Raw genomic sequence first — 72,089 nt, forward strand, 5'->3', positions numbered from 1 at the left:
TATCTTCCTTTAGCACTCCCTTTATTCCATGGTCATCCAACGGCCCCACCACTTCCTTCGCGGGTCATTTCCCCTTAATGAATCAAAAGAGTGGTGTCAGGTTACAGGAGGAATCTACTGATAGGAGTTATATAATTGGCACTGTCAAGGATGTGGAAAATGAAGGTGAGGCTCTCTAGATGGTTTAAACGCATCCTATGGCCACCCACGGAACATTATTCTACAGCTGCCTGCGCTACATCTTATCCCTGGATAGAGATGTACAACCCAAAATAAAGCTACAGTACACTTTGGAACATTATAATGAAGACAATCTTCTGATCACTTCAAATGTAGAAATCACTTGCTCTCATGAGAGGACATCCTGAATATCTGATCATATGAAACTGCTTACAAGGTTGAAATGCACAAGGAGACGGAATAAAAGAGCAGTCCAGAAGCTGAAAAGTTACTTCCCTTCCTTCTTTCTTCGAATGAACGAGAGCTCTGGGGAGAATCTGAGTTTGCCATGGAAGCTGTAGAGAGCAATTCGGAAGAAGCTATATTCAGTTTCAAGTCAATGTTGCAACCAGATGATATCTCAATCAGAAGAAATATCATGTCTATGTTTGACATAAGTGGTAATGTATATTCTTTTCGTTCTAGCGACACGAGAATACCAATTAGTACAAACAGGGACAACTTAGGGCCCAGATGCAATACAAGTGGCTTGGACGAGTGACCTAGTTAGCGCAGTGGACTGAGAACCTGGAGACCTGGTTCAGTTCCCACTGTTGTTCCTTGTGACCCTGGCCAAGTCACTTAACCCTCCATTACCCAAGGTACAAAACTTAGGGGTCCTTTTATTAAGGCGTGTGAACCGATTTAGCACCCGCTAACAATTAGCATGCACTAAACTGGTTAGCGCGCCTAAGTAAAAGGACCCCTTAGATTGTGAGCCCACTAGGGCATATAATGTATGCAAACCATTTTGGTTGTACCCACAGGCAGACCGCAAACCAAATCCATGACCCCTACAAGGAATTGTGGTGGTTGTGCTATTCTACTTGAGTATGTAGAAATAAAGGTTAATATTCAAGATGTAGCAGAGACCTTTATATTACAGTAATTCAGTACATTAATGCCTAGCACTGGAGAGTTAAGCTGTTTTCTTCATGTCACAACATTAATACTGCGGAAGATAAACCAAAAGGCATAGCTTTCAGATGAGGAATGGTTACTGTGTAGGTTTTTTTAGGCACTGAGATAAGACATCTATGAATTAGATCAGAATTTATCCAGATGTTTCCACCAAGACTCAAAGGAACATAAGAACATACTTACTGAGTCAGCCCAATGGTCCATCAAGCCCAGTAGCCCATTCTCACGTTGGCCAATCCAGGTCATCAGTACCTGGCCAAAACCCAAAGAGTAGCAACATTCCATACAGAATCTCAAAGAACAGCAAAATTCCGGAATCCCAGGGAGTAACAAGATTCTAGAACCCCAAAGAGTAGCAACATTCCATGCTACCGATTCAGGGCAAGCAGTGGCTTCCCCCATGTCTTTCTCAATAACAGACTATGGGCTTTTCCTCCAGGAACTTGTCCAAACCTTTCTTATAACCAGCTACGCTATCTGCTTTTACCATAGCTGGTTTTAAGAAAAGTTTGGACAGGCAATTTTTTTAGTATGTCCTGTGGTTCAACAAATGGGAGATTTATTCTTTTTAAAGTTCCCTCGCAAATGTGTGATAAAATATAAATCTTGCAAATATGTTTTCTTTGATCCTTTTCAATTGTCTTCCTTTACCTCTATCAGGGAGTTGATAGGACCTCCTCTTTTATAACAGCAAAGATGTAGTCTCAGTGAAGTGTTAGCTGCTTTTTCCTTTTTATTTTAATGCACACATATTTCCTGTGATCTCATTAGTGCAGATAATAGTTTGGGTTTTCTACTTTTCTTTTTTTATGTTACTTTTTTATTTCCCCCCCTCCTTTACAAAGCCGCACTAGGGTTTTTAGCATCAACCACCGTGGTAACATCTCCAACGCTCATAGAATTCCATGGCCGGCACTAAAAACGTTAGCACGGCTTTGTAAAGGAGGGTTGTTTGTTGTTTTTTTTTTTTACTTTTTACTTTGCTGTACATGTGTGATACTTGGTTGTTAATTAACATATGTAAAATTTAAAAAATGTAAACCACCATTGATGATCTATTTTTAACATTAGATATACAGTGCAAGCTGAATGAAGACAAATGGAGACTCTAATGAGTGTTCAAATCTCCAAAAATCCTTAGATTGACGTGATGTAGAACACTCTAAATATCAATAATGCAAAATTTTTCATAAAACAGAGGAAAAAAGACCTCAAAATACCCCAGGAATACAATCAATAGATTGAAACCAATTTGGGGTTGGGTATCATCACTGGTCAAAACCTCTGTTAAATTTTTATATAATTCAGATCTTGTGATTCAATTTGAATCAAGATGATTCTATTTGAATACTCTATATATGATTAAATCTATTTTGTGATTGAATACCTGTTTCTCTCTCATTTGACTGAGCAATCAAAAACTGGCAACCATAAGTTCAAAACCAAAATAAGATTTCGTCTGGCTTCATGCAAACTATCAACAAGCTACTTATCTTTATGAGCCGACGGAGACCCAGTCCGTTTCGCGCCAATGGGCTTCTTCAAGGGTAGTGAAGCTTATTAGTTTGCCAGCATGAGTTAAATGTTGCCCCCAAAAATCTGTTGTCAAGCTGCTTGTAACCGTGCTCTAACTATTTTTTTAAATTAAACATTTTAAAGGGCAAATTATGATTGGAATATCACAGATAAAGTAGAAATCAGTTAAATGTTCTGTATGTGCATTCACAGTACTTTTGAATGGGAGCTCAAGCTCCTATTGCTGACCTACAAGTGTGTTCATTCTGCTGCCCCTCAATATCTCTCCTCGCTTCACTCTCCTTCTACACCTCCCAGAGAACTCCGTTCCTCAGATAAGTCACTCTTAGCGTTACCCTTCTCCTCCACTGCCAATTCCAGACTTCGTTCCTTTCATCTAGCTGCCCCCTATGCCTGGAATAAATTACCCGAGTTTGTCCGTCAAGCCCCTTCCCTTGTTTAAAAGCAGACTGAAAACCCACATTTTTTATATAGCTTTCAATCCTTAACCCTACTCCTCTGCCCTCCAACCCAGCCCGCCGATTAACCGTTCCCCTTAACTGTATCCATGACATCTTGTTTGTCTGTTTAGATTGTTAGCTTCTTTGAACAAGGACTGTCTTCTTCTTTGTGACTCTGTACGGTGCTGCGTGTGTCTGGTAGTGCTATAGAAATAATTCATAGTAGTAGTAGTAGTGTGAAGAGTTTCAGTCTTTGGGAAGCAGAGCTGAGATTGTGATGTCATAATGCCTCATTCCACCAATACGAGCCAACCTCCTCAGTGATGTCACAATGGCTTGATTGTCCTGTACTCCCCTCTGCCCTCCAACCCAGCCAGCTGATTAACCGTTCCCCTTAACTGTATCCATGACATCCTGTTTGTCTGTCTTGGCTGTTTAGATTGTAAGCTCTTTGGAGCAGGGACTGTTTTCGTACTCTTTGTGACTCTGTACAGCGCTGCGTGTGTCTGGTAGCGCTATAGAAGTAATTAATAGTAGTAGTGGTAGAGTTGTTTTCTAAGCACTGTTTTTCAAAAGCAGTCATAAATTGTATTTGTTTTTTAGTTATTTAATTGACTTAGCAATTGCTGCTTTCAGTTTGCAATATTACTTTTTTAAGCTTATTACAGTGTCCTCTTCATTAAAATATCCCAAGGTATTGCTTCTCCTTTAAACCATTCATTAGTGTAAAGATTAAAGGGTTTTTAGCAAGCTATAATTCCTTTCCTGGCTACAGCAGGAAAATTAGTCAACGACAATAATATCCAGGAGATTTGTACATTGCTCTGGTCACTTTCTCAGAACCTAAGAAAACTGTAAATAGCAACAATGGGATTTGTGGTTAATTTTTAAGGCTGATCTAGTAAAAGGTATGACAACATACAGAGAATACTACGTCACACAAGAAAAGCCATTCAAAAAATAAAGCTCTAAGACTTCAGGCTATTAACAGAACCCAGACTTGGGAAGCCTTCTGTACTTGGTAATACTCTACATGGAAAATTGATTACACTAAAGGACTCTGCAGTTTGGATTAAATCAGGGACTTTGCATACTGGAGTTCCGCCATCCTTGCACTGGAGTGGTTTGTAGATTTCGTTTTCTGTGGGAAAGTTTTAAGTTTATTCATGGCTTGATATGCCGACCTTCACATGTATCTGGGCGGTTTACAATATTAAAAATGAAAAAGGTCTAATATAATTTTTGATGTAGGTGAGATAAAATAAAAAAAGGGTATATCTAAAACTATGACAAATTAAGACTGATTAGAAAAAAAAAAAAAAAAAGAAACGAGAGATTTGGGGGGATAGGGAAGTTTTAATTACAATGATAAATAAAAATAAAAGGGAGGGTAGAGGGATGGGGAGTAACGAGAAGGAAAGATAAGTACTTTGTTACATTCATTTATTTAAGAGATTTAAAAGACAAATAAGATTGAAGGAGTGTTTGATAAATTCATTTCCTAAATAGAAATATAATAACAATAATTCTACTTTGACTATTTTTAGGAAATATGTTGTACTCTTGCTATTTGTATTTTGTACTTCACTGACTGTCCAGCTCTCTTCAGTGTAAACCACCCAGAAATCGTCTGATTGTGGCGGTATAGAAGAATAAAGTTATGTTATGAAAAGAATTATATCTTGGGGACTTGGGGGCTTTATTTATAGCAGTACATGGGAGTTTTTTTTCCCACTAGTGATGTGTTTGCCTCCACAGATTTTAGTATCAGAAATCGGTGGCCAGTGGTGGAGGTTTTCTATAGCCCTTCGCACACTCTGCGCAACACTGACCCCTCTCTTACTAAGGTGCGCTGTGCTTTTTAGCGCGCGGTAAATATTAGCGCAAACTAAATGCTAATGCATGCATGTTATCCTATGGATGCGTTAGCGGTGAGCGCACACGTTGATTTAGCGCTTAGTGCATCTTTGTAAAAGAGGGCCTGAGTTTTTTTTCTCCTCTTCGATCTTTATTTTTTGAATGTTTTTTTTCTTGTATGAAGTAGTATTTTGGTCCATTCAGTCGCTGGTTCAGTAGTGTAACATAACAGAGAATCTCATTTTAACAATACTGTCACTAGAACTTTGCACGCAAATAATCAATAAAGTGTATGGGGATAATCGAACCATCATGCTCAGCATGGCTTTGTCATTTTCATTCTGCGTTTTTTTTACTTTGTAGGGCCAAATCAAAAAAGAAAGTCCACAAGGCGATGTACTTTGGTTGCTGCCTTAGCCTACCTAATTCTTACTCTAGGAACTGTGCTATTAGCTTTTAAAGGTAAGTACTATCTTCAGCATAAAGAAATATGCAACCATGAACAGAAACAGAAATAATTTCATCTGTTTCATATATTTATTCAGTTACCCCCCCTCTTTGGCGAAACACATAGCACGCGGGCTTTAGCGCCGGCAGCGGCGGTAACTGCTCCAACGCTCATAGGAATTCTATGAGCGTCAGAGCAGTTACCGCCGCTGCCGGCGCAAAAAAAACTCGCAATGCCTCGGTAAACTAGGGGATTAGATAGTTCGATTTATAACGCATCTGTGCATGAGTCCCAGGACGGGTATCAAAAAACATTAACAACATTACACAAAAATAGCATAAAAATAATATATAGCATGGATCAAAACCTATATGTGGCGTTGAAAATTAGCACCCAAAAAATGGGCACTAAACACTCAGGACTGGGTGCCCTTTACAGAATAAAAACAGCACCTAAGTTAATTAACAAACACCATTTAAAATTACATAAAATGGCACCATTAAAGCACCGTTAAAGTGCTTTTATTGCTTTTATTTCAAGCAGTGTCTTTTTCACGACTCTCCACATATCAGGAAAGCCCTCTAAGGGCTCCTTTTACGAAGCCGCATTAGCGGTTTATCACGTGTAATAGCGCACGCTAAACTGCCGGCCGTGCTAGCCGCTACTGCCTCCTCTTGAGCAGGTGGTAGTTTTTCAGCTAGCGCAGGGGTTAGCGCGTGATTAAAAGTCACGCGCGATAAAGCTTCATAAAATGAGCCCTAAGTTTGCTTCCAGTTTGTTTCTTACCAAGTTAGTTTTTTGCTCAGGGTTTTCTCCTTCTTTTTATGTGGCCTTTTCACTTTTAATTGTATATCTTTCCTCTCCCGTGACCCCATTATAGATTCCCCTATAGCACTGTTCCGTTTTGTTTTAACTAGTCACGTTTTTTTGTAATGTTAGCAAAGTTTTTAGATTTTCAGACCTTTACAATTTTCACATTCAAAACCGTATTTTAGAGCTCACGGGGTTTTTTCTTGCCATTTTCTTAACCGGAAGTGTCCAGTTGTATATATTTTTTTGAGTTTGTTTTAGTTTTATTCTCTGCGGCTCCTTTTTTGCCACTGCATTTGCACTTGTCATAATCAAATATGCTCTTTTTACATTTTTTTGTCAATAGTTATATGATGATTTGAACTCGCCTTCATGTCCCCTTTTTCATTACATTTCATTTGTCCCATAATGCATTTGGTTTCCACCATATTTTTTTCATTCTTCCCTTTTTAAATAGTTTTACCATTACGCTTTAATATATGTAATCAGAATCAATTGTAGTGCTTGGCTTTTACACGTTTTTTTAACTTTTTTAAATTAGATTATACCAATATGAAATTTACATTTTAACTGATTTCCTGATGAAAGTTGGGTATGTGTTTTTAATTTATATATTTTTCCTGGACTAATTAGTTTGTTCCAGGTATCTACAACCATAGGATTCTCAGGGTATGTATGTTGTCATGCATAGTGTCATCCTGCATAGCGTTTTTCCTTCTCTCCTCTCTTTATCTTATGTTCTTTATAGATTAATTCTCAGCACATTGATCACATTATGGTCACTGTTTTTAATTTTTTAATTTATCCATTTATTGATTTATTATTTCTTTTTTTTTTTTTTATATATTTTTATTGTTTTCAACTTAAATTTCAAGTATTACATTTGTACAGAAAGCAAGAATAGAATGGATTTCAAATACAATAGTAATATAATTCCTAAGTTAACAAATATACTATTTATGCTCAAGTCCACAAATTAAGATCCAAGAATTAAAGAAACTTGGTGAAATTATATTAAAAAAAAACCAGTAATAATAACAGGAAACTGAGAGCTATAGCATTGAGATGGGGGTCACAATATCCAAATTATAGGGCTCAAAGATTGTTAACATTCAGATGAGACATAGCCACGAAGTTGGTCAGTTGTGATGGTTCAAAAAACACATATTTAAAAGTACGGTAATATACAATACACTTACACGGATGTCTCAAATAAAAAGTTGCCCCCAAAGATAAAACCCCAGGTTTCAAAAGAAGAAATTTACGGCGGCGCCTTTGCGTCTCCCGTGCCAAATCTGGGAACATTAGTATTTTATAACCAAGAAAGCTTTTTTGTCTATTTTTAAAGTAAAGTTTTAACAACCATGTTTTATCAATTGGCAAAGCTAAAGTAATAATCATAGTGGCTGGTGATGCTAAATCCTTCTCAGATGTTTCTAAAACCTGTGAAATATTTAAAGGTTCTTCATCTGAAGATTTTACTTTTGGTTGTTGATTTTGTTCTTTATCAGGCAAATAATAATATTTCTTTATCCTATATAGTTGTTTCACTCCATATTTTTGTATTGATTTTCTCCTCTTCAGGCGCTGCCTACTTTCTTTTGCAGTCCTTTTACATTCGTCACAGTCTTTCACCAATTCATTTTAGTCTCATCACTTTATTAATTCAATACATGCATTTTTTGTACCACAGTATCTTCGTGCATGAAGTCACATGTAGTTTTGGGCTCCACATCACAGTTATTATCCATAACTGCTTACACATTACTCCAATGTACCCTGTTTATTATTTATAGGACCCCTGAAGAAGACTTTTTGTTGAAACACGGACCATGTTGGGTCCCATGCCTTTAGCGGACTACGTCTTTTAGGTTTTTATGTGGATTATTTTATTCTCATGTGGATTATTTTATCTTTGAGTGGATTATATTACTGTACTTTTGAACTTTGACATTTTTAATAAAGTCCATTTTAGGAACATCGTCACTCCACAGTGTATTTTTTGTTTCTACCATTAAAGCACCTACCAGTGTCTAAATAATTTGCACCAGAATCACGCCTACATAGGTGCTTTAGGCCGCCAAATGCAATGGTGTTAGGTGGCCTAAAATGCCTATGTAGGCGTGATTCACGACAAAGATAGGCACCAGAAATGTAGGCCTGGAAAACCCTGGCCCACATTTCCAGCACCTATCTTTCACAGAGGTGCAATTCTCCATAGAGCACTGGAATCGCGCCTCCATAGGTGCTTTACGCTGCCTAATGCCACTGTGGGCATGGCTAATGCCAGAAGTGGCATTAGACGGCCTAAAGCGCCTACAGAGGCATGATTCACATTATAGGTAGGTGCCGGAAATGTAGATCAGGAAATCCCTGGTGTACATTTCCGGCACCGACTTTTGCTGGAGGTGCAATTCTGTGCCCGGCACTGTCATATGATTGGCACCCAATCGGTGGCCGCCGACAACAGCGCCAGTTACAGAATCTGCCTATATGTTCCAACATTTATTTAGAACATAAGAACATAAGAGAGGTCCATCTTGCCTGAACAGTGGTCCCTGACTAATTTTATAACTTACCTCTAATCCTGTCCCTATAATCTACTTCTACTCTTATCTGTACCCCTCAATCCCTTTGTCCTCCAAGTACCTATCCAAAGCTTCTTTGAAGCCCTGTAGCGTGCTCCTGCTTATCACATCCTCCGGTAGCGTGTTCCATGTATCCACCACCCTCTGTGTGAAAAAGAACTTCCTGGCGTTTGTTCTAAACCTCTCCCCTTTCAATTTCTCTGAGTGCCCCCTTGTACTTGTGGTTCCCCATAATTTGAAAAATCTGTCCCTGTCTATTTTTTCTATACCCTTCATGATCTTGACGGTTTCTATCATGTCTCCTCTAAGTCTCCGCTTTTCCAGGGAGAAAAGCCCCAGCTTTTTCAGTCTATCAGTATATGAGAGGTCCTCCATGCCCTTTATTAGCTTAGTTGCTCTTCTCTGGACTTTCTCAAGTACCGCCATGTCCTTCTTGAGGTACGGCGACCAGTACTGAACACAGTACTCCAGGTGCGGGCGCACCATTGCACGATACAGTGGCAGGATGACTTCCTTCGTCCTGGTCGTGATACCCTTCTTAATGATACGCAACATTTTGTTTGCTTTCCTTGAGGCTGTGGCGCACTGCGCCGATGCCTTTAATGTTGTGTCTACCATCACTCCCAGGTCTCTTTCAAGGTTGCTCACCCCTAGCGGTGATCCCCCCATTTTGTAAGTGAACATCGGGTTCTTTTTCCCTATATGCATGACCTTGCATTTCCCTATGTTGAAGCTCATTTGCCACTTTTTGGCCCATCTTTCCAGTGTTGTCAGATCTTTTTGGAGATCTTCGCAGTCCTCCATGTTATTGACCTTGCTATATAGCTTGGTGTCATCTGCAAATTTAATAACCTCACATTTTGTTCCTGCCTCCAGGTCGTTAATAAATATATTGAACAGGAGCGGTATAAGATATAGCACTTATCTCTTTAAAGTGCACATATCCTATAGGGGGATATTATGCCTGAGATTTGGCAGCTGGTCCTGTGAAATGGGCAGTCCGGTTAAGGTTTGTGCACTTTAAACAGATGTGAAGTTATGAGGTGAGGTGGTGAACGCCTTGAGTAAAATCTCCATTTGAGCCGAGGCGGCTAAGGGTTTAGCCATGACTTTGCTGAGGAGGACCATTAGTGCAGAGCCATTTTCAAAAATTAGCATTTCAGCACTTAGGGCCAGGTTCTATAAATGGTACTTTAAGCAAACCTACATTGTAGGCACATCTCTACGCGGTTGTCAATCGCCTCTGTAGCCACAATGCAGGCACTCGGGTTTTTTAGGCGAAAATAGACGCCTACATTTCTCTTTTAAAACCACTTGTAATCATTATTAAATGGCATTTTGGCATTTTGCAGTAAAGTTAGGCGCTGGAACAGTAATTAATAAACTGAAGACATAAATAAATCTAACAGATCCCACAAACTTGTTTCGTGGAGGCCACTTGCCAGGAGATTATTGTGCTATTCTTTAAGGCTTCCCAAAATCCACATAGCCTTTTAGGGCTCCTTTTACTAAGGTGCGTTAGGGCATTAACGCGCGGAATAGCGCACGCTGAATTTCCGTGTGCACTAGACCTTAAGGCCAGCGGTGTGCTGGCGTTAGTTCTAGCCGCATAGCACGCGGTAATATCCCTGCGTGCGCTAAAAACGCTAGCGCACCTTAGTAAAAGGAGCCCTTAATGACTGAGGAATTGAAATTAAGAACATAAGAACTGCCATTTCCGGATCAGACCTTCGGTCCATTAAGTCCGGCGATTCGCACATGCGGAGGCCCAGCCAGGTGTACACCTGGCGTAATTTTAATCACCCTCTATGCCTCTCGTAAGGAGATGTGCATCTAGTTTGCTTTTAAATCCTAGAACAATGGATTCCGCAATAACCTCCTCCGAGAGAGCATTCCAGGTGTCCACCACTCGTTGCGTGAAGCAGAACTTCCTGATATTTGTCCTGGACTTGTCCCCCCTTAGCTTCAGTCCATGTCCTCTTGTCCATGTCACATTGGACATTGTAAATAATTTTTTTTTCCTGCTCTATTTTGTTGATTCCTTTCAGTATTTTGAAAGTCTCGATCATATCCCCTCGCAGTCTTTTTTTCTCAAGGGAGAATAATCCCAGTTTCTTAAGTCGTTCCTCGTAATCCAAGTTCTCCATACCTTTTATTAGCTTCGTTGCTAGCAGTTTTATATCCTTCTTTAGGTTGGGAGACCAATGTTGGACACAGTATTCCAAGTGTGGTCTGACCATTGCCCTATAAAGCAGCATTATAACTTTCTCCGATCTACTCGTGATTCCTTTCTTTATCATGCCTATAATTCTATTTGCTTTCTTTGCCGCTGCCGCACATTGTGCCGACGGTTTCAGGGTCCTATCTATCAGTACACCCAGGTCCTTTTCTTGTTCGCTCTTACCCAGAGTTGCACCTGACATTCTATACTCATGTTCCTTGTTCTTTCTGCCTAAATGCATTACTTTGCACTTTTCCACATTAAACTTCATCTGCCATTTCTCCGTCCATTTCTCTAACTGACACAAGTCACTCTGGAGTTCCTCGCTATCCTTCTGCGATCTGATTGCCCGGCATAGCTTTGTGTCATCTGCAAACTTGATGATCTCACTGGATGTTCCTTCTTCTAGGTCATTGATGAAAATATTAAATAAGATGGGCCCAAGTACCGATTCCTGGGGCACACCGCTAGTCACTTTCTCCTAGTCTGAGAACTTCCCATTTATGCCCACTCTCTGCTTTCTGTTCTCCAGCCATTTGCCTATCCATCTTAGTATATCTCCCTCTATTCCATGGCTTTGTAGTTTCCTGAGAAGTCTTTCATGTGGAACCTTGTTGAACGCTTTCTGGAAGTCCAAGTATATTATGTCCACCGGTTCTCCACTATCAATTTGTTTGTTCACGGTCTCAAAAAATTGAAGTAAATTCGTCAAACATGATTTCCCTTTCCTGAAGCCATGTTGACTGGCTCTCATCAGGTCGTGTGTATCCAAGTGCCGGACTATGCTATCTTTAATCAGTGCTTCAACCATCTTTCCAGGGACAGACGTAAGACTCACAGGTCTGTAGTTGCCCGGTTCTCCTCTTGATCCTTTTTTGAAAATTGGCGTGACATTCGCTATCTTCCAATCGTCTGGTATCTGTCCAGTTCTAATTGACAGGTTGGCAAGTTTTTGCAAAAGGTCTCCAATTTCAACCTTCAGTTCTTTTAAGACTCTCGGGTGAATTCCATCAGGTCCAGGGGATTTGTCGCTTTTAAGATTGTCGATCTGGTAGTATATCTGGTCCAAGTCCACTTCTACTGTGGTGAGGCTGTCCTTTATTACTCCTTTGAATACTGGTATTGTTGCAGCATCCTCCTTTGTAAAGACAGACGCAAAGAAGGAATTTAATCTGTCTGCAATTTGTTTGTCTTCCTTGATGTACCCTTTTCTTCCCTGGTCATCCAGTGGTCTCACTGCCTCTTTTGCAGGGTTTTTTCCTTTTACGTATCTAAAGAAGGGCTTGAAATTTTTGGCCTCTTGCGCTATTTTCTCTACATAGTCCTTTTTTGGCATCCCTCACTGCCTTGTGACATTTCTTCTGATCATCTTCGTGTTTGTTCCAAGCTTCAGTTGTTTTCGTGCGTTTCCATTTTTTAAAGGACTCCTTCTTTTCTTTTATGGCTTCCTTCGCCTCTCTAGTAAGCCATGCCCATTCTCCTTTGCCTTTAGTTTTCCTTTCTGCGGAGATTTTGTGCTTCCGTGATAGTATTTTTAAGAAGGGACCATGCCTGATCTACCGTTTTAACTTTGTCCATCTTTTCTTGAGCCGTTGTTTCACCATGGCTCTCATGCTATCATATCGTCCCTTTTTAAAGTTTAAGGTCGTGGTTAAGGTTTTGGTACTTTTCCCTTTCCCGATGTCAAGTTTAAAGTTGATCATGTTGTGATCGTTCGTCCCCAGCAGGACCGTGACTTTTACTTCTTTTGTCGGTCCCGTAATGCCATTTAGGACCAAGTCCAAGGTGGCATTTCCTCTCGTCGGCTCTCCCACCATTTGTTCCAGGAAGCAGTCCCCTAGCACTTCCAGGAACTTGGCCTCCTTGCTGCAGTTCGAGGTTCCCAGGTTCCAGTTTATCCCCGGGAAATTGAAGTCTCCCATGATTATTTGCTTTAAAAAAAAAATGTTTATTTTTCATTTAAGTACAAATTGTGCTTTACAGGCAATATATGGAAGCTAATATAACCAATTATATAATGGATTTTAACAATAAATCAAGCCAAGATCCAGCCTTAGGAAATACATAAAACTTACCCCCTGTTTTACTAAGGTACGCTATGCGTTTTAGCGCGCGCTAACCACTAACGCGTCCATAGACTAACATGTACGTGATAGCATTTAGTGCATGGTTAGCATACGCTAAAACGCTTAGCGCACCTTTGTAAAATGTAAGTACATAGTCCTCAGTAAGGAAGAACGGAGTGAGACAAGAAAGAAACTTAAAGGAAATTAGAGCAAAAATTTCAGCTTAAACAACGGACTTGTGTTAATCCGGAAATCACTGGGGTGCAAAAGAAATTCCTTTCCCTTCTAAGAAGAAACGCAGCTGGTCTGGGTCATAAAATATGTACTTATTTTTTTGATACAAAATAAAGCACTTGCAGGGAAACCTTAACTGGAAAAAAAAAGCACCCAGCAAAATCACTTTGTCACGATTTGTTAAAATTATTTGCTATTATAAAACCACTAGTGTTTTAGCCCGTTACATTCGTTACAGTAACGGATGCTAGAATAGCCCCACCTATATCCTGGCTCTGACCCCACCCATGCCTCGCCTCTATCATGCCCGGACCCTGCCTCCCACTGATCCAAGTCCCACCACCTCACCTTTCACCATTTCCTTTGTACCCTTTTAGCCCTCCTGACAGGGTCTTTACTTACCCGAGGCGGCAGCAGCAGTCCTGACGTACCAACCTTTCTTCCCTCAGTGCCCCAAAGCAGCAGTGGTCCTACCATTTCCATCTCTCCCTTTCCCCCTTTCACACCCTCTACCATCTCTCTCTGACCCTGTTTCACCTCTTTTACCATCTTTCCCTTTCCTGTCCCCCTCTGTCCTTCCCCAAGACCATCTCTCTCTCCTGCTCCCTCCACACTCCCTGAAGTCGATCTCTCCCTATCTCCTACCATCTCTCCTGGTCCCCCTAGTAGCCCCTCTGTCCTTCTCATCCATCTGCCTGTGTCTCTCTTTCCTCACCTCCTGCCTCTGCGGAGCTCTCGCAGCTCCTTCAACCATCTTCCGCCGTGGCCTGCAGCCGCCAACATCCGCCTCAGGGGATTCTCGCGCATGCGCACTCCTACCTGCGGTGCCCTACAGCGCATGGAAAACGGGAGCACGCAGGTGGGAGTGCGCATGCACGCTTAGGGCTTTATTATATTAGATGGGGGGGATATGAGAGATTTAATTTTGTCATTAACACTTCCGTTTCATACAAAATATTGCCTTCTTTCCAGTATTTCTCTTGCAGGCTGAAGTCAATAAAATGAAAGAAGAATTCAGTGCCCAAGAACTCTATTCTGACTTTTTCACCAATGAAACAGAAGATAAGATGATCAGTGCAGCTTTTGTAGATACAAATCTTTCAGGATCCCACGTTCCTCGTGAAAAATGTCATAACATTTGCAAGAGGCTGTTACGTATAGAGGCCTGCCACAGACCTGAACATGCCAAAAAGTGTGATGTCTTAGAAGAGAAAATTGAGAAGATGAGAATAAATAACCAGGATTTGTCCATGAGGCTTGACAACATCACACTTATTCGAGGTATGTGCTTCTTTTAATGTTTGTGATCATAGAAGTTTGCATAATTCGAACTGGAATTGCTGAAGAGAAAGCAGGTTTAAAGAAAAACAGTATTTCAGACTGAACGTGTCCGGGCCCTTGGATGAATCACAAAAGGATGCCTTGCACAGAAAACAGTTTCAAATAAGCAAACAAGTCTAATTGCAGGGATGCTGAAGCTGAGTTGCAGCAAGGTCATTTACCACCACCTCCCCCCCCCCACCCCCACTTTAACTAAACCGCAATAGTGGCTATCGATGCAGAGAGCTGCGCTGAATGCCTCCGCGCTGCTCCGGACGCTCATACGGCTCCTTTTGCAAAGGTGCGCTAAGTGTTTTAGCACGGGCTAAACTCTAGCGTGTGCATGTTAGTCTACGGACGTGTTAGCAGTTAGCTGGCACATATATTTAGCGCGGGCTAAACGCTTGCTAAAAGGCATAGCGCACCTTAGTAAAACAGGAGAATAGAGTTCCTAGGCGCGTCGGAAGCTGCACGGAGCATTCAGCAGGGCTCCCTGCGCTAATAACCGCTATCGCGGTATAGTAAAAGGGGGGCGGCTAGTATTTGGAGATGTTTGATGTGCCCGGAATTCTTTTTTCCTGGTGTTGGTATAAAAATAGGGGCTCCTTTTACTAAGGTGCGCTATGCTTCTTGGCATGCACTAACCACACACTAAATGCTAACGTGTGCATGTCAGTCTATGGACACATTAGCGGTTAGCGTGCACGTAGATTTAGCATGCACTAAAACACTTAGCGCACCTTAGTAAAACAGGGGTTAAATCTGTCAGATAGCAGCAAGATATTAGCCTTGACTTCCAAACACAGAACTGAATAGGAAGGCAAAATAAAGCCAGAGGAACACCATGTCGCAGACAGAGAGCAAGGGGCTATGGCCTCCTCCCAGGAGCGTGGCACCGATATTAGAGGCGGACTATTTTATCGTGGCCCACCCTATACAACAGATGGAAGGGTGTACTCTAGAGCAGGGGTAGGCAATTCCGGTCCTCGAGAGCCGGAGCCCAGTCAGGTTTTCAGGATATCCACAATAAATATGCATGAGATTTGCATCTCAAGGAGGCAGTGCATGCAAATCCATCTCATACATATTCATGGTGGAGATCCTGAAAACCTGACCTGGCTCCGGCTCTCGCGGACCGGAATTGCCTACCTCTGCTCTAGACCATCTCACTCATTCTCTTCCCACACACCAGTCCTCTCATAGCTCCTCTGATCCCCTCTCTCTCACCCATAATCCCCTCATTCACTCACTTCTGACCACCTCACCTTGCTTACCCTTTAGTGCAGTGGTTCCCAACCCTGTCCCGGAGGATCACTAGGCCAGTCAGGTTTTCAGGATAGCCCTAATGAATATGCATGGAGCAGTTTTGCATGCCTGGCACCTCCATTATAGGTTAATATCTCTCATGCATATACATTAGGGCTATCTTGAAAACCCAACTGGCCTGGTTGGGAACCACTGCTTTAGTGTACCTCTCGTTCACTTTCTTGTCCCCCATTTCCTCACTAGCTCTCTCTTCCCATTCAAACACTCATTTTCCTATTTTCAGAAGGGGTCCTGCTCCTCTGGTCCCCCAATCCTTTCATTCTCTTTTCTCTCCCTCCACTTCATCTCTCGTCTCATTTTGACTTGGTTTGGCCATTAGCTGGGTAGCACCAGAAGGCCCCTCTCTCTCCTATACTTTCCAGAACTGGAAAATGGGACACCATGGTCCATGAAGCATAGAGGAAGGACGTGGCTTGAAACACAGCGCTGCTGCTACTTTTCAAAAGAAGCTGAGAATATGCCAGGTAAGGAGCAGAAAGAGAGGCAGCTCCTCGGTCTCCCAGGGTGATTTCACAAGCACTGAGGAATTCCATGGCTGTTCCTAACAGCCTCAGAATGGCAAGAGCTGGGGACCCTGACTGCGATGTCATAGCATCTGATAGTATAGCACGGATCACTAATTGCCTCTTTTACAAAGCCGCATGGCAACGGCCCCGAAGCCCTTTAAATCTCTATGGGCTTCAGGGCCATTAGCGCGGCTTTGTAAAAGAGGCCGTAAATGTGTCTGAATTTCTGGAAAAATCTGCATGTAAAATGATTTTATTTTTGGAAGTGTCTACAGAAACTTGAACCTTGCAAACTGCATTGCAAAATATTTGTCTGTTGAAATGTTAATGCTATTTCCGCTGCTGTCATCTTAACAAAAAGAAAACTTGTTAAATATTAAATGAGGAATATTTTGTTGCATATTTCAATTAAGGGGAGCAAGGTCAGAAAGGGGAACCAGGACTCAAGGGAGAACAAGGAGCTGTGGGAAATCCAGGAACAAATGGGATGAAAGGTAAGCTGAGGAGCCGTATCAAAGTGGATTCTTGCAGTTTGCTGATTATTTTTAAAGATCATTTGTAAAATAGATTGTTTAGTACAGTGTTTTTCAACCTTTTTACACTTATGGACCAGCAGAAATAAAAGAATTATTCTGTGGATCGGCATCAGTCCATGAACCGGTGGTTCAAGAACACTGGGCTACGTCGTGGGCCAGACCCCGCCCATCTCTACCCAATCTCCACCCCAGACCCCGCCCCCATAATAGTACTAATTGCACCTTGCACGTCCCGTGCCTCATCTGGAAACCTTCCCTCTGACATTGCAACGTCAGACAGAAGGCTTCTGGCTCAGGCGCAGGATGCCCATAGGAGCCACTGCCTGTGGCATTGTGCACTGAATCAGTCAGGAAAAGGGAGTTGGCTCGAAGATAACACCGCATCGATCGCACTGTGGACCGGCGGTTGAAAAACACTGTTTTGGGCCTGATGCACGTGCTGACCCTGTGGACCGGCAGGAAATTTCTGTGGACCGGCACTGATCCATGGACCAGTGGTTGAAGAACACTGGTTTAGTACATAGCACTTTATAAGCTGGAGCTAACACTTGTAAACACAGACAGGACACCAGCCTAAAACATGAGTGTGATGTAGCAAAGAGAACTGATTTGAGTATCATCAAATGTGAAGCTGGAGCTGTAAATATTTAAGAACACTGCTAATGGAGGCTGATTAATTTATTATTTAATACAGTGTGGCACAGAATAGGGGTGGTCAAGTGTAGTCCACCTGACGTTCGAATCGAGCCCACTTAAAAAAGTTTTGCTATTTTTCATTTTACGTAATTATTTATTTATTTGGTTTTATATCTCATCCTCTCCAGAGAGCTCAGAACTAGAGAGTTGCACGGGGACAGAAATCCCACCCATCCCCGCCCGTCCCTGCCAGGATCCTCTCCGTCCCCACCCGTCCCTGCCAGGATCCTCTTCGTCCCCACCCGTCCCCGTCAGGATCCGCTCCGTCCCCGCCAGGATCCTCTTCGTCCCCACCTGTCCCTGCCAGGATCCTCTCCATCCCTACCCGTCCCCGTCAGGATCCTCTCTGTCCCCAACCATCCCTGCCAGGATCCTCTTCGTCCCCACCCGTCCCCGCCAGGATCCTCTTCGTCCCCACCCGTCCCCGCCAGGATCCTCTCCATCCCCACCCATCCCCGCCAGGATCCTCTTCGTCCCCACCAGTCCCTGCCAGGATCCTCTCCATCCCCACCCGTCCCCCGCCAGGATCCTCTTCGTCCCCACCCGTCCCCGCCAGGATCCTCTCCGTCCCCACCCATCCCCACCAGGATCCTCTTCGTCCCCACCCGTCCCCGCCAGGATCCTCTCCGTCCCCACCCGTCCCCGCCAGGATCCTCTTCCTCCCCACCCGTCCCCGCCAGGATCCTCTCCATCCCCACCCGTCCCCGCCAGAATCCTCTTCGTCCCCACCCATCCCCGCCAGGATCCTCTCCATCCCCACCCGTCCCCGCCAGGATCCTCTTCGTCCCCACCCGTCCCCGCCAGGATCCTCTCCATCCCCACCCGTCCCCATCAGGATCCTCTCCATTCCCACCCATCCCCGCAAGGAATTACCTTCATCCCCTCCCGTCCCCATAAAAAGCAGCAATTACTTCTGACAGGATCATCAATTCCACAGTTTCTTTTGTGTTTGCGCTGCTGTTTTCCTTGTGGAATCTCTTTGGTGGAACCCTTTTTTTGTTTTCTGTTCAGGAAATTAACTTATAAACCCCCTCTTTTACTAAGGCTGACGTGTCCATTATATTATATGGACGAACCCTGCTTCCAAAGCCTTCTATCCCCATGGGGGTCCCGTGGGCCAGAGGGGGGTCCCCCTGGGTGTCCCGTGGGTTAGGGGGGGGGGATTCCCGCGATCCCCGTTCCCGTGCAGACCTCTCCTCAAAACGGGTTACAAATTAGCATTCACAATTTTACAATATTACAATTACATAGGGTTACATTTAACACTCATTAGGTTACAGTACACTTCCCCCTCCGTATTCACGGAGATAGGTGAACAGCATGGCAGCGAATATAGAAAAACCATGAATAACTTTTCATGTTATTTGCAGCTTTTCTGTAAAAAGCCCTAGAAAAGACACAAAACCGCAAATAACCTTACCTGTTCCTGTGAAGAAAGCGCAACGATTTTCTTTGTGCAACGCTGGGGGCAGCACTTTCCTATGATGTAAATTTGGGGGCGGAGCCTGCGCACCAGAAACCGTGAATAACCAAAGCTGTGGTTAATGAAACCACAAATACGGAGGGGAAAGTGTAACAGTATTATAGGTTGCAGCTAACCCTGGATAAAGTATGAGAAAATTTTAAAATAATTACATATGAAGAAATATACACCGAAGTGTTTTTCGTGCCAATGACTAAAACAGGAGCGTGATGATATATCACTTTTGATACCCGATTGGGTGCATAGCTCCATTTCTGAGGCTTTTTCTACTTCTTAAAATAAATGGTAATAATTGCTTTGAGATATCGCTGGTCATTAATTACTGGGTTTTGTCTGTTCTATTTAGTATTTGGCTTTTATCTGCTGACATTTGCTCTGTTTCTAAATCACTTATGGAATAAATCAACACATTCTTCAGACACTCCCTAGTCATCTATTTGCAATACAGTACTCCCCCAATATTCACGGAGGTTCCGTTCCAGGAACCCCCGCGAATGTTGAAAAACCGCAAATACGTTTTTTAGCATGGGAGACAGTTGAGGGCAGCTGGAGAGGCAGGAGAGCGAAGCCGGAGCGCCAGCGAGTTAAGGAAATTACTCGTGGTATGCTCTGACCGCCTCTTCCTGTACTAAAGTCGGGCCTCACCAATCAGGAGCTGCTTTGATATGCCCCCCCTCCAGAAAAGTAATAGAAAAAAAAATACTGCATGCTTAGCACACACAAACAGCTTACTTTCAACAAGACACTTTAACATGTTTTACGGTAAGCATTTTTGCACACGCTAAACATGCATTACATAGTAACATAGTAGATGACGGCAGATAAAGACCCGAAAGGTCCATCCAGTCTGCCCAACCTGATTCAATTTAAATTTTTTAAATTTTTCCTTCTTAGCTATTTCTGGGCAAGAATCCAAAGCTCTACCCGGTACTGTGCTTGGGTTCCAACTCCCAAAATCTCTGTCAAAACCTACTCCAGCTCATCTACACCCTCCCAGCCATTGAAGCCCTCCCCAGCCCATCCTCCCCCAAATGGCCATATACAGACACAGACAGTGCAAGTCTACCCAGACCATTTAGACAACATACCCCTAAGTAAAACTAGAATTATAACACATCACCTTTAATGTACCCCAGTTATAGACTGAAAATGCAAGATTAATATAGTGTGATTTCAGTTTATTTATGTTTTTTACTTGAGTTAACAGGAGAACAAGGAGAAAAAGGTGGAGTAGGAGTGCAAGGAGATACCGGCCCAACAGGAGCCATGGGGGCTCCTGGCATAAAAGGAGATCCAGGATTAAATGGTACGTAAATAATAAAATTAAATTAAGTCCCAACACTAGTTCTTAAGTACTGGCTATGTGGAGGGCAAATCTATATCTGGGCACCCACATTTATGAATATAAGAAAAGTCATGCTGGGTCTGACCAATGGTCCATCGAGCCTAGTATCCTGCTTCCAACAGAGGCCAATCCAGGTCATAAGTACCTGGCAGGATCCCAAATTCCATGCTATCAATCCCAGGGATCCCAGTGTCTTCTTCATCTATCTCAATAGCAAATTATGGCTTTTCTTCCAGGAACTTGTCCATACCTCTTATAAACCCAGATATGCTAACCACTGTAACCACATCCTCCTGAGCTTAACTATTTGTTGAGTGAAGAAATATTTCTTCCTATTCCTATGTAAAGGTATTACCATGTAACTTCATTGAGGCCCAAATTCTGTAACCAGCGCCTAGTGTTAGGCACCTATTTTGGTGGCGCCCAACTAGATAGGCGCCTATGTAAATTGAATAAGTTCAATTAAGCTTTTTAATCAGCAATAATTGAAACTTAGGCACCTATCAAGAAAGAGCAATTCTGTAACAAGGCGCCTCTAAAAATATAGGCGGCCTTCAGAAAAATAGGCGCTATGCATGTTAGGCATGGGCGTGGCTTCGTGTTAGGCGCCTTGTTACAGAATCGCTGCTCTTAAGCACAGTTAAGTGCTCGCATGGCCGCCTAACTTTTAGTTGTGCCTAGAGCTGGCCTATTTATTGGACTCCTCCAAAATAGGTGCCGCTCACCGTGATTCACTAAACAGCAGTCAATTGTACTTGAATCGCGTTGCACGGTGCCTACGTCGGCGCTTCTTAAAGAATTTGCCTCTGAGTGTCCCCTGGTCTTTTACTTTTTGAAAGAGTAAACAATCGATTCACTTTTATCTATTCTATACCACTCAGGATTTTGTAGACCTCTTGCACTTGTAAAGATACAGAATACTAGCATTTTTGCGGGTAAAGTGTAGACTTACATATAGCATGGACTATAAATGCAAAGGGGGGCAGGGCATGGATATGGTTCATATTGATGCATGTAACTTACAAAATACTCTTAAGTTACCCACGCCCCTACCGTATTTTTGTGACTGCAGTTACGTCAGGTCTGTGTCTGGTATAACAGTGGGTGTACTGTGCTGATACCGGGATTATATAGACCAGGGGTGTCCAACCTGCGGCCCAAGGGCCACACGCGGCCCAGTGAAGTATTTTGTGTGGCCCCGGTCGAGGGCGATGCAGTGTTTTCCTTTGCTGCCCCTGGGTGTTTACCGTCTTGCCGGCTCCCTCCTGTGTCTTACTGCAGAGTTTGCACGTTTGTGCGGCCCCCAGAAACATTTTTTTCGGCCAATGCGGCCCAGTGAAGCCAAAAGGTTGGACACCCCTGATGTAGATATTCTATAATGGAATCTGGGTTCCCAATATAGAACAGGCTCCCACCATGAGTTTTTGACGTACCTAAATGGAGGCACCCCATTATTATTGCTCCTTTAATGGATGCCACTAAAGATACTTATAAGAGGTGACTGCCATCACCACACATTTAGGCCAGCTTTCTTGCTAGCCCAACTTATAGGTATGGAAAGCAGCTTCAGTGGCTGCCACCAATCCACCCTAGTCTGTGCATCAAAATGTTTGTGTAGCCCCCCAAAAAACTTTTAAAACCTTATGAGGACAACATTAATAGGCTTTATCAGGTCCATAGGGAGCAATTCTATAAAGGGACACCTAGAGGGAGCCTAGCCTAATAGAAGTCTATAATTTAAAGGAAAGTAGGTTCCTATTTTCCTATATTGACTATTAACACAACTAGGTTTCAAGTTTTATTTAAAATTTGATAAATTGCTTAATTATACTTCTAAGCGATGAACGTAGCTAAAATGTTTTACAGCATTCAGGGGATACAATATGTAAGATGTACAGGACTTACTGTGCCAATGGGAAAGGAGGATAAGAAATACAATATCGGATAGGAAAGAAGACAAATAAAGGAAGAACAACAGGAGGGATGAGGAGGAACCGAAAAGAAAGAGGAGAGAATAGCAACTAGAAAGGGAAAAGAGAAATTAGAATGAAAAACGAAGGAGAGCAAGAAAAAATGGGAAGATTATCTCTGTAAGGAAATAAAGGTTGAATGTAAAGGTATATGTGCATATGTGGTTAGCTGTGAGCAGGGTCATACAAGCTATAATCAGCCCCTCCAGGATATCAAGAAAAGACTGATTATATATTCCATGTCTGAATAGGTGATTGTATTCAATAAAGTTGCTTTTATCTCAGGTTGATATATTCAGTCCTTTCCCCCACTTTTTTTCCCACTATATTTATTGTGGGGTGTTTGCCTTGTTTTTTGCTGCACAGATGCTCACAGGAAAGTTTGAAGAGAGAGGTGTTCGGGGGGGGGGACGACATGGGGCATGATACATTGTATGTCTGGTAAGGAGTAGGAAGGGGCAGGAAGGAGACAGGGAGTGGGGGGGGTCAATGCCCATAGATGGTTTTGGCATCCCCCCACCTCTTTTGTGGCCTGTACATGAGTACTTACATGTATATTTGGAATGTAAAAGTTGACACCTTCTTTACCCCCCTTTTACAAAAGCACAGAAGAGGTTTTTAGCGCCTGCTAGCACGTTGAACTCTGTGCGCTGCTCCAAGCGTCTTTAGATCTTTGGGTCTATGAGCGTCGGAGCAGTGCAGAGCATTGATCGTGCCATCCGGCACTTAACTCCTCTTCCATGCTTTTATAAAAGGGGTTGGGGGGGGGTTAAAGAATTACCCTAGAGCATTTTAAAATGTAATACAAATATTGAACTGTTATAACGTTCAAAAAAAATATTCTTTTGTAGGTGTTAAAGGCGATCCAGGAGAAAAGGGTAAGCCGTAAAATTTCAGCTCTGATATTGTTCACATACACCTTTTGCATTTCAGTTAGGAAAAATGAATTCCTGGTTAAGTATTCCGATTCCACAAGCACAATCATATTACGCTTTCAGAAAGTTATTAAAAACTTATCTGTTTGATAAGTTTGTAACTTGATTATTGTTGTATCTCTGTTTCTATGTATGTTTCACTGATTGTACGGTGTCAGGTCAAAAGCGCGCCGGGACAAAGGCGCGCGCAGACAATTGAGCACAGCGCGGAGGCGCGCGCTGCAGAAAATTACAGTTTTTACGGCTACGACAGGGGAGCTTGGGGGGGAACCCCCCACTTTACTTAAGAGAGATCGCGCCGCGTTGTGGGGGGTGTGGGGGGTTGTAACCCCCCACATTTTACTGAAAACTTCACTTTTTCCCTGTTTTTAGGGAAAAAGTTATGTTTACAGTAAAATGTGGAGGGTTACAACCCCCAAGCCCCCCACAACGCCGGCGCGATCTCTCTTAAGTAAACTGGGGGGGCTCCCCAACAAAAACCCCCGTCGGAGCCCCTAAAAACTGTAATTTTCTTCGGCGCGTGCTTCCGTCTTGCGCTCAGTTGTCGGCGCGCGCCTTTGTCTTTCGCGGGGTTGTCTATGAACCAATTGTACAGTCCTTTTTTGTTCTGAAACTCCTGGAACTTATGGTTGGGCGGTAGAAAGAAAAAGATTATTATTATTACTATTATTATTATACAACCAAAGTCAGATAAGATACTTTTGATCTCCAACTCCTGTCATCTCTAATTAAAACAGAGTACAATTAGGAGGGGGCAGCCTTGTGAAGGACTTGAGCTCGGTTCATGGGTGAGGGCTCTATTTCCTCAGACAGCTGAGGGATACTTTTAAAGTATAGAGAATAGATCTAAGACTCGATTCTCTTAGATTCACAAATCTGGAGCTGACAGAGTTCTCAAACATCAGCATATGAATTTCCTTTTCTTCTAATCCAGATAGGAAAAACAAAAAAAAAATCCTTAGTAGCCTGCTTCTAAAGAAAAATAATGTCTGTGCTTAATTTTATATGGCCATGAAAAAAGAATTTTAGTTAACAAAAATCCAAGTTTCATGTTATGTAAATGCATAAAATAAGCACAAAGCAGGAACAAATGATACATTACAAGTAATTTGTCCCCTTAAATTACACCCCCCCCCCCATTTCAAAACCGCAAAAGCGGTTTTAGCGCCGTCTGGCACGCTGAATGCTCTGTGCTTCTCCCAACATTTATAGGAATTCTATGACTGTTGGCGCAGCGCACAGCATTCAGTGTGCTGGCCAGCGCTAAAAAACGCTTTTGCGGTATTGTAAAAGGGGGCGGTAAATGAATAAATTCAAGGCCACGCAATCAGTATAATTTTGATATTGATTACTTAATTTATTGGTTGTTATGTTTAATTCATTAAACACCCTCCCCCCCTTATACAAAACCATAGCGCGGTTTCTAATTTCAGCTGTGACGGTAACAGCTCCGACGCTCATAGGAATTCCTATGAGGGTCGAAGATGTTACCGCTGCAGCCAGCACTAAAAACCATGCTACAGTTTTGTAAAAGGAGGATAATTGTTGTACAATGACCATTTTTACACTACTTTGGCCAGTCTGTTCTTAAAAAGCAGTTATGAACTCTGAGATCCCAAAATACATTGCAGATGGTGATGTCACAGGTTTACATTTATAAAAATCAAGGAGAGAGAGCATTAGAAATGTAATTTTTTTTTGTAGTATTTTTTTTTTTTTTGCAGCTTTATGGAAATGAGGAGTGAATTGCTTGCCAAGAACAGAGAGTGCAAGGCTGAGAAACAGAGATATTCAACAAGAAAACAATTATCCAGCTTTTTTTTTTTTTTAATCTCTATTTTCATGAAATATGGAGAGTGATTGCTCTTCAAGCACTCTGGCTTGGTCAGAGTGAGCTTATTACCTACAAGAAAGACAGCAGGGGCTCTTCCTGAAAGCCAAGCACAATGATAAAAGTTCCTGAAAACAAGTAAAAATAAAGTGGTAAACTAAAATAAATTCACAGAAAAAAAACCTGATTTATTTTAGATGTAAGATAAGGTAAGAAAAATTGAAAGAAGAAACATTTTTGTGGTGTTTCTTCTCCTTTAATTCTTATTTTAAACTTTTCGTTATGGCCATCCAGCTCTTGCAGCATAACTATTAAAAACCAAGAAATCCCAAAGACCCAACATGTAGACAGACACTTTTCAGTGAACAATTCTTCTGATTGCTGGCTTCTCTGGGAGCACTTATTTGGTCTTTAAGTCATGGTGTCCACTAATACTGTATATACTCGAATTTAAATATATCCAAGTATGAAACAAGGTACCCTTTTTCCCTCCATAAAGGAGGAAGAAAGGTTGACTCGAATATAAGAGGGGGGGATGGGTTAATATTCATGTGTCCTGCCAGGATCTGTGCCTTGCCACCCCCCTCCTTCACTCCGTCCCTTGCCAGGCTCTGCATTCAGCCCCCTTCACTTCAAGGCGGGAAGGGCTCAGGGCCGGGCAGGAGTGCAGAAAGCTTGCTCCTGCCTGATACACAGCTGGACTACCTGGGATTCAAAAAGCCAAAAAAGGTATGCGGGGGGAGGCGAGAGGAAGGTAAAAAAAATTGTTAGAGTCGGTCAGGACTAGAGGTCTGCACGGGAACGGGGATCGCGGGAATCCCGCGGTTCCCGCGGGGGTCCCACGGGAATCCCCCTCTAACCCATGGGACTCCCACGGGGACCCCCCTCTGGCCCACGGGACTCCCACGGGGATGGAAGGCTTTGGAAGCATGGTTCGTCCATATAATATAATGGGCACGTCAGCCTTAGTAAAAGAGGGGATTTATAAGTTCATTACCTGAACAGAAAACAAAAAAAGGGTTCCACCAAAGAGATTCCACAAGGAAAACAGCAGCACAAACACAAAAGAAACTGTGGAATTGATGATCCTGTCAGAAGTAATTGCTGCTTTTTATGGGGACGGGCGGAGATGGAAGTGGGGACGGAGAGGATCCTGAAGGGGACGGGTGGGGATGGAGAGGATCCTGGCGGGGATGGGTGGGATTTCTGTCCCCGTGCAACTCTCTAGTCAGGACAGGTGGCTGGAGGGATCCCTCCTATCCTGGCCTACCCGAAGCCTGCAACAAGCCTGGAAGGGGTGGGTGGGCGATGACCCAAATATAAGACGAAACCCCCCATTTTTGGGCCACTTTTTAGCCGAAAAATCTCATCTTATATTTGCGTATATACTGTATATTCTTTGGAAATTCGGTACATTCTTTGTCAATTTCTAGGTGATCCTGGAGAAAAAGGGATGGTGAGTCTTCCAGGTCAAGTACAGAAAGGAGAAAAAGGTGACCCCGGTGCCAGTGGAAATCCAGGTATGTACTAATGATGATACCTCCTTGTAGAACAAAGGAAAACGTTGAATCCTTGACATATTTTTCTTGTTTGCCTCAGTTTAAATTTAGTTGTTACAGCCCTGCAACATTAAAAGGTAGGTATTTGATTAATTAAATTCTTTTGCCTCTATTTAGTCTTCTTTCCCCTCCAACCTTCCAGAGGCAACTCTCATAAGGGTCCTTTAAGCAAACGGCGATAAGCACTAACACATGGTAAAACCCCCAATATGTGGACACTACCCATGTGCTAAAAAATAAATTTTATTTTCTGTCTGTGTGGTCAAGTCTGGGGCTAGAGATTAGCTATGTTTGCACCAATCAGCACAGCTACGTTGCTGCACGCTAGCTGATTAGCACATGATTGGCTCGTGATCCATTACGCCTACATAATGGGTGGTCTGTAGCACCTGAAATATCAATAATGCAAACACGGTATTTCTACTTTATGATGTGACTTTCTACACGGAGGAAAAAAGACCTCAAAAAACCCAGGGGTTCATATATTCTGAAAGCATCTATTTTGGAGGTTTAAAGGAACAGTGGAACACCGATTATCCAGACTAACCTCGGCAGAGAGCAATCTGGACAATCAAAAATCCGGATGATTGGACATTATTTTTTTGTTTTGTTTTTCAATAATAACTGTTAAAATATACCATCAGTGCTTTCCCCCCCCCCCCCCCCCCGACAAGAAAAGGCAGTGTTTCCCCTCCCTCCTTTCCCAGACTCCATCAACCCCCTCCCAAACCCAGTGGAAAGACCCCAGGCCTAACTTGTTTCTCTGGTAATCTAATGGCACGCTAAGGCAGGACTGATTCCCACTCGCTCTTGCTGGTGCTTTTTTTTTAGTGACAAAAATAGCTTCTGAGACTGCCACTGGAATTCTTGGCAGCTATTTTTGTCACTAAAAAAGCACGGGCAGGAGTGAGTGGGAATCTCTCCTGCCCCAGCACGCTGCTAGACCACCAGGGAAACAAGGTAGGCCTGGTGTCCTTCCTCTGGGTGCGGGAAGGGGGTTGATGGTGTCTTATGGGGAGAGAGGGGGAACGCTCTCTTCTCTTGTAGGGGACGTGCTGACAGTAGGCCTGGTGTCCTTCCTCTGGGTCTGGGAGGGGGGTTGATGGTGCCTGTTTAGGGAGGGAGGGGGAATGCTCTTTTCTCTTGTAGGGGGCACATTGACAGTAGAGGAAAGAACTCCCGGTTTGGGAGGAGGGGCTGTGCTGGTGGCAGAAGCAGAGAAGGAACACTAGTGGGAGGGAAGGTGATAGAAATGATACTTCGGGGGGGGGGGGGGGAGGGACTCAAATAGAAACTGAGACCCCCAAAGCAATCCAGATAATTGGACATCCAGATAATCAGTGTTCGGATAATCGATGTTCTACTGTATTATCATTGGTCAAGTATGAACTTCACCCACAATGTCAACAATTTAACTCCATCAGAAAGGACAGCTTTTTAATGTGACTCAAAGATGGACCCAGAATTTATCATTAAAAATGCTGATAAAGGGGGTGCAATTGTACTAATGTGTCTTTCAAAATACAATATATGAACACCTGGGGGTTTTTTAGGTCTTTTTTCCTCCGTTCAGAAAATCACATTATAAAGTAGAAATACTGTGTCTGCATTATTGATATTTCATGTGAGCAAGTTTAAAACAGATTTTTGTCTCCGGATGTTATACTAAGTTCGTTAGCAAGTGAACATTTGTACAAATAGAAAATCAGTCATTTTCCAGCTGCAGCAAAAGTGGCCTTAGCATGCAGGAAAGACCCACTAAGGCCACAGCTTTGTAAAAGGACCCCTTAATTTATAGCAGGAAGACCTCAGGAGACTAGCAGATGAAATTTAAAGTAGACAGAGAAGACCAACCCACATGAAAGCTACGTGTTCCTAGGTTCCACACTAGGAGCCATCACCCAGGCAAAGGATCTAAGTGAAGGACAACATGTTGAAATCTTCTCCTCAGTGTGCAATGGTGGCCAACAAAGAAGAGTGTTAGGAATTATTAGGAAAAGACTAGAAGAAAAAAATCCTATGTCTCTGTATTGCTCCATGGTGTGACCATCACTTGAGCACTGTGGCCCGGATGCACTAAAAATCGTTGTTCAGACTGTGTGAGTCGCCATGGGCCAATTATTTGTCCAATTTTAAAACGGCGATCGATACTCAAATGACTTCAACTGACTTCGCATGCAAATTAGTTTTGTGGAGGTCAGCCGTAATCCCACCACATCAGTCGTTGGAAAAGCAACTTTCACACATGTGCAGAGCCGGCAGGGGAAGTCCGAACAGCTGAATGGCAAGGTAAGCCCCATAGCAGCCTCTAGCCACTCTGCTGTTCAGAACAGGAAGACTTTTTATTTTTTAATGGCACAGATGTGCGTGTGTTACGCATGTGAGTGTCCAAAAACACACATTTCCTAGTCAGTTTCTCCTGAAGGACTTGCCGCCAGCATTGTATTCGAATTATACCTCAAATTCCTCACAGAATCTACCGCTGCTTTGACACAGACACAGGACCCTTGAGGAAGGCAATCTCTGCCGAAACACAGCCCGTATAGGGTCAAGGTTCAGTGTGTGTTTTTGTTACAATTTTCAATAAAACACTGTATTAATTTTTATCTCCAGGCTCCAAGTTTTGGTTCCATTTTGTGTGTTTTTGGATAATCCTGTTGTGTTGTGCAATCCTGGTCCTTTGCCTCAGGTGTGTGCCCTCTCAGCAGCACTTGTGGATTGTGTTACACACTCACAATACTAGTCCCCATAAAATAAAGGTTGTGCCGCCCCACCCCTCAACAATGGCCGTACCCCTAATGACGGCCACCCCCACCAATAGGCCCTGAAAAAAAGAGAGGCAAGAGGGATGCCCGCTCCCTTCTACCTTGGCCACCCAGAATCCCCACAGATATTTCAATCCCTCCTAGTGATGGCCCCCCTTTCCAACAACTTTTTAAAAATCTGTAGCATGGATGCCCACTCCCTCCTGCCTTGGCCACCCAGCCCCCCACACCCCTGACTTCCCAATATCTGGAACCCCCCACACCCCCACATGCTCCCTGACACCAAGGTCCCCCTTCTTACCCCTCCCACCACCCCACAAACAAGTGCCCAAGAGAAGGCCCTGGTGGGCTGGGGGGAGTCAAATCAGAACCACCCCCCCAGCTCAAGCATACACCCTCAAACCATGCTTGTACCTTGTAGAAATCTGGTTGATTTTTTTAAAGTTGCCATCATTGGGGGGGGGGGGTCCAGGAATGTATGGGGGTCTGGGTGGCTGAGGCAGGAGGGAGTGGACAATCTTCATGGGTGGGGTTCAGGAGTGTGGGGGTTTCAGGAGACCACAATCTTCATGGGTGAAATTCAGGAGGGTGGGGAGTCTGATTTTCTGAGGCGTGAGGAAGTGGGCATCCCTCCTGCATTTCTCCTTTTTTTCAGGGCACTATGTCAGACCTGTCAGGTAACATAGTCTAGACCTGTTGGTTTTTGGGGGCCATTAGAAGTAATCCCTATATTGTGTGCATTGCAAAACGATGTTAGGGCATCGATCGGTGGGTTGATTTTAATATTAATGACCTCATTTTAATACTAATGAGGTTGTTTGCATAACAGAGTCAGAGGCTGCAATGGACGCACGGAAAAGCACGCGGTGAGCCATTGTGTACATCGGTCGGTTAAATTCCATAGATTCTAAACTGGTTCAACCAGTTTAGCGATGATCTTTAGATGCACGGTAACTTTAGTGCATCCGGGCCTGTGTGCAATTCTGGTCATCACATCTCAAAAGCACAAAACCAGAGTGGAATTAGAACCACTACTTATCACTTCAATTGTGCTACTAGATGTACACAGCACTGGACATAAAACCACATATGAGACAGTGCCCGCTGAACAGAGCTTACAGTCTATTTAAGAGAGACAACAATAGTTTGGAGAGTTATTGTGGAAAGGAATAATAGGTACAGAGAAGGGTGACCAAAATGATTATGGCGATGGAATGGCTTCCATATTAAAAATGGCTAAAGATGTCATGGCTCTTCACTTTGGTGAAACGAAGGCTGAGGGGGAGGTACAATAGAGGTTTCTAAAATACCGAGTGGAGTGGAATGGATGTTTACTTTTTTAGAAAGTGTAAAAACTAGAGACACAACCATCACGATATTAAGTCCATAAAGTATTATTATTTTTTTTTTTTTTTAAGTATTTTTTTAAAGTATTATTAAGGTAGACCTTGGGAAAAGCCAGGGACTTAGCCTGGGTAAGTAGCATAGAATCTTGCTACTTTTGAGGATCCTGCCAAGTATTTGTCACTTGGATTGGCCACTGTTGGTAAGAGGATGCTGGGATAGATCAACCCTTGTTCTGACCCGGTATTGCAATTTTTATACTGTTATGTTGGTCTTTCTTTCTTTTAGGAATAGCAGGACTGCCGGGACTTCAGGGCCAAAAGGGAGAGGCAGGTAATATAACTAACTAGTTGTTTAGCCCGTTACATTAACGGGTGCTAGCAGCCCTTCTCCCTTACTTTTACCTCCTCCCTGTCCAGCAGCACCCCCCCCCCTTTCCCTGCTCCCCCCATATAGCAGTAGCCCTTCTCCTTTTATCTCCCCCTGTCCAACAGCACCCCCCCCCATTCCCTGCTCCCCCTGTCCAGCAGTAGCCCCAGGAAAAGAGTGAGGATCGCAAGACCAAAGCTTTTACTCCAATCCTCTTGATAGCTGACATCCAAGTAGGGGAAATCCACTCTCCCCACCTCCTTGCTCCTGCTGCACTTCCTCCTCAGCTATACACACGTACACACACACTTACATACAGTTCTCCGGCTCCTCACGCCCCTCCTCCACCTTCCGCTTCTTCGGCGGGGGCCAACGTATTATTTATTTTCTTTTGTTTTCTTTTATGTTAGCCGTAGACCTCCAGCACGGAAAAAACAGCACTACCGGCCAACTTAGTCCCCTTGACGCCCCCTTCCCGCGGTCCCAACAAACATCCTTACTCCAGCAGGGGCCGCAGCACTCTAAACACGCTGCTTCGCGGCCTGCTACTGCCCTGATTTGCTCTGCCCATGTCGGGCAGAGTAAATCAGGGCAGTAGCAGGCCGGGAAGCAGCGTGTTTAGAGTGCTGCGGCCCCTGCTGGAGTAAGGACGTTTGTCGGGACCGCAGGGCGGGAAGAGAAGAGGAGCGGCGGCAAGGGACTAAGGGAGTCGAAGGTAGGGTCGGATGGGAGGCTGAACAGGGGTTCGGGTGTGCCGGGGAGAGGAACGAAGACGCCGCCGACACCGACCGGCCAGAGAGAGAGAGATTCGCGCGCATGCACACTCCTACCTCAGGTGCCCTACATCTCACGGAAAACGGACGCACGCAGGTGGGAGTGCGCATGCGCGGCTTAGCGTTTTATTATATTAGATAAGTATCTGTTGTAGTAAGACACAAGAAACAAGAATAAGGCCTGGATTCTGTAACCAGTGGCGTGGTCGCTGTAAAAGCGGCTGACGATCGCGTGTCAATTTCCGGCACCAACCTCACTTCAGTGTTAGCCAGCGCCACAGTGGCGTTAGGCGGCCTAAGTGCCTACAGAGGTGCGATTCCGGCACTGATTTTTCTTAGGCTTTATGGAAACTAAGATAGCGAGAAGTTTCAATTATTTTTATAGACAAGGTATTCTATAAGACAGGTCCCATGTAACAAAAAGTCCTGTTTCTACCGTGTTTCCCCGAAATAAGACAGTGTCTTATATTCATTTGGGGCCCAAAAAAGGCACTAGGTCTTATTTTTGGGGTATGCACTTGATCATCTCTCCCTCCCTCTCCTTCAGCCCAATTCTTCCTCTTTTCTTTCTCTCCCCTACATGTGCAGCATCTCTCCTCCCCTCCCTCCCATCCCTTATGCAGCTTCTATCCATCCTTCCCTCCCTCCCTCCCATCCCTTGTACAGAACCCTGAGCACCCCCTCCCCCCCCGCCCATCATCATTAACGCGGCAGAGTGAAATCCCCGACGGACAAGGCCAAGCAGCCTGTTTAGAGTGCTGCAGGCCCGATGCTGCTTCGGTTGAAGGTAGGGCTCGCTCGCTGTCGGTGGGGAGGGAAGGATGGAGGGGACAGCAGGGGTTCAGCTGTGCGGTGGGGGGAGACCGGGTTGAAGAGTTGCCAACATATATTAAGACCTACCCTGAAAATGATGTTAGGGCTTATTTTCGGGGTAGGGCTTATTTTCGGGGAAACACGGTAGTAGTTGTTGAGATTTTTTAGCATTACTATGGTACTTTGCGTGTCTAAGGCTTTGAAAATGAGCCCTAGTGTGAAATAATACCAAATACTACAAATGTCACTCAGGACCTACAAAGCAATTGCACCATACAATAAGAGAAATAACTTCCATGAGTCACACAACAAGGACCTACCTAGGAAAAGATAGCACCACAAATACTGCAGTAGGTATTAAAACATCAATAACTCTATTGAAAAATCAAATAGGCCTGAATTAGCACAGATTGATCGTTGCAGAGTCAATGCTAACAGAAAACCATAGTTCTTTGGCACACACAGAACAGCGATACACCCTCACCCAGTATAGAATAAGTAACCACAAGCTAAAAATAGAAATATGTAGACAAAAGTAAACTGAACCCCCAAGAAACCAATTTCTATATACAGTACAACACCAGAGTGCATGAATCCCTGTACTACACAAGGGCTCCTTTTATTAAGCTGCGTTAGCGTTTTTAGCGCACGCAGAATTTTAGCACACGTTTAAACCCACGCTACACGGCTAGAACTAATGGCAGCTCAATGCTGGCGTTAAGGTCTAGCGTGTGGGGCAATTTAGCATGTGCTATTCTGCACGTTTAAAGCCTTACGCGGCTTAGTAAAGGAGCCCAAAATATTAAGATAGCGGATATAAATTTCATAAACAGACTTATTCCAACCACTACATTTACAAATTAACAAGTACAAATAAAACTTCACATGGAAAAATGATAACGCCGTTTTATTGGATGAAATACATTTTTCAGTTATCTTTCAGAGGCCAAAAACCTTCTTCCTCAGTTCAGGACAATATACTGCTTTTATAGTGTCCTGACCTGAGAATGTTAATCAAAACTGCATTACAATTAGTTCAATAAAAAGATGTCACCTTGTTTCTATTTTCTATTCATATTTATTAAATGCTTATTAACACAGCTATCACATTACTTTATCCTAAACTAAAATAAAATTATTTTTCTTCCTTTGTTACCTGGCTATTGGGTTTCCCAGTCTCTGGTTTCTGCTTTCCTCATCTTAACTCTCTTGCCAGAACTTTCTGTCCAATTGTCATTTTTCCTTTCTTCTCTTCTCCGTTTCCTTTTAGCTTTCTTCAATTTATTTTTCTTTCCTCTGTCCAGACTGAATTATTTCTTACTATCTAGTCTTCAATTTCCCTCCTTTACACTGTGTCTACCTTCAGCTTTCCACCTTTTCCCCTTACCCTGGTTCTTTTATTCCTCTTATTCCCCAGTGTCTCACTAACTCTAGTTTCTTTCTCACCACATTCCATCCAGCATCTACCATCTTTCTTTCCTTCATCCCTCTAGAATGTGTCCTCCTTCTCTTCCCACTTTTCTAGCCAGCTTCTGCCCTACTTCTTTTCGTCTTCCACCATGAATCTGACCCCTTCCATCCAAGCCTTTGCCCCCCCTCTCTGTTTCCCCTGTGCAGTGCCTACCTCCTCTCAGCCCCCCCTTCCCCCTCCAACACTCCTGCTGACTGCTTCTCTAACCCTCAACAGCAGTGCAAAACAAGTCACAGACACTGTGAGGTCAAATTCTTCATTCACATGGCTTCTGGCTATGCCTCAGAGCAAGAAGTGGCATCCATAATAATCCATAACAATAATACATTAAAACACAAATAATGTAAAACCATCCATAAAATAAGACAGTAGTTATATATCCTACCCATCAGCCTCTTAACATGAAAGAACCCCCACAAAATATACATCTAACACAAAGTTGCCACTCATTCTGACCTATCCCATTAGGTAGTCGGATATCAGCCACTTCTTAAATAGTGCAGTATTTGGCATTTGCCTTAGAGAAAGTGGTATATGATTCCATAGCACAAGTCCTGCCATAGAAAAGGACACTTACGAGTCTCCATGAGGCATACCTTAGCCAAATTAGCACAGACAACAAAGCTGTCTCCTCAGACCTCAATGGCTGCCACAGGTCAAGCAAGACAGGAGAGACGTCTCCACACTTCAAACATGACTCAAGAACAACAGTGGAGATGTTCAATAATACTGGTGTGCAAACTTTATCAATATGAGACATCTGTCTACTAAGTGCGTTGGCAGCCAGACTCACCCTGTGCGTCAGCTCAGAAGGAGAATTTTTTCGCATCAGATTTGAAAATTATGATGATCATATTACTATGTTGTTTTCTGCATCACTCTTTACATTGGACATCTCAGACCCCTGAGGAAGGAGTATTTCTCTGAAACACGGACCATGTAGGGTCCGTATTCCATTGTACTGTATATGAGAGCCATTTTTAAAGGAGTACAAATTTACATGGTTTTTTTTAAATAAAGATTCCTGTCCTTTTACATTCCCATTTGTAGTTTATGATTTTTCTTTGAACTCATTCAAATCTCTGGTCCTGCATTAAAGTATCTTTCTTTGTGGTTGCAATTGCAGGGGCTCCAGGACAAGAGGGGTTGAAAGGAGACCAGGGAAACACAGGTAAAAGTGCTTTCATAAGAATCTGCTGATGCTTCATTTTTGAAAAATGAACAATTTTAGAGATGGAATATTTTAAAATTATTTCATTGGAATACTTCCATGGGTGGAGGGGGTGGAAAGGAATTAAGTGGACTAGTGAAGGAATGTGAAACAGGAAATGACATTCTTACAGGAAATGACATCATATTCTTACAGGAAATGACATCAAAAGCAGGAAGAGCATTATTTAATTACTGGAGCTCTGAAAAGGACTATCCAAACAATGTAGAGAATGACATGGAGACAAATTTTTCCCCAACCCCGCAGGAACTCAATTTCCCGATCCCGTCTCCGCGAGTTTTGTCGCTGTCCCTGCCCCATTCCTGTAAGCTCTGTCTTAACCGCACTAGCCTCAAACAGTTATGATTTTTAAAGTGTTTGAGGCTTGTGCAGGTGAGGACAGAGCTTTCAGGAATGGGGCAAGGACAGGACAGGATGGGGAAAAATTTTGTCCCCGTGTCATTCTCTAATCCAAAGTCCCAATGCATTGTATTGCACAGTACTTATAAAAGCTGTGATTTTAATGAGTAAATGAAGCATTATCTGCTGTAAGCCTCATGTGAGTCACTGAAATGTTTCAATTTTGTATACTGGCTTATTTTAAAGTCAAAGCAAAATAAGTTGATAATTCTTGATAATAATATGATAAATGTTATCAGGTGATATGGGGCCAGCAGGAGTAAAGGGAAACAAGGTGACCAGGGTATCACTGGACCAAAGGTGATCGTGGAGTAAAGGAGAAGAACAGGAATCAGAGGGCTTACAGGTAAGATCTCATTTTTCTTATGGACTTGAGTGAAACTGAATATTTCTTACTTAGTCTTATAGCCGTTACATTAACGGGTGCTAGAATATATGTGTGTGTGTCTGTCTTTAATTCTTTCTCTCTCTCTGTCTCTCCTTTGCGCTTTCTGTCTTTCTTTTTCCTTGGCTGTCCACCACCACCCTTGCCTGCTCCCCTGTCCATTCTCCCCTTCCTTTTACCTACCCTGTCCTGCAGTAGGCCTCCCTTCCCCTTTTTCCCCCCTGGGACACTGAATGGTACATCTTTATGTAAATACTTGAAATTGATTTCTCATTCCCTGCAGCCCCTCCCTGTCTGTCCAGTCTAGTCTCTCTATTCTTGTTCCCTTCACCTATTCCCCTTCCTTCTATCTTGCAGATCTCTCTCTACCTCCTTCTTCCTCTCCCCTAGACCACAGTCGTCAGTTTGGTACTTCTCTGAAATATCAATGCTCGGATGCCGGTGGTACCACCTCCCACCCGCCACACTCGCGCTCGGTCCTCCTTGTGGGGGGTGCAGCGGGGAACGCGGGAAGTTCATAAGGGCAGAGTGGGAAGGGGGGGAAGTGAAGGCTCACGAACGGGTGAGTGAGCCGGCGTCGGTTTGCGTTTGTTCCTTTATGGCAGCCTCGGTCAGCATTAGGGTTTCGCACGGCCGCCAGCGGTAGACATAATACTTTCGGATCAAGCCGCCACGGCCTACTCCAGCAGCTGCCGCTCCGCACTGCCTTTGCACCGCCTTTCGCCTCGAGAGCAGGGAAGGCCAGACCGTAAGCCGCACATGCGCACTTCCTAGCTACAGCTCACGGAAAATGGACGCACGCATAGGAAGTGCGCATGCGCGGCTTACCGTTTTATTATATTAGATGACTTGTAATCGCATCCCATGCAGAATTTCATGAGGCTGTGGAGTATAGAGAAGGTACTAGTGACCTGGATTGGCCACCGTGAGAACAGGCTACTGGGCTTGATGAACCATTGGTCTGACCCAGTAAGGCTATTCTTATGTTCTTTTGTACTACCAAGTGAATTCTCAATAGGTCATAATAGTCATACTGGGTAAGAGCAAACGTCCATCTAGCCCAGAATCTTGTTTCTAACACTGGTCAGTCCAGGTCCCAAGTACCTGGCAAAAACTCAAATAGTAGCAACATTCCATGCTACCAATCCCAGGGCAAGCAGTCGCTTCTCTCATGTATGTCTCAAGAGCAGACTATGGACTTTTCCTCCAGGAAATTGTCCAAGCCTTTTTTAAACATTAACTGCTCTTACACATCCTCTGGCAACACGTTTCAGAGCTTAACTATTCTGTGAGTGAAAAAAATATTTCCTCCTATTGGTTTTTTAAAGTATTTCTTTTGAAACTTCATTGAGTGTTCCCTGATCTTTGTAATTATATTACGTTATATTATTTATTTAAAAAATTATATACCGCATAACTGTGCGGTTTACAAAATTACATACAAATTAACTTAGGCTCCATAAACGATAATTGATCATGTTTCAACAAAACAAACACAGACAAACGTTCACAGACAGTAGCATTCATCCTACCAGGATTAAAGTCGTAAAATCTCAAGAAGGCATTAACAGCCCCGGGAAGGGTTTTTTTTTTTTAAACCATTTTTATACTTTAATATCACTTAATATTCCATCAAGTCTCATTCACATCAAATATCCCTCCTCCCACATCCCCAACATTTGTCTTTAACATAAGAAAACATAAAGTAAACCCCCCCACCCCAACTTGGACGTGTATGTTCAAAAAGAAAAACTAATATTCATTCTTTACAATATTTTGTTAATGGCTCCCAATACATCCTGAAATTTCTTTAAATTCCCCTGTTGTAGGGCTATTACCCGTTCCATTTTTAAAGATGTGACATAAAGAATTCCACCAAAAACTGTAATTCAGCCAGTCCCAATTTTTTTCCAGTTTTTCATAATATGCTGTATGGCAACCCCTGTCATTAATGAGCAAAAGTTTATTATTATTAAAAGATATTTGGCTCTTGGCCCTCGTTGATGTACAAATAACAAGTATCATACGATAATGCCATCGGATTTTCAAAAAAATTATTTATTTGACCCCAAATTGATTTCCAAAAGCACAATATCAATGGACAATAGAATAGTAAATGATCCATTGTCCCAGCTTCGAGATGACAGTGCCAGCATCTATTAGACTTTGAACTATCTAAGTTCTGTAAATGAACTGGGGTCCAAAATGCTCCATGTAATTAAAAAAAACCAAGTTTGTCTCATAGATGCCGACACTGTGCATCTCATCCTCCAAGCCCAAATTCGTGGCCATTGAGATGCAGTAATTTGATGCTTTATCTCAATGCTCCAAATGTCACGCAGACCAGTCTTTGGTTTCTTAATCAATAATCCAGATATTAATTTGACATCCTAGCCCTCTAACTTCCTTCTCCCTCTGACCCTCATCAAGCCCTTACCTTGTAGTTCCTTTCTCATTACAACTCCTGTAAACCGTAGCCAAGCTCCACAACCATGGAGATGGTGCGGTATATAAACCTAAGGTTTTAGTTTAGTTTAGTTTAGTTTAATATACCACTGAGCGGCCCTGGTGTCCCAGGAAGTCCACCTGAAAATATAAGACTGGCAAGCTATATTGATTTTCAAATTTCTCACTCAGGGAACCCCCTCCTGAAAGGAGGCAAGGGAAGACCTTAACATAGAAAGCAAAAGCACAGGAAGGCATTGACAAATAGCTGCGTTTTTCAACATTTTCTTGAAATTCGTCCTCCCAGCACAAAATTGCAAAATTCCAGGCAGCGCTTCTCAGAGCTCAGCGCCTGCCACAGACAGCACTGAACAGTCATTTTTGATCAAGTATGCATCAGTTCACTTGTGCCCATTCTACACCACTAGATTCTACATATGGGGCTGAAAAATTGTCACAAAAAGAATGGGCGAAAGGTGCTATTCAATCAATAGCGCTCCGAGTTGGGCACCATTTACAGAACAGCATTTAGCAGCGGAATCTGCAACCCAATTTTTGGGCATGAAGACTTTCCAATGGAAACCTGGTGTAAATCCTCGCACCTAAATTAGGTGTGGATCTGCCTTATTCGGTAACGCTGCCTGCAAATTCCAGGAATGCTCCTGACCCGCCCATGCTCCTCCCATGGCCCCGCCCCCTGTTGGCACTTTTGCGGGTGTATGTACTTCCAAGCGAAAGTGCTAGTATTCTGTTCATTTACATATGTTAGGGATGCATAAGCATGAGCATCTAGATCAGTGTATCGCAAACTGAGTGCCGCGGCATACGATGCGTTGCCCACGAGATTTCAGGTGTGGTACGAGATGCCGGGGAGGAGGAAGAGGTGCCAGTGCCGGCTGACTGCCTACAGGATGTGCCTTTTCCCTTACAGCACCCCCCACTGGTGGCTCAGGGCCTCCGCGCATGCGCGGACATCAACTGGACGACATCATGCATGCGTGTGATGTCATCATGGCGATATCCGTGCTCCTCTGGGCACCCTCGAGCCGTAAGCCGCGGTTTAGTGTGCCGCGGCTCGTAAAGTTTGCGAGACACTGGTCTAGATTTTGAGATTGCCCTCATCATATCACCCCATACTTCCAAATACTCCACTGGTTGCCGGTGGAATCCAGAATACTCTTCAAGCTTGCCTGCATCCGCTACAAAGCGGTTTTTGGGATGCTACCAACTTACCTCGCCTCCCAATTCTTCCTCAACTGCCCTAATAAGAGCTCTCACAGAATAAATCTCTTTAATTACCCATCTCTGAAATTATGTCACTACAAGAAGTTCCTTGACAGAATGCTATCATTCCAGGCAGCCAAACTGAACACATGGCTCGTAAAACCCACACTCGAGGCCGCGTCCTACGCTGACTTCAGAAAATCACTGAAGACTCGTCTCTTTAACACAATTTGAGTTCTCTTCCATTGACAGTTCTGTATCCCTGAAAGTTCTTTCTCTCTCCATTACCCCCTTACCCCCATTGCATGTATATTGTTGTAAACCTCTCTTATTCTCATTGCATGCATCTTCTTGTAAACTGCCCCGAGCTCATGTATCCTGCCTGTTGTAAACCGCTCTGTTCTTCTGTATCCTGCTGTAATCATTTGTTGCTTGTTGCAAACATCTCGTATTCTCATTGCATATATCTTCTTGCAAACCGCTCTGAACGGTGTCAGGACAAAAGCGCGCCGGGACAAAGGCGCGCGCAGACAATTGAGCGCAGCGTGGAGGCGCACGCCGCAGAAATTACTGTTTTTAGGGCTCTGACGGGGGTGTGGGGGGGGAACCCCCCCACTTTACTTAATAGAGATCACGCCGCGTTGTGGGGGCGTTGTGGGGGGTTTGGGGGTTGTAACCCCCCACATTTTACTGAAAACTTCACTTTTTCCCTGTTTTTAGGGAAAAAGTTAAGTTTACAGTAAAATGTGGGGGGTTACAACCCCCAAACCCCCCCCCCCACAACGCCGGCGCGATCTCTATTAAGTAAACTGTGGGGGCTCCCCAACAAAACCCCCCGTTGGAGCTCCTAAAAACAGTAATTTTCTTCGGCGCGCGCCTCTGTCTTGCGCTCAGTTGTCGGCGCGCACCTTTGTCTTTCGCGGTGTTGTCTATGAACCGCTCTAAACTTATATATCTTGTTCTAAACATATGTTTTTTGTTGTAATCATCACATACTCTCATTGCATGAATCTTGTTGTAAACCGCTTTGAACTTATGGTATAGCGGTATATAAGAAATAAAATTATTATTATTATTATCATGGGCTCAATATCGCTACAATCCAGATAATTCCTCCAGTCGCTGCTGAATATTCCAATTTTGTTTAACTACCTTAGGCTGTGTGAGTCCATTTTCAGCGCACACAGAACTGCTGAGAACAAAACCCAAATAATTTCTACTCGCAGCTGATTTTGAAAAGGCAACGCTATAGTCGCACTTACAGTTCCTAATTGCTATTTTCATCATCTTTCTTAAGCAAACACAAACATGGATTTTATGCTGCAACATGTGGACTGTGTTTATTTCTGTCTGACGCAGGACCTCCAGGAGTACAAGGAGTTAAAGGTGAAAAGGGGGAGCCAGGTAAGGAAAAATGGGTTTCTGCATCATCTTTGTGTACATCAGCGTCCCGCAAACTTTGTAGAACCACGGCACACTAAACATAGTGGCCGCGGCTCGTGGCATCCGGAAGGGTCGATGTTTGCGCATGCGCAAAGGCCCTCCAGATGGGCCCTGAGCTGCCAGTGGGGGGGGGGGGGGGCGGATGCTGGCAAGGAAGACGCGCAAAGAGAAGGAGAGGTGCTGGCATTGGCTGATTGCCTATAGGATGTGCCCTTTGCCGCGTGAGGCAGTCTCTCCTCCTCCCCAGCATCTCGCAGCACACCTGAAATCTTAGGCGGCACAAAGTTTGCAATACTGGCGTATATTTTGACTTGGGATGTCACCTTCTCTATACTATTGTTACGCCTAGTGAAAGAAAATAAAAAGACACTTGAGGGGAAGGGGGAGGGAAAGGGAATGAGTGCAAGGGGGAGGAAGCAGGCACAAAGGAAGGGATGGGGGAGTGAATGCAGTGGGGAGGGAACAGAGAGAGGGGGGAAAGTACAGAGAGGAGAAAGGAAAAAAAACATGGGGCGGGAGGGTTGAGAACCCTCCCCGAAAGAGATCCTAATCACCTTCACACTGTATCACAAACAACCTGACACCCTATATACATTGCACCCCTATAAGAATTCCTTACAAACACATGTCCCCAACGCATCCCCACCCCACCATCAAGCACAACCCTCCAGTATCTCCTGGACACTGCAAACTTTTGGAGGAATTCTCCACAGACACCCTGCCAGATGCATTTTATAATGTCTCCTGCCATGGTGACCCTCACTTAGATATCACCGAGTCTGTGGATGAAGGGAAAACGTGCCATGGTGACTCACTATAAAATGATCATTTCCAATCACACCAACCCACTAAGAAGGAATGTGGCAATTAGCTAGATAAAGTCCTTCCTTGATAAAGTGAGAAAAAGCAAACGGCCAAAAACATATGCTGGATTTGCAGTCGTATCAAATCATCAAATAATAATTATTATTATTATTGTGTGAACAGCAGCATCCAAATACAAGATTTTGTGACTTATATTTTTTGGCACATTATATCTTTCACTGTGATTAGCATTATGGGAGTAGGTCCAGGGATGTTTCACAAGAGAATCCCTTTGGGTATACAAAGTGGCAACATTGCCTTCAAGGTTTTAGCTGTCGCAAATTTTGAAAACTGAAGGACACTCCCTTTACACATTATTATTATTATTGTTTGTGGTTTTGATACGATTGCGAATCCAGCATATGTTTTTGTTCCATTTGCTTTTCTCACTTTATGAAGGAAGGACTTTTTCTAGATACCTTAAAACCTTGGATTGCAAGTAACTTGGTTTGCAAGTGTTTTGCAAGATAAGGAAAACATTTCATTATATTTTAACTTGATATACAAGCAAGCAATGTCTTGCAATGCAAGTACATACAGTATACACACATTACAAATGAGCCGTTGGTTCATCTCTCTCTGACGCTGCAGGAGTGCAGTGACTGTTCTAAACGAGCGAGGTCTTGCAATACGAGTACATACAGTATACACGCGTCACATCATCACAACTGAGCCAATAGTTCTTCTCTCTCTGACGCTGCGGGAGTGTAATGACTGTTTTAAACGAGCGAGGTCTTGCAATACGAGTACATACAGTATACACGCGTCACATCATCACAGCTGAGCCGTTGGTTCATCTCTCTCTGACGCTGCGGGAGTGCAGTGGACTGTTCTAAACGAGCGAGGTCTTGCAATACGAGTACATACAGTATACACGCGTCACATCATCACAGCTGAGCCGTTGGTTCATCTCTCTCTGACGCTGCGGGAGTGCAGTGACTGTTCTAAACGAGCGAGGTCTTGCAATACGAGTACATATAGTATACACGCGTCACATCATCACAGCTGAGCCGTTGGTTCATCTCTCTCTGACGCTGCAGGAGTGCAGTGACTGTTCTAAATGAGCGAGGTCTTGCAATACGAGTACATACAGTATACACGCGTCACATCATCACAGCTGAGCCGTTGGTTCATCTCATCTCTGACGCTGCAGGAGTGCAGTGACTGTTCTAAACGAGCGAGGTCTTGCAATTACGAGTACATACAGTATACACGCGTCACATCATCACAGCTGAGCCGTTTGGTTCATCTCTCTCTGACGCTGCGGAGAGTGCAGTGACTGTTCTAAACGAGCGAGGTCTTGCAATACGAGTACATATAGTATACACGCGTCACATCATCACAGCTGAGCCGTTGGTTCATCTCTCTCTGACGCTGCGGGAGTGCAGTGACTGTTCTAAACGAGCGAGGTCTTGCAATACGAGTACATACAGTATACACGCGTCACATCATCACAGCTGAGCCGTTGGTTCATCTCTCTCTGACGCTGCAGGAGTGCAGTGGACTGTTCTAAACGAGCGAAGGTCTTGTAATACGAGTACATACAGTATACACGCGTCACATCATCACAGCTGAGCCGTTGGTTCATCTCTCTCTGATGCTGCAGGAGTGTAGTGACTGTTCTAAACGAGTGAGGTCTTGCAATACAGGTACGTATAGTATTTTGTATTAAAGTTTTTGGGTTGTGGAACGAATCGTCTGAGTTTCCATTATTTCCTATGGGGAAATTTGCTTTGATATACGAGTACTTTGGATTACAAGCAATGCTTCTGGATACGAATTATGCTCGCAAACCAAGGTTTTGACTGTATTGCCGTACAAAACCACGCCTTTCTTAACTTGTCTATTGATAGGTTTCACGCATTAAAATGTCCCTCTTCTTTACCATAGCCTCCACCAGCAGCAGCAGCAGTATTGTGAGGCTCGTAGGACAGCCTAATAGAGGCCGAGTAGAAATTTTGTACAGCGAACATTGGGGAACAATCTGCGATGATGAATGGGACATCAAGGATGCAACTGTTGTATGCCGAATGCTGGGATATTCCCGTGCACTAGATGCCTTCACTGCAAAAGGAGGTAAGTCCAGAAATGGAGGCTGTCTGAGGTGTGATACAATAATGTTCTTTCCAGGTAGGGTCACCAGATGTGCGGATTTCCCCTGGACATGTCCCCCTTTTCGAGGACATGTCTGGGGGTCCAGACGGCTTTTCAAAACCCGATACTTTGTCCGAGTTTTGACAACATCTGCAATGTGGTGATGTCACGCGCATGCGTGCATTTGTGCGAGGCCATCACGTCACACCGGCGCATGCGCAGACGCCCTCCCGACAAGCGACCAGGCTGGGGTAGGAATGGGTCTTGACTCGGGTGGAACGGGGTGGACTGACAGGGATCTGGACCCACGGGCAATAAGGCTCCTGTGCCCCCACCCCACCCCTGGCCTGGGCAATAAGTCTTCTGAGCTGCTCCCACAATACCTTCTTTCTTTACCAGTGAAAAGTTGTGGTGGCTACGTTAGTCCACTCTTCAAAACAAAACCATAAAGGAAAAAAATAATAGCCTTTTCTATTGGACTAACATAATGTAGTTTATGATTAGCTTTCGAAGGTAACCCATTCTTCCTCAGATCAGATTGTTTCTTTACCAGAATGGTAGCAATTCCATTCAACTGTCTTCCACAGAGCTCACGGCCTGCTCTCTGCTGTGTCCCGCCCTTGACAAAGTAGGAAGTTACATCAGAAGGGGGTGGGACGAGTTGAGAGCAGGTCATGAGCTCGGTAGCAGACAGCTGGAAGGAAGCACGGGCTCCCCAACTGCTCTGGGCCGTCGGCTACTTCTTTGTTGCCAGTATGGTCAGTCTACCCCTGATTCTTTATTTGTTTATTTTGGACCTGGCTTCTCAGCTTCTTCAGAATCTTCTCAAACAAATCTTCCCTGCAAGCCTTCATTCAGTTACTTGTTGGAGGTTTCCATTTTTTTTCCCCCATTCAGTTGCTGTAATAACAAGCCTCTAATTTATTTATTTTAAATCTTTATTTATTTTCAAGCCAAAAAGAAGTGCAACATATTATACAATCATTTACACTTTAACAGCACTTAAATTCACTCAGAATTGTATTCTATGACAAATACATATATCATCCCCCCCTTCTACTTATCCCAAAATTTGTGCTCAAAATTTTAAAAAAATATTCCCACCCACCCTGGACGTGTATTATCAACAGGGGACAATCAACAATCACTTCTTACAGAATTTTGTCAATGGCTCCCAAATATCCATAAACTTCGTATTATGTCTGTTGTATGGCCACCATACGTTCCATTTAAAAAATGTGACATTGAGATTCCCACCAAAAAGTATAATTTAATCGATCCCAGTTTTTCCAGTTCCTCAAAATAAGTTGTATGGCAACTCCTGTCATCATAAAGAAAAGTTTGTTATTCCGAGCAGATATTTGGCTTTTAGCCCTCTTAATTTACCAAATAGGATGGTATCGTACGTCAGTGCCACTGGATTTTCCAATATTTTGTTCACTTGATCCCAGATGGATCTCCAAAATGTAACTATCAAGGGACAATAGTACAATAGATGATCCAATGTCCCAACTTTGAGACGACAGTGCCAGCATCTATTAGACTTGGAACTATCTCATTTCTGTAATCGAACAGGGGTCCAAAATGCTCTATGTAACAAGAAAAACCATGTTTGGCTCATAGATGCCGTCGCCGTACATCTCACCCTCCAAGTCCAAATTCATGGCCATTGAAACGCAGTAATCTGATGCTTTATTTCAATGCTCCAAATGTCACGATGACCAGTCTTTGGTTTCTTATTCAAAAATTCAAATATTAATTTATTATTTTCTATTTAACAAACTTTCCTAATGAATTATGTGTCCTATTAATGTGCTTCAGCCCTGCTGTTGACACTACCTCCCAGGGTGATTATACCTAATTGACTTCTCTGCTGAGACTCAGAGCTCCGGGTCAGTGCAAATTCCATAGCCAAATTTATTTGAGGGGGAGTAATGCTTAGCCCATGGCAGTAAGTAGCTTGTAAGCTGCTCCCAGCTGGAGGCTAAACTAGCCTTGTGTGAATCCCAGCATTAATTCAGAGTATAAAGTTGGAACAGTCATATATCTGACCTAACTTAATGCACTCAGTGGACTGAATATTGCTACCAACTAAGATCTGGCTCTGCCCCCGAGCCACCCGTAACCTAGTCAGTTAGGGAATGGCTGATTAGTAACGATATTCAGGAGTAGTACACAATTAAGCACAATTAAATATTGATTACCAGCCAGCTCTATGGGATTTAGCTGGGCAGGAATCTCTCCTTACCAGTTAAACCTTTTGGAATACTGACTCCCTTCTACTTTGCTGCATCCTATGCCAGGAACAAACTGCCTGACTCGATATGTGAGGCTCCGTCACTGACAGTATTCAAATCCAGGCTCAAAGTTCAATTCTTTGAAACTGCCTTCATTTCCAAACTCCAACCCACCTGCTAAGCACCAATATCTGTCTTATTCCCTCTGTATTCCCCCACCTGAGCACAGTGTGTTGATGCACCTTCTTGTCCATTGTGTCTGTCTTGACTAGATTGTAAGCTCTTTTGAGCATGGACTGTCTCTTCTGTGTTTTGATGTACAGCACTGCGTATGTCTAATAGCATTATAGAAATGATTAGTAGTAGTACTCTTTGGGGATTCCACATGGAATGTTGCTACTCTTTGGGGATTCTGCATGGAATATCTGGATTTTCAAAAGGCGTTTGACAAAGTTCTACATGAACGACTACTTCAGAAAATTGCAAGCCATGGAATATAAGGTGAAATACTCACGTGGATTAAAAACTGGCTGGAGCATAGGAAACAGAGAGTGGGGATAAATGGACAATACTCGGACTGGATGAGCGTCACCAGTGGGGTGCTGCAGGGCTCGGTGCTTGGACCTGTGCTCTTCAACATCTTTATAAATGATCTGAACATTGGTACGACGAGTGAGGTGATTAAATTTGCGGACGATACGAAGTTGTTCAGAGAAGTGAAGACACAGGGGGATTGTGAAGATCTGCCACATGACATAATCAGGCTTGAGGAATGGGCATCAACATGGCAGATGAGTTTCAATGTGGATAAGTGTAAAGTGATGCATGTAGGTAACAAAAATCTCATACACGAATACAGGATGTCTGGGGCTGTACTTGGAGAGGCCTCCCAGAAAAGAGACTTAGAAGGACACAGTACTACTCGAAAGGGTCCACAGAAGAGAGACTAAGATTGTTAAGGGGCTGGAGGAGTTGCCGTACAGTGAAAGATTTGAGAAACTGGGTCTTTTCTCCCTCGAACAGAGGAGATTGAGAGGGTACATGATCGAAACATTCAAGGTACTGAAGGGAATAGACTTAGTGGATAAGGACAGGTTGTTCACCCTCTCCAAGGTAGGGAGAACGAGAGGGCACTCTCTAAAGTTGAAAGGGGATAGATTCCGTATGAACGTAAGGAAGTTCTTCTTCACCCAGAAAGTGGTAGAAAACTGGAACGCTCTTCCATAGTAACATAGTAACATAGTAGATGACGGCAGATAAAGACCCGAATGGTCCATCCAGTCTGCCCAACCTGATTCATTTTAAATTTTTTTTTTTTTTCTTCTTAGCTATTTCTGGGCGAGAATCCAAAGCTTTACCCGGTACTGTGCTTCCAACTGCCGAAATCTCTGTTAAGACTTACTCCAGCCCATCTACACCCTCCCAGCCATTGAAGCCCTCCCCTGCCCATCCTCCACCAAACGGCCATACACAGACACAGACCGTACAAGTCTGCCCAGTAACTGGCCTAGTTCAATATTTAATATTATTTTCTGATTCTAAATCTTCTGTGTTCATCCCACGCTTCTTTGAACTCAGTCACAGTTTTACTCTCCACCACCTCTCTCGGGAGCGCATTCCAGGCATCCACCACCCTCTCCGTAAAGTAGAATTTCCTAACATTGCCCCTGAATCTACCACCCCTCAACCTCAAATTATGTCCTCTGGTTTTACCATTTTCCTTTCTCTGGAAAAGATTTTGTTCTACATTAATACCCTTTAAGTATTTGAACGTCTGAATCATATCTCCCCTGTCTCTCCTTTCCTCTAGGGTATACATATTCAGGGCTTCCAGTCTCTCCTCATACGTCTTCTGGCGCAAGCCTCCTATCATTTTCGTCGCCCTCCTCTGGACCGCCTCAAGTCTTCTTACATCTTTCGCCAGATACGGTCTCCAAAACTGAACACAATACTCCAAGTGGGGCCTCACCAATGACCTGTACAGGGGCATCAACACCTTCTTCCTTCTACTGACTACGCCTCTCTTTATATAGCCCAGAATCCTTCTGGTAGCAGCCACTGCCTTGTCACACTGTTTTTTCGCCTTTAGATCTTCGGACACTATCACCCCAAGGTCCCTCTCCCCGTCCGTGCATATCAGCTTCTCTCCTCCCAGCATATACGGTTCCTTCCTATTATTAATCCCCAAATGCATTACTCTGCATTTCTTTGCATTGAATTTTAGTTGCCAGGCATTAGACCATTCCTCTAACTTTTGCAGATCCTTTTTCATATTTTCCACTCCCTCTTCGGTGTCTACTCTGTTACAAATCTTGGTATCATCTGCAAAAAGGCACACTTTTCCTTCTAACCCTTCAGCTATGTCACTTACATACATATTGAACAGGATTGGCCCCAGCACCGAACCCTGAGGGACTCCACTAGTCACCTTTCCTTCCTTCGAGCGACTTCCATTAACCACCACCCTCTGGCGTCTGTCCGACAGCCAGTTTCTGACCCAGTTCACCACTTTGGGTCCTAACTTCAGCCCTTCAAGTTTGTTCAACAGCCTCCTATGAGGAACTGTATCAAAGGCTTTGCTGAAATCCAAGTAAATTACATCTAGCATATGTCCTCGATCCAGCTCTCTGGTCACCCAATCAAAAAATTCAATCAGGTTCGTTTGGCACGATTTACCTTTTGTAAAGCCATGTTGCTTCGGATCCTGTAACCCATTAGATTCAAGGAAATACACTATCCTTTCTTTCAGCAACACTTCCATTATTTTTCCAACAACTGAAGTGAGGCTCACCGGCCTGTAGTTTCCTGCTTCATCCCTGTGACCACTTTTATGAATAGGGACCACATCCGCTCTCCTCCAATCCCCAGGAATCACTCCCATCTCCAGAGATTTGTTGAACAAGTCTTTAATAGGACTCGCCAGAACCTCTCTGAGCTCCGGAGGCTGTTATAGGTGAAAACACCCTCCAGGGATTCAAGACAAAGTTAGACAAGTTCTTGCTGAACCAGAACGTATGCAGGTAGAGCTAGTCTCAATTAGGGCGCTGGTCTTTGACCAGAGGGCCGCCGCGTGAGCAGACTGCTGGGCACGATGGACCACTGGTCTGACCCAGCAGCGGCAATTCTTATGTTCTTATGAATGTTGCTATTCTTTGGGGATTCTGCTTGAAATGTTGCTACTCTTTGGGGATTCTGCATGGAATGCTGCTACTCTTTGGGGATTCTGCATGGAATGTTGCTACTCTTTGGGGATTCTGCTTGGAATGCTTCCACTCTTTGGGGATTCCGCATGGAATGTTGCCACTCTTTGGGGATTCTGCTTGGAATGCTTCCACTCTTTGGGGATTCCGCATGGAATGTTGCCACTCTTTGGGGATTCTGCTTGGAATCTTGCTACTCCCTTGTAATTCCTCCACCTGAGCACAGTGTATTGATGCCCTTTTCTGTCCGGTTTGTCTGTCTTGACTAGATTGTAAGCTCTTTAGAGCAGGGACTATCTCTGTGTTTTGATGTATAGCACTGCATATGTCTAGTAGCGCTATAGAAATGATTAATAGTAGTTGTAGTACTGTTCCACCCACCCCAATTATCTCCAAAGGTTGTTCTATCCTCATTCACGTCCTCCTCTCAGAAGCTCTCTTCATTCAATAGTTCTTCCACTCTTCTCTCCTCCAAGAAGAGGTTATTCTCCCATTCTCACCCCGCCTTTAAAAGATAGTCCCTCCTTCCAGATGCTCTTTCCGCCTCCCAAGCTCTTACACCTTCTCATCCCTTCTCTCTTTCTCAGCACCGGGTCTGAACACATACGACAGATACCTGCCCTTCTGATCCTCCTCTTCACTTCCAGGACCAGAAGCAGAAGGCAAATTTAATTGCAGGTTAGGGTTTAAGCCACAGGGAATCTAACACAACTGTACACAGAATTATAAATTTTCAGTATGATCTGTCTTATAAATCTTCAACATCTGCTGGTTAAACGGCAATTTCTTGTCAGAAATAACTACTGGACATTTTTAGGGTTACCATATTTCAATCCAGAAAACCCCAGAGACATGACCCTGCCCTGTTCCGCCTCCCGCTCCATCCTGTTCTACCCAGCCCTGCCCAGTTCCACCTACAGACTCGCCCCCCACAAAGCCTCCTCTGTTCCCCGATGATCTCTGGCTGCATCTGGAGGGTCTGGAGCATGCACGGCTGTGTATGACGTCATCCACGCATGCTCAGAGGCCCTCCAGATGCAGCCGGAGCTTGTTGGGGCTTTCCATAACCCAGACAAATGCAGGGTTTTGGAAAGTCCATCCTGGAGTCCGGACAGTCCTCTAAAAAGAGGACATGGTTGGGTTTTCCCGGATGTCTGGTAACCCTAGATTTTTTTTTATTGATTTATAATATATCACAAGTAATACACTTGTTACAGAAATACAGAACATAAGTTTTACAAGGAACAAAACATTATAAAAGTAATAATCCAATTCCTTTCTTAGACCAAAATTAAACAGGGTGATCCATTAAATTCCATGGAGAGAATAGATAGGAAAATTAAATAATTATAGGAAAATTAATGAATTATAAGAAAGCTGACTACGCTTGATAATCCTTCAAAAATATAAGATCCAGCTGATTTTCTAAATTAAGGGATCCTTTTACGACGACGCGTTAGCGGTTCAACGCATGTAATAGTGTGCACTAAACTGCCGACCGCGCTAGACGCTAATGCCAGCATTGAGCTGGCGTAAGTTTTAGCCGCGTAGCGTGGGTTTAGCGTGTGCTAAAAAGGAGCCCTAAGTTACATTACTTCAGAGATCTTTGTAAGGTCTAGAAAGGCTCTCAACTGTGATGGTAAAAAGAAAGTGTACTTAATCCCCAGGTGCGAACCAAACGTTTACAGGGATATGCTAGAACAGTGGTGCCCAACGCGTCAATCGCGATCGACTGGTAGCTCAGGAAGGCAACGTGAGTCGATCGCAGAGCCCATCCTGGGCTCTGTGTTAGACTCGTGTTGCCGTCCCGATCTACCGGGCCTATCAGCCTTCCTCTCCCCGACGTCAAAGACGCCGACGCCGAGCATTAGGCTGTTTTTGTCATATGGGGGGGGGTTGTGGTGGCATGGTGGCGGCAGCAGCAACAGCCTGAAAAAGAAATCATCCTGGCCCGGGTCGGTGTCATACTCCGGAACTTCTACCTCTTCCAGCAACCCTCTCCCTTCTACCTGCTTCCGGCCACACCCCTTGCTCCGCGGCTCTCTTCGGCAACTCAGCAGCAGCGATCGACACAAGCTTCTGACATCGGGGCCTACCCTCTGCGAGTCCCGCTTGTTTCAACTTCCTTTTTCCACAAAGGCAGGACTCGTAGAGGGAAGGCCTCGATGTCGGCAGCTTGTCTTGATCACCGCTGCTGACGAGTTGCTTAAGAGAGCCGCGGAGCAGGGGGGGTTTAGCCAGGTGCAGGTAGAAGGGAGAGGGCCAGATGCAGGACTCGTGGGTGAGGGAGCAGAAGAGAGAGAGAAAGAGAGAGGGAAGGGAAACAAAAGGAAATATTTCATACTTGGCTGGGCCGGAGTGGAAAGATTCTGGCTACAGGATGCATTAACAAAGGAAAAGGGGGGAAAGCTGAAAATGGAGATAGTGACACAAAGAAGAGAAAGAGTAAGCAGGACCTACTGAATAAGGATAGAGATACAGAGGGGACATGAAGAGGAGGTGAAATAGAGACATAGAAGTAATGCTGAAAAAGTGTGTGGGGGGAGATAAAGACATTGAAAGGGCAAATGGTGAACATGGGGTAAAGACAAGGACAGAGACAAATGAAGATTCTGAAAAAGTGGTGAGATAGGGATATAGGTGAGATGGACACAAAGAAGGGTGATGCTGGAAAATAGGTGGAATGGTAATTCTGACAGACACAGAAGGGAAATGCTGGATCAAGGAGAGATGGGGCTCAGGCTGGATGGAATGAGGAGAAATGCCTTGTTGGCCCGGAACTTCCTCTCCTACGTCAGAATTGACGTCAGGGAGCAGAATGCTGGTCAGCGCGACGCTTCTGCAGGGAAAGCTTGGGACGGCGGTGGCTTGGGGGCTGTTCCCCGATGGCGGTGGCAGCAAACCGAGTGGCTTGGGGGAGGGCACGGAGAAAGAAAGAAAGGGGCCAGACAGGGAGACAGAAAGAAGGGGGAACAGGGAGACAGAAAGAAAAAGTTGGGGGAGAGAATGAGGTCTGGAGGAGAGGAAACATACAGGAGGCTGAAAGAAAGGAAGAAAGATTGGATGCGCACAGTCAGAAGAAGAAAGTGCAACTAGAGACTCATGAAATCACCAAACAGCAAAGGTAGGAAAAATGATTTTATTTTTAATTTAGTGATCAAAATGTGTCGGTTTTGAGAATTTATATCTGCTGTCTATATTTTGCACTATGGCTCCCTTTTACTAAACCGCAATAGCGTTTTTTAGCGCAGGGAGCCTATGAGCATTGAGAGCAGCACGAGGCATTCAGCGTAACTCCCTGTGCTAAAATCTACTATTGTGGTTTAGTAAAAAGGGAGGGGGTGTATTTGTCTATTTTTGTATTTTGTTACTGAGGTGACATTGCATAGAGTCATCTGCCGTGACCTCTTTGAAAAAACCCGGAATATGAATAATTAAACATTTTCTCTGCCTTTCAGTGTGCTTTGTGTTTTTTTTTTATTTTATTGTTGGTAGATCATTTTGACTTAGTCATTATAAAAGTAGCTTGCAAGCCCATAAAGTGTGGGCACCCCTGTGCTAGAAGGTGAGAAGCCCCCAATCTTTTTGTTTCATCTCGCATAGAAAGAAACTCTTTTGCTTGGATATATCCAGATAGATCCAAATTCTTTGTCCAGAAAAGTCTTGATGTGAATTTCGAAAGTAAAGTTTCATTATATGGTTCAAATCTTGTTCAAAAACAAAGGAGACCAAAAGCGTCCCCCTTTCCTTAACATTGGAAAGGGATTCCTCCAAAACTGCAGTCAGATCTTTTTGCACTACCAAATTTCATTCTTCATCAGCTTTAGTCATACTAGTTGGTATATAATATATTTTATTAAAGGGATGAATAGCTTGTTGAGGAATTTTGAGAATCTCCATTAGGTACTTTTTAAAATAGTCATGAGGATTTAAAGCTGGTGATTTTGGGAAGTTTAGTATCCGTAAATTTAGCCTTCTGTTATGGTCCTCAAATTGTTCCAATTTAGAGTGAACATATATCTTATCTCTAATCAGAGTTGATGTTATTTCCTTCAAATCTTTTACTTCAGTTTTAACACAAGTCATTTGTTCAGTAGAGTCATTTTTAGTCTGTTCTATAGTTCTTGACAAATTGTCCACTTTCCCCGAGAGACTAAGTACCTCTTGTGTTGAGTCAGTCAGCTTGCTGTCGAGCCTCTGCAGGGCGTGCCAAATGGTCTCCAAAGTCTAGATATTCTTATCCAAAAGTACAGATCTATTTCTCTTCATTTACTGTGTATTGGACGCTTCCATACCGCTACTAATGACTGGGGAGTCAATTCAGAGCGGTTAGCATGAGCTTCAGTAAAGGTATTACAATACATGATCTAAATACAGTAGACTCTCTGTTAACCGGAACTCAAGCAACCATTAAAAAAATCTAAGAAATACTGTAATACTTTAAATAAAAATGAAAATAATTTCTGGTGGAAATTTAAGTGTAAACTTGGCACACCACAGCTGAGCATGCCCATGCGTTGCCTACCACATGTCCAGTAGTTTGTCTGGAACAGTTTATGGTATGGCATTGTATGGGGTATAGCCTATTTTTAATAGTAACTCTCAAGCAACCAGAAACTCCATTTATCCGGCATCTATCAATCTCCATGGGTGCCGGTTAACTGAGAGTCTACCGTATATGTATAGCTGGCTTATGTTTGTATTCTTATCATATGTAGGAACTGGAAAAATTTGGTTGGATGAAGTGAAGTGTAACGGGAATGAAGCATCTCTGCTTGCATGTAACAAATCTCCATGGGGAATACATAACTGCAATCACAGCGAAGACGCTGGAGTACAGTGTGGTAGCTAGATGGCTGCACGCACCGTCTGGAGACATTCAACATCTTCTGAGGCATAAATCTGAGCTCAAGATGAATGATGCCTGTGAGCTACCCATGACTGGCAAGACCAAGCAGAGAAAGTGCAAAATGGCAAATTGTGTTGGCTGTACCTGGTTGAAAATGTACTTGGAACTTACTTAGATTCCACCTTCTCAAAATACACAAAAATTCAACACCTGTCACATGAGTAAAGCTTGGAAAGATGTTTGCAAAAGTACATGTGTGCAATTAGATCATTTCATACATTCCCATATTCTGACAAACACAGCTGAATAGTTTCAAGTTTATTATAGGAGGGTCATTTCATAAATAATGCAGAGGTTGGCAACATTGGGGAGTGGATGATGCAATTGCAGTAAACCTTGTTTTCACTTCACTTCAGTGCTTGAAGTGGCAGGACGTTTTGCTTAGGACAGGGATGGGCAATCTCGGTCCTCGAGGGCTGCAATATAGTTGGGTTTTCAGGATTTCCCCACTGAATATGCATGAGATCTACTTGTATGCACTGTCTCCATTGTATGCAAATAGATCTCATGCTTATTCATTGGGGAAATCCTCATTGCCCAGCCCTCATTGCCTACCCCTGGCTTAGGAGTTCTGTGGTGTACATAGTGTGGCTATGACAAGTATGGGAAATGGAGGCTGCAGGTGTCTGTTGACGATCAGAGGTCGTACATTAAGATTGAAACTCTACTTGGCAAAAACCCGACAGATCCACAGTGTTTTACGTGAAGTTTGTGGTGAGTTGAGATACCATCAACAACTTCTATCGTACCAAGCAGCCTTATGGGGCAAAGACCTAGAAAAATTAATTACACACACAAACAAATACGGAGAATTTAGGAAACACCTAAAAAACTTACCTGTTCTCGAAATACCTAGGGAACGAACCAGGACAATAGCCCCCCTTCGTAATACCATCCCAAAACCGAACTTGTAAACTGTTAACCCCTAATCACTAACTATGAATACTCCATTCAATTTATGGAATTTTTCTAATTCTTTGTAAGCCGCATGGCCCTGCAGCATACGAATTGTTGTTATCAAGATTAATGTTGTTATAATCAGATGTACACTGCTATACTCTGTAATTCGCTGTCTGTCTGTATAAGAATATACCGCCAACAATCTTGCGACTTCTAGGCGGTTTACAATAAAGAGAAATTGTACAGACAGCGAATTACAGAGTATAGCAGTGTACATCTGATTATAACAACATTAATCTTGATAACAACAATTCATATGCTGCAGGGCCATGCGGCTTACAAAGAATTAGAAAAATTCCATAAATTGAATGGAGTATTCATAGTTAGTGATTAGGGGTTAACAGTTTACAAGTTCGGTTTTGGGATGGTATTACGAAGGGGGGCTATTGTCCTGGTTCGTTCCCTAGGTATTTCGAGAACAGGTAAGTTTTTAGGTGTTTCCTAAATTCTCCGCATTTGTTTGTGTGTGTAATTAATTTTTCTAGGTCTTTGCCCCATAAGGCTGCTTGGTACGATAGAAGTTGTTGATGGTATCTCAACTCACCACAAACTTCACGTAAAACACTGTGGATCTGTCGGGTTTTTGCCAAGTAGAGTTTCAATCTTAATGTACGACCTCTGATCGTCAACAGACACCTGCAGCCTCCATTTCCCAAACTTGTCATAGCCACCCTATGTACACTATGTATTGAATTCCATAAATTGAATTATTATTATTATTATTAACAGTGGACCATAGTACAGTTTCTTAGTGGGCAACTCGTTTTCAGAGTGGTCGTGTGAGCATAGAGTGGTAGAAAACTGGAACGCTCTTCCGGAGTCTGTTATAGGGGAAAGCACCTTCAAGACAAAGTTGGAGAAATTCCTGCTAAACTGGAACGTACGCAAGTGAGGCTCGACTCATTTAGAGTACTGGTCTTTGACCTGGGGGGCCGCCACATGAGCGGAATGCCGGGCACCACTGGCCTGACCAAGCAGTGGCAATTCTTATGATTTTATGTTCTTATGCAAGACCAGGAAGGCCAAAATCAACAACCGATGCACGATGTGTGAAACTCGTGGCTGATGCATCATCACAGACAAAGTTCCGTGTGGAAGAAGTGTCACAGCAGTGTATTATTGTGATTTTTTTGCAAAAAAATGTGCAGAAAAATGCACAAAACCCGACCTCAGTCGCTCTTGGCTGGGACACTCATTCTTCACGACAACGCTCGCCCGCACATAGGGAATGTCGTCATTGGAAAAACTACGCGAAAACGGCTGGGAGGCGTTACGTCATGCTCCCTACAGTCCAGGCATTAGTCCACCAGGCTTTGAACTTTTTCCAAAGTTGAAACAGCCTATGCGTGGACATCGTTTTGCTTTCTTTCGCCGTTACCCGAGCCATTCGGCAACTGAACAAAAACGGTGTCTTGGGTAGAATAATGAAGCTTCCCGGATTTTGGGACTCGGCCATTGCAAAGCAGGGAGACTATATTGAAGGATTGTAAAGAAATACTTGAAAAAAAGTAAAATAAAATAAACATGTAAATAAAAAAAAAAACATAGTGTGTATTATTTATGAAATGGCCCTCGTATTTCATATACCGCTAAAGGAGACTAAGCGGTTTCCATACAAATTGTGTAAAATATAAAATAGGGAAGGAGTACACAGATTGCTAAAAACAATGGACAGACATACTTGACACAAGAGGCAAAAACCATTAGCGGATACATGATAAAATAAAAGGAGAGGGGGGACAGGAACAAACCGAGAGGGTCAGTGGCAGAAGATTGCAGATGAGAAGAGCCACTGACAAAATCCTTCTGATACTAGAGCCGCAAGCAAGCTACCCCTCTCCTCTCTTATACCCTCCCTCACCGCCATGTAAGATCCAGTAACACAGGCAGTGAAATAGCACAGGGACCTGGAGCAGTGCTGCCCATTTCCTATTGCCTCCATCCTAGGTATAAGAACCCACAAGGAGTGAGATTACAGGAGCCAGGGGTACTATTCTCTTTTTCCTACTACCTCTTTATTCTCCTGGTTAAAAATACAGGGTGGATTTTTATGCAATTAAGTTCTGTCTGCATATTAAAAAATTGCAGCGCAAGGTAGAAGGGAGCAGCTCAAGCACCGCATTTCATTGGATGGTGGGGCTTCAGCATACCTCCTCCCCCCCCCCCCCCCAGCAAAAGCATGTTTAATGCATGCATTGGGAGGAGGAGGAGTAAATTAACCCCCCATCTACACCTGTCATCCCCCCAAAAAAAAATTGGAGGGCTGATTTATAATACCTGAAGCTGTCACAGAGCCTGGTATTCCTTTCTAGTTTCATTTTCAAGAGAGACGGAGGAGAACAGCAACCATTCGGGGATTAAGGAGGTATTATGCTCTGATTGAGCACCTTCCTGTACCCTAGATGTGACTGAAACAGGTCTAAGGACATCCTTTTTTTAAGTCTCGGACAGTTCTTTCCCTTCAGTACCGTATTTCCCCATATATAGGCCGCAGGAAATGCCGATTTAGGTTTTAAAACTCTTAGATAAGCCGCCCCATGTTACTAGCCACGGCTTATCTAAGCGCTTTAAACCTAAAACGGCCTATACAATGGGGCGGCCTATACATCCCCTCCCCCCCAGTAAATACCTTCGCCGGCTGCCTCCTGCCTCATCGCGGCCAGCGGTGCAGGGCAGGAGCATTCTTTTCAGCATCCAGCCAGCGCCACACTGCTTCCTCAATGCCTGCGTCGAGTCCTGCGAGAACTGGCGCAGGCATTGAGGAAGCGGCGTGGGGACGGCTGGATGCTGAAATATCGCTCCTGCCCTGTACCGCTGGCCACGAGGAGGCAGCCGGCAGCCGTCCAGGAGGGAGCTGCAGGTACGGGGGACTCCGCGGCTGATCTTCCAATGGGGTAGCTTATCTGCGACGTCTTTAGATAGGCCGCCCCATATAAGAAAGCCGCACCCACTGCAGATGATTGTAAAACCCATGTATAGGCCACGGCCTATACGCGGGGAAATATGGTAATCAATTTTGGGCCTTCCCGAGTTCTATCCAAAACACACCTACAACATGTCCCTTTCTATTTGGATGTACAGCAGTGTGAGATGTCCAAATTCATTCCTTGCAACATTGGAATTTGGATATCACAAGCACACGGATGTTCATTTTTTGTATTTTGGGATGCCCATTTCCTTCGAAAATAACCATCATTATTATCTGCTGGCCAAAGGTATATCATGATCCAGGTTTTGGGTGCAAATCTCTTGTGAATTAATCATGAGGCATACAATTTGTAGGCTCCCTCATGATCAAGACCAGTAGGCAAATCTGATTTCAGCCTGGCACAGAGAAAAGCAACAAGAGGACAATAACAGTACCTGATGCAGTGGCACAGCCAGAAAGTGATTATAGCACTAATTATTATTCTTCCAGCCGATATTCAAAATGGCCACTAACCAGTTAAATCAGTTGTTGAGGCCCCAATTCTCAAAAGCTTGCTGTGGAAGTAAGACTGGTTGCAGCCAGTCTGACTTGCAAGGCAGCTCAGCCTCTGATGGACAAAAGGCTTCTCGAGGACTGGGGGAGCTTTTACCAATCACGGTGGAAGCTACCACGAACCCTATGCAAATGCATTATAAGATGCATTCCTTGTAATGCATAGAAGGGAATGCCCACCTCTTACTGGCAGTTGTTTGTGCGTGTTTTATGTGAGTGTATGTCCCTCACCTGTAGTCAGAAAACAGCTGTTAGGCATAGGACACACACTTACAGAAAACACACACATAAGAGGTGTGTCCATATTATGTTCAAAGAAAAGAATACCCAAAACAAACATTAAACTTGACCGAGAGCTCCAGTGATCAGGGACTGTACTGGACCCACGCAAAAGAGCTGTGCCTAACGATCAGCTCTTGTGCACAGGTGTCAGGCACAGTTCCTCCCCCTTTCATGGGGATACTCAGGCACAAACAGCCGAGTGGCAGGAGGCTTCCCCTGCCGGCTCTACGCATGTGTGAGAGTCGCTCTCACAGCGATCAATTGGACGGGAGAGAGACAGGGATTACGACGAACCTCCGTGCAAATCATTTGTACGCAAAAAATATTTTGTGCATCAATAGCTCTTTTGTAGTCGGCCAAAAAATCAGATCGGAGCGGACCCGCGCATCTAGCGGCTAGCCCCTGGTTCTTCTGCTACCTTTGGTGCTGAGCTAAGAGATTCACTGAAGATGTAATTTATGTTTACAAGTGTCAGACAACATACATATTGCAGCCCTGGCAATAGATGGGAGAATCCTGTTTTTGTCACTAGATGGCACCATGATAATAGCACATTTCTAAATACAATGCAACATCTAGGATGTCTCAATTGGTTGACTTTTGCCAAATGTTTGATATTATTCATTTGTTTCACAATTCTCCACTAGTTCCTTGGTTCCGACACTACTCATTTTTCTTCCTCTAGGGACAAGAGTTATCATCACTGTGCTTTTACTATCTCATCTTTAAGGGAAATGTCTAAGGAGAGAAGTCATGTACTCAAGGTACATGAATGGGAACAACTAGATTTGACCCCATATCTGCAGGATTAGAAGCTGTTATTCTAATCGGTAGACTTTCTTGTATAGTTGGTGCAATATGATTGACTGACTACCCCTTTACCCTTCTTGAATTCTTTATAATTACATATCTATACCTTAGAGAAGTTCATTTTTCCACTTTCCACCCGAAGGAAAAGTGGTCTGCTAAACCCCTAAGGACATTGTATGGTATCAGGCCAAAAGTATTCCCTGTTATTCGTTAACCTCAAAGAGGGTGGTAAAGGATTTCTGTACTGTTACTTCCTTCTGGCTCATGCAAGTTGAGGATAGAAATAAACCAAAGTCAACTGATCAGCAGCCACACAACAGTTGATCAAGCACTGCCAAACCAGAATATGATCTGTCAGCTTCCCAAATAGATAAGCCACTTGATGCCATGGCTAGGGTTACCAAATCTTACTAGAGGACTAGAGAAGGGTGGATACGGTCCATCTACACAAAAATGTTAGGAAGAAGTAAGTCTGACCTCTGTGGTATGTATATGAATGGAAACGCTTTTAAAACAGAGAATAGTGACATTTCTGGAGTCAATGGATTACAGCATCCAAGGCAACATGGATTCACTAGACCAGGGGTCTCCACAGTCCCTCCTCGAGGGCCGAATCCAGTCAGGTTTTCAGGATTTCCCCAATGAATATGCATGAAATCTATGTGCATGTACTGCTTTCAATGCATATTCATTGGAGAAATCCCGAAAACCTGACTGGATTCGGCCCTCGAGGAGGGACTTTGGAGACCCCTGCACTAGACATGTTTTGTCAGACAAATCTGATCAATTTCTTTGACTGGGATTTTGTAGGCTTCAGCCATCTCTTTTCCAAGCTGAAGAGCCCTAACCTCTTTACTCTTTCCTCATTTGACAGGATTCCATCTCCTTTACCATCTTGGTCTACTTCTTTGAATATTTTCTAGTTCCGCTATTTCTTTTTTGAGATAAGGCGACTGGAATGGAATGCAATACTCTAGGTAAGATCGCATCATGGAGCTATACAGAGGCATTATAGCATTCCTAGTCTTGTTCATCCTCCCACATGCATTACATTGCATTTGTATACATTGAACATCATCTACCATTCTGATGCCCAGCCTCCCAGTCTCCCAAGGTCCTTTTGCAATTTTTCACAATCCTCATGCGATTGCTTCTACATTATGGAATAATTTACCCAAAATTATTCACGCAGAATTGTCCCTAAAGAAGTTTAAAACTTTATTGAAGACATATTTCTTTGAATCATCATCATCTTTTATCCTCCATTCAAGTGTGGAATGGAAAATCTATTAGCGTGCCCTTGAGCTCACAGATATATAATTTAAAAAGTAATGATAGCATTTTCTTGTTGTTGGCTTTTTCTTACTTTATTTTAGGAATGAATGATTTAGGTCTTTCCTGTCTGATTTTATAGTATTCTTTCTTTACAATTTCATATATTATTTTACTGTAAGCTGCCTTTATCTCTATAAGGCTAGGTGGTGTATCAAATTGTAATAAACTGTAAAGTAGGTAGGGAGAACGAAAGGGAATAGATTCCGTACAAACATAAGGAAGTTCTTCTTCACCCAGAGAGTGGTAGAAACCTGGAACGCTCTTCCGGAGTCTGTTATAAGGGAAAACACCCTCCAGGGATTCAAATAGGGGAAAACACCCTCCAGGGATTCAAGACAAAGTTGAACAAGTTCCAGTTGAACCAGAACATACGCAGGTAAGGCTAGACTCTAGTAGGGCACTCACTAAAGTTAGAAGGGAAAAGATTCCGTACAAACGTAAGGAAGTTCTTCTTCACCCAGAGAGTGGTAGAAACCTGGAACGTTCTTCCGGAAACTGTTATAAGGGAAAACACCCTCCAGGGAGTCAAGACAAAGTAGATAATGACAGGTTGTTCACCCTCTCCAAGGTAGGGAGAACGAGAGGGCACTCTCTAAAGTTGAAAGGAAGTTCTTCTTCACCCAGAGAGTGGTAGAAACCTGGAACGCTCTTCCGGAGTCTGTTATAAGGGAAAAAATCCTCCAGGAATTCAAGACAAAGTTGGACAAGTTCAAGTTTCAAGTTTAATAGTTTCTTTGATTTGTTCGCATAATCCAATTTCAATGCGATTTACATCAGTTAAAAATCAAATAAAATAATAAAATCCACATACATGACATACACTGCTAATTGACAATAAAACATAGGAGGGGAGGTAGCTTAATTACAATAATAAAAAAAATAAAACCAGAAATAAAATCGGGTATAGGTTTAGGACACATGGGTTGGGAAACAAATACCCACATATTTCTATGACCTCCTCATCCTAACCTACAGTATAATAAGACTGGTCTATTAAAAAGCATCTTTAAATAGCCAACTCTTTAGGAGACTTTTAAATTTGTTCAATAGTTTTTCTTCTCTTAGGTTAAGTGGGAGTAAGTTCCAGATTTGGGGAGCTGAAACAGAAAAAAATCATGTCTCTCCTAGAGTATATAACTTTTAAAGAAGGGTCTGTTAGTAGGGCTTTGTCTTCTGATCTTAAAGATTTTAAGGGGTGTATGGTATTAAATATCTTTCCAGTTGAACCAGAACGTACGCAGGTAAGGCTAGACTCTAGTAGGGCACTCACTAAAGTTAGAAGGGAAAAGATTCTGTACAAACATAAGGAAGTTCTTCTTCACCCAGAGAGTGGTAGAAACCTGGAACGCTCTTCCAGAGTCTGTTATAAGGGAAAACACCCTCCAGGGATTCAAGACAAAGTTAGACAAATTCCTGCTAAACTGGAATGTACGCAGGTGAGGCTGGACTCATTTAGAGCACTAGTCTTTGACTTAGGGGCTGCCGCGTGTCCATTGCAAGATAACCTCATTTCTTAACTTCCATGACTTTACTGAACAAGTAACGGGAATAGAAAATGTACAACCTTCTGGATGATGAAATCAAATTTAGAATAACAGTCTTCGAGTCTTTAAGTTGTCAGGAGTTATGAGACCTCAGGGTATATCTTCTGAATTTTTGGACCATGTCTGCTGAACTGTTGAGTGTGAAACAAAGTTTTCTGAAGACTATGGGGTGACAGGTGAGTCTGAATTATAGTTCCTTCAAAATCCTGTTTCCCAAAGTGAATCTGTTTCACATGATTCGCTTAGCCCTGTGTCCCAGTAGGTGAAAAAAAAAATCAAGAACATAAGAATAGCCATACTGGGTCAGACTGATAGTCCATCTAGCCCAGTATCCTGCTTCCAGCAGTGGCCAATTCCTGCAGAATCCCATAGAGTAGCAAGATTCCATGCTTCTGATCCCAGTGCAAGCAGTGGCTTCCCCCTTGTCTATCTCATTTTCGAAAAGACCGTCTAAGTCTGATTTGTCATTTCCAGTAAGACATCCAAAGTCAGAGGTTGAGAAACATCCATTTTTGAAACCACTGGATGTCTCACAAAATTTTTTTCGAAAATCTAATCGGATGTCTTAGCTGTCAGGACATCCAACCTTAGGACACCTTAGGATGGCATTTTCGACCACAGAAATGTCCAAGTTGAAAACATCCAAATCCAGACCATTTGGACATGGGAGGGGCACATTAGAGAACTTCGCATAGAGGGCGCCATATATACATCTCACCATATACCCCTTATAAATGTATGGTGAATCCTCCAAAACTCCCTGAAACCTACTACACCTACCTGTCTATCATCCTTATGGCTGCAGGTGGCAAAAGAGGCAGAGACTCCTGTCCATTGCATTCCCTACTTGGCTGTGACACAGTGGGTGGGATAGGAGCTCAAGGGGGCATTTCACACAGAGCATGTTTCTGGCTCGAACAGTCCTGCCTATACATGGGTGGAGCATGAGCAGGACGTGGGTGTGTCCACCATCAATGCATGCATCTTATAGAATCATATGCATGCATTGATTGGCACATTACATCTACCATTGATGACATAAATAGGCATCTTTCTTTCAGGTACAGCAATGTGGGTTGCACTAGTATTCTACAACAGAATCAGGGTACCCTGATTCCATTATAGAATTAGCAATCTCTGCTCTATATTGGGGAACCCAAGAGGATACATCACAGTAGTTTATTCCACCCATCTACAGCTACCTGATGAAAAGCCTTCATTCTCCATTTGTTTCACAAACATAAATTTATTCAGAATTGTCAATAAAACCATCAGTGCAGAAGGTACCAAAAGGCTGGGAATATACACCCAAATGACTTATACTGAACAGAAAGTGTCAGCACAGCACAGTGACCACACTATCTATAATCCATATACTGAATGCTGCTACCCCATTACCAGTCAATTCTTTTCCATCCCCACCCCATCCCCATCATATTTCTGCCATTACCCCACTATCCCCCTCAGATTTTCCCCATCCACATCCTCTTGCACACCTTTACCTCATATGTTCAAGGCCTTGAGACTGAATTGGCTTCTTTCCCCTACCAATACAATTATCTCCCTACTCCCTGCCCCACCAAGCTATCAGGAATGCCAGGGTTCAAAGAAAAGAAGTTGACCCTTTGATTTCTTCAATGAATGAAAACAAGTGCCACCCAAGCACTCGACTTCAAGGGACGATGGGATAAACATGTAGGTTCGCACCGGGGAAGTGCTTAAAAAGAGGGTTCTTGTTGAGGAAGGGTTCTTAGAGTGGATTCGCTCCAAGAAATTCTTAGAGGAAGGGTTCTTGTTGAGGAAGGGTTCTTCGAGTGGGCAGACTTGTTGGGCCGACGGCCCTTTTCTGCCATCATACTCTATGTTTCTATTCCAACCCATGTGCTTCAGCAGAAGATGAAGTATAGGAGATATTGGATGCTGGGTACAAATAATGTCCCAGAAAGAAAAATAACTCTTACAGGCTTTCACGAGGTGATACTATTAAAAGGGTACCTAGGAATAGGCATGTGATGTTATGGATTCTTTCATTTAAGAAAAGGCAGATTGTCATACCCAAAGATTTTGTTTGTTGGGGAAGGGTTTGTTGAATACCATCTTCATGGGTGATTATCTGCTAGGTTTTTGACCTGGAACCTCTCTGAATTTCCTTCCTTTCTCCATTAAAGTGGAAGGTTAATGCCACTGCAGATCCCGATCTGGTTTTCTTTGCTTTTTCACTGAATCCCCAGGGGTGCTGTTGCAGGGCTTTTCCACTATTCAAGATCTAGGAATGAGATGAGGTTGTTAGGTTTGAACTCACTGACTACCTGTTCTGTAAATAAAAGTAGGGGCAGTGGCGCAGTAAAGGAAATTGCTCCCAAGTTCCCTCTCTACGCATAATAGGGACTAAGAGGAACAAACAATATTTTCAGTGGTCGCCTCCCCCCCCCCCCCCCCCCACCAACTATGGAACACACTCCCAACCCCAGTAAGAGAAAAAAATAATCTAAACCACTCTAAAGGCCAACTTAAGAGCCATTTATTTAAGGATGCTTTTCAGCATTTAAACCAAAATGTCCTTTTAGTTTCTCATTTAAAGAAGCAAGTTTCAGCACTCCTCATCTATCGTTCCTACCTTGTTGGTTTCCTATCCTTTTTCAATTGTATTTCTTCCCCACTTCCCTTCTGTTTCCTGTAATGTCTTAGTTGATGGTCTTGTCTAGTTATCACTTATTAATAACTTCATATAATCAGTCAATAAATAAATGGAAAATTGTCTAGTTATGCCATTTGATTAATATTGTTTTTTGATCTTTTTGAATTTTGTTAGTGGCATTTTTTTAATTTTTATCTGTTTTTCCCCACATTTTAATCTGTATCTCGCTTAGACGTTGGATAAGCAACATTATCAAATTTTAATAAAAACTTGGAAACTTGGAAACCGTTGCCTTACTTTCAAGATCCTACACGGCATTCTCCCCCCTTTTATTCCTCTTTCTTGGAATTCCTCTAACCCCAATTCCACCAGATCTACCCAAAAACTGAAACTTTCCTTTCCCTCTCGAAAATGCGTTTCCTTTGTAGGAAAACTAGATTCCTCCCTCCCTTTCAGAATCACTGAGCTCTGGAACAATCTTACCTCCCCTCTTAGGAATCTGAGCTCCCTCCAAATTTTCCGAAAGCATCTGAAAACCTGGTTATTTTCAAAAATGTAACTCTTCCTCTCTCTGGTTACTCTGTCCTAAATTTTCTCTTCATTTTGTCTTTTCCTTTCACTGGAGTTCCTTTCTACCCTAACCCTTGTCAACCGTGTCGAGCTTTGCAAAAGTAGAGATGATGCGGTATACAAACTCAAGGTTTAGTTTAGTTTAGTGAGAAGCACCCAGGGCGGTGGTACCCTTCCTCTATCATCTTCCCCACCCCCGCCGCATGCACCCCCCCCCCTCCACTTTCTGTTCCCAGTACCTTTTTTTAACTTTTCCAATATGAGCAGTGTGCCCGCATCAGTGTTGGCTCGCCCTTTGATGTCACTTCCTAGGCGTGGGTCCCAGAAGTGAGATCAGAGAGAGCGCCGATGCCAACACGGGCAGCAACCATGCACCGGGGAAGAAAAAAAGGTATCGGGAAGGCAAGGGTGCATGTGCGCAGGAAGGAGAGGAGAGGGTGGTGGGAGGGGTGGAGAGGAGGAGGTGTACATGCCCTCATCAAGACTGTGCCCGGGGCAGACCGCCCTCCCTCCCCCTCCCCATACTATGCCACTGAAGGAGAGGTAAAGGTACAGGAGATATTCCCATTGCCATTATGGTAACCAGCTAAGGCCCTAAAAATACCTGTCTACTGGTTTATTCAGTGTTATACCAGTTACAATTAATAGCTGCCTGTGTGTACACAGTACCGCTTACCTGGAGAGAATTGTTCTTGTTAAACTCCAAAATGAGGTTAGTACATGAATGGGGAACCATCAGGAATAGTCAGAATAAGAAATAAAACTGTATCGCATTAGTCCAATTACTTGGAATCAATTTCCCATCAGCAAGTTTAACAGATTAGTTGAATTCATGCTTTTACGTAGTCATTTTATTAATAATAATAATAATAAAAAGTTTATATACTGCAGTACAGTAAAGTTCTATGCGGTTTACAATAGTTAAAAATGCTACAAACTGAGTAAAACTTGCAAAGTTAAAAACTAGTAACTAAAAACCTCAGTTATTGTATAAGATTTTGCAAATCAGCTACCTATTATTGTTTATACCGTTACCAAAACTGTAAGCTTTATGTTGAGCTGTACCCGCTGTATACCGCCTCCGGTGAATCCCTTCGTGAAGGTGGTTGATAAATCCAGCTAAAGAAACAAAGAGAGCGGCTTCTGTTGTACATCCCTAATGCCGACACTAAGTGGAGCTCAAGGATTGTCATTCCTTCTGTAGAAAGATAAGCACAAGTGTTGACAAGTTTGACAACTAAGTGACATGCTGATGCTAATACGGCAGAGTTTGCAATATGTTTATAGCAAAAGGCAACAGTCATTTATAAATCTGAAAGACAGAGGCAAACGCCTGGATGGAGGCAGTGTTTCTGGAGCCCCCCTACAAACTATAAATTGGAGTTCCTTTCCCCCTTCAGCATCTTAGTGGCCTTGTGGTAGAGCCGCTGCCCCCAGCACCCAGAGATTGTGGATCAATCCCAGCGCTGCTCCGTGCGAACATAAGAATAGCCTTACTGGGTGAGAGCAGTGGTCCATCAAGCCCAGTAGCCCGTTCTCACGGTGGCCAATCCTGGCCAAAACCCAAGGAGTAGCAACATTCCATACAGAATCTCAAAGAATAGCAAGATTCTGGAATTCCAGAGAGTAACGAGATTCTAGAACCCCCAAAGAGTAGCAACATTCCATGCTACCGATCCAGGGCAAGCAATGGCCTCCCCCTTGTCCCTCACAATAACAGACTATGGACTTTTCCTCCAGGAAATTGTCCAAACTTTTCTTAAATTAGTTACCCTTGGCAAGTCACTTAATCCTCCATTTCCCTGGGTACAATATAAGTATCTGTATATATAAAAACCACTTTGAATGTGTAACCACAAAAAGGTTATATGCAAGTTATGTCAGGCAAAACAGGGTGATTATGTAGAAAAGTGATTTAATTTGCTTTTGAGATATTTAATAGTGTTAAAAAAAATAAACAAGCGGAAACTTTTGAAGATCCCTCATGCAAGCAATTCCATCTTCCTCTCTTTCTCCTACCCAACACTCATTTTTCTTCCTCCAAGCCTCATTTCCTCACTAGCCTTAGCTCCTTACTTGTTGCTCAATTCCTCCTGGTATCCAGTCCTTTTTTTTTTTTTCTTTCTCCTACCTGCTACCCAATTTCTTTCCCCCACCCGCTTCTCAGATATGTCCTTTATTTCTCTGCCCGTGCAGCTCCTCCAGATCCTTCACATCGACTTTTCACCCCTCCCTCTTTCCATCCTTTCCCTTTATTTCTTCTTTTCCTCTATTCTGACCCTTTCTCACCCCTTCTTTCTAGTCCACTCCAGTCTTTCTTTCCTCCCTCCCTACCTAAAATATGAACCTCTTCTCACCTTCTCCCCATTGCCCATTCCTGGTCTCTGCGTCAACCCCTAGCTACTTTCTCCCAGCCATAGTATCAGACCCATCTCCAGCTCCCAGCTCCCTTGTCTCACATGCCCCTCTGCTACCCACCTGCCCTCAGGCCCAGCATTAGAACCTTTTTCCTACCCCCATCCCTTAGCGTCTACCCTTTCTTCCATCCCTATTTCCTGTTTAACTCTAAGCCACCTTATCTCATCCCCAGCATCAGACCTTTTTCCCACTCCTAGCTTGATCGCCCTTCTGCCATCTCTACCATCAGCCAATATCAGGCTTCTTTTCTCATCCATAACCTCCATGTCAGCCCCAGACTCCTTCTCCCACCCCAATCCTCTTGTCAGCATCAGCATCAACCCTTCTCTTTGCCCTACTCTCAACATCAGTCCCCTTCTCTAGTGTCTCTAAATTAGCTGCAGCACAAAGGGAATTTGTTTCTGTTCCCGTCCCTTTGCCTGTCCTCTGCTGGATGAGGCCACTGGAACCATGCAGGATCTGAAATCATAGGGCAACTACTTCTTGTACGATACAGGAAATACTGGTTCTCCAACTTCAACAGCCCCATGGTGTGGGGGCAACCAAAGCCTGCAGAGATCCAGCCGGGCAGGAATAAAGAAACAAGCTCCTACTGCTCTTGGTCCAGCAGCAGGTGGCGCCACCAGTGGCAGCCTTGAGGTTTTTTCCAGGCTCACTCAATGGTAGCCGTGCCCCTGCTTCCTTTAGTGAGTAACTGTAGGGTCTTGAATTGTGTGATAAGAGTTTGTAGTCTGATTTTGTGCAGGTTTTTAGTGCTTTTCTCCTCTTGTTGGATTTCTGGTGTGAAATTGCTTCTCACTAGCTTCAGCATTAGATATGGTGGTCACTAGCAAACTTAGAATTGGAGGGCCAGGAAATATGTGTCTTGACCGTTTGTCGTTCAGTAGCAACGGCTGTAGATCTTTTATGATTTTTCTCAGGAAGAAAAATTCCTGAGTGGACGCCTCATCAAATGTTTTGGCACTGCCTGTACACTGAAGACATTTTTATGACATGGACTGAGGGTAAAGAGAATCTTAAAACAATTTTACAGCTCTTTTAAAACATTCCAACCATCAATCAAATTCAAGAAATGTGCGTCAATGAACACTAAACTTTCTCTGAAAAATAGATATTTGTATGCATGAGACCAATTGACAAATGCAGTTACTTCTGCAGCTGTAGTTTCCATGCCAAAAAATTTCATTGGAATGGGGGAGGCCTCAGGGTCCATGGCCTCCCCCAAAATTGGCGGTCAGTTATGGCTCTCCTCCCCCACCCACCTCCTCCCGGCCGCTGTCATTTCTAATCTTCGGGCAGCCGCCATGCGGCATCGCTGCAAAATGAAGACATCCGGGGTATTTCTGTTCATTGACGTTGCATGGCAGCTGCTAGAAGATTTAAAACATTTTTTTTTCCTTTTTGTTGTTGTTGTTTTTATCGTAATTTGTTTAGTATGATAAATTTGTTATTTTTTTTTTATTATTTTGATGTTTTAGGGCTCATTTTACTAAGCTGCGATAGCGGTTTTAGCGCACGCACTAGATGCTAATGCCAGCATTGAGCTGGCGTTAGTTCTAGCCGCTTAGCATGGGTTTAGTGCGCGCTGAAAACGCTATCGCAGCTTAGTAAAAGGAGCCATTATTGTACTCCGCATAGAATTGTAGGATATGCGGAATATGAATTTTTAAAATAAATAAATAGAGCGACCAGGGAAGGTATGTGTGGGAGTCGGGAGCTAGAGAGAGAGATCGCGCCACAGGATCCTGCTGGAGCTAGGGCGGAGCCTATGGGCCCCCTTCCACCAATGAAAAAGTGTTCCGCTGCCTATTCATTATACACGATTGGGCTGCAGAGTACTGCCCCATATATTCTGGCCCACAACAAGAGACAAGCAGATCAAAAGATAATCTTAGGAAGGTGTCTAACAGTAAGATTTAATTGTAAGGTATTTAGGAATTTATATTTCACTTAGCCAGAATATGGTTCAAGACAAATTACAAATTAAGGGACCCTTTTACTAAAGGGTGTTAAGATTTAATGCATGCGTTAGCGCACAAAAAAAAAAGTTTGCCCCAAAACATGTTAAAGCATTTTGCGGTATTTTGCTAAGCAATGCATTAGCTATCTGTTAAATAGTTTTTGCAAGGGGTGTGTTATGGGCTAGAATGGACATGGAAGCATTATGCAGATCCAGGGGTCCCCAAAGTCCCTCCTTGAGGGCCGAATCCAGTCGGGCTTTCAGGATTTCCCCAATGAATATGCATGAGATCTATGTGCATGCACTTTTTTCAATGCATATTCATTGGGGAAATCCTGAAAACCCGACTGGATTCGGCCCTCAAGGAGGGACTTTGGGGACCCCTGGTGCAGATAGTGTGTTTTGATTAACATGCACTAATGTGGATAACTGGATAACTGAACAATAATGTGTTCCTGTGCTCATTTTTTTTTACAGGTACCGCATGCTAGTGTGAACATTAGCACATGACGTGCAAAAGAAAGCACTTTAAAAATAGACCACAGTAAACATGCACTTAGGGCTCCTTTTACTAAGGTGTGCTAGGGCTTTAACGCACGGAATAGCGCACGCTACATTGCCGCGAACGCTAGGCCTTAATGCCAGCATTGGGCTGGCGTTAGTTCTAGAAGCGTAGCGCACGGTAATTTCCTGCATGCGCTAAAAACGCTAGCGCATCTTAGTAAAAGGAGCCTTAGTCCGTGGGAAAGTCCTGTGCTACACAGAAATAGATAAAAATATTTTATTTATTTATTTTTAAAATTTCTAGACCGTTTAAAACTAAACGGTTTACATAATTTACATATATAATGTTAAAACAAAAATAAAATAAACATACAAATGATCCTCAGAAATCATGTCTACAAAATAATACCATAATTTACATAGTAAAGATCATGAATAATTTATCAACTCTGCCAGAGAGGAAAATTATTGGCTAGAAAAAGACGTGGAGGGGCATAAGCAAAAAAAACGTCTAAGTCCCTTTTTGGCCTAAGGCCTTAAACGTTGAAAGTAGAAGCAGGGAAAATGTCCATAATCAAAAAAAAAGTCCAAAAGGAGGTTTTTTTTTTATAATGGCCTGCCTCTACATTCAGCTGTTTAAACGTTCAGACCACCACGACGTCTACATTTATACCCCATAATGAACCAAAAAAACGCCTAAGCCCCAAACGTCCAACACAAGGGCTTTAAGGTGAAGGAGGAGCCAGTCCTTCACCTAAAAGCTGGATTCTGTAA

The 72,089-nt window shown here is 43.4% G+C and overlaps 1 protein-coding gene across 1 annotated transcript; it reads left to right on the top strand.

The window, feature by feature from the left end:
* Positions 1 to 492: 492 nt before the first annotated feature.
* MARCO (macrophage receptor with collagenous structure) lies at positions 493 to 54,979 on the top strand. Its single transcript, XM_033947104.1, has 13 exons — positions 493 to 620; positions 5,337 to 5,435; positions 14,313 to 14,621; positions 16,906 to 16,986; positions 20,415 to 20,513; positions 23,374 to 23,400; positions 26,722 to 26,808; positions 31,245 to 31,289; positions 35,509 to 35,553; positions 36,252 to 36,358; positions 41,426 to 41,470; positions 44,264 to 44,449; positions 54,623 to 54,979. Exons 1-10 carry the CDS (start codon positions 509 to 511, stop codon positions 36,314 to 36,316), a joined length of 969 nt encoding a protein of 322 aa, XP_033802995.1. The 5' UTR covers positions 493 to 508; the 3' UTR covers positions 36,317 to 36,358; positions 41,426 to 41,470; positions 44,264 to 44,449; positions 54,623 to 54,979.
* The last annotated feature ends 17,110 nt before the right edge of the window (positions 54,980 to 72,089 follow it).

The sequence above is a fragment of the Geotrypetes seraphini genome, chromosome 5 (genome assembly GCF_902459505.1).
Source record: "Geotrypetes seraphini chromosome 5, aGeoSer1.1, whole genome shotgun sequence".
Lineage (NCBI taxonomy): Eukaryota > Metazoa > Chordata > Amphibia > Gymnophiona > Dermophiidae > Geotrypetes > Geotrypetes seraphini.

Coding starts and splice junctions, on each gene's coding strand:
- MARCO (XM_033947104.1), top strand. CDS start 509: ATGGAAGCTGTAGAGAGCAATTCGGAAGAAGCTATATTCAGTTTCAAG. Junction 5,436..14,312: donor TGTGCTATTAGCTTTTAAAG/GTAAGTACTATC, acceptor CCTTCTTTCCAG/TATTTCTCTTGCAGGCTGAA. Junction 14,622..16,905: donor CAACATCACACTTATTCGAG/GTATGTGCTTCT, acceptor ATTTCAATTAAG/GGGAGCAAGGTCAGAAAGGG.